This window comes from Lolium perenne, chromosome 4 (genome assembly GCF_019359855.2).
Source record: "Lolium perenne isolate Kyuss_39 chromosome 4, Kyuss_2.0, whole genome shotgun sequence".
NCBI classification, from domain to species: domain Eukaryota; kingdom Viridiplantae; phylum Streptophyta; class Magnoliopsida; order Poales; family Poaceae; genus Lolium; species Lolium perenne.
The window spans coordinates 300720214-300792302 of NC_067247.2; the positions used below are offsets into that span (position 1 = coordinate 300720214).

Consider the following 72089-nt stretch of genomic DNA (forward strand, 5'->3'; position numbering starts at 1 on the left):
TTGTAAGGGTACATTGCCCCTATGTGTGGTTTTGGTAATTAATGACAACCCTTATGGACTAATGTTTTCATTGAGTTTATATGAATGAATATTCCATAAGTACTACTTGTATTCCATGTGTTGGATTCAAGTATGGATGCCATGAAGATAAAGATACACCTTGTGTATTGGCATCAAGATCATCGATTTGAAGATATATATGTGATATGATCAAGAAGAAGAAATGAAGATGGAGTTCTTATGTGGAAGTCAATATTAGCCATACTCTATCTTATGTGATAAGCAATGGATGATCAAGATCTTGAGAGCTTGATTCCAAGTGAAGAATTCTTTATACACCTCAAGATAGTATGATAAAGTATGAGAAGATACAAGGTTGAGTCGGGCAAGTTCAAGATAAGAATCTCAAGTGGATCACATGCTTGAAGCTTCCCGTTCATTTGATGATAATGGACATGTGAAGACGTGCATCAATGGAGCTTTCCCGTCATGGTGTATGGGGGAGCATTTGTGAGTCTTCACGAAGCAACGATGATCAAGTGTGGCATTCCGACTTGTATGGAGCTTGAAGTGTTATCATCAAGATCAAGCGGGATGCGCAAGGCAAAGGTATGACCTTGATAGGTTTTCCTTTTACCGGTCTCGAGGTGGTTGATGGGAGACCGGATTATAGGATAGATAGCCACACTATTAAGAGGGGCTTTCGGTTGAGTAACTTGATCACATCGTCTTAGGGAGCTCAATCCTTTACATACTTTTCATATCCCTGTTGCTTCTTGGTATTTCTCTGTGTGAGGTTTCTGAGCTTATTGCTAGCTTTACAACAAGTCCAAGTTCATCGAAAACGGAATTCGCATGCATCTTCTATTGCGTTTTCGAGGTTGGGTGATTTTACCGGTTATTCATGATATAAGGTTCTACCCTTTTATATTCATGATAAAATCCCCTCCTATAGTTTCTTGTGTTTGTACTTTCTATTGGATAGCATTTGTTGTTATCTTCCAAACAAAATTGGTTTCACTCGAATCGGAGTTCGGGAGCATTCGTTATTTAAGAAAAAAGGAAAAATGGAAAAAGGATAAAAAGAAAAAGAAAAAAGGGGCCAGCGGACCGGCCGGCCAGACCGGACCAGCCACCGGCCCACCCGGTCCGCGCCGGGGTTGGGACTGGTGCCTTCCCGGCCGGATCCAGTGGCCTTGGGCCCGTGACCGGCCGCAGGCCCGGTCCGCCGACCGGCCCACCCGGCGCACCTCCCGGCCCCGCCGGTTGCCACGCTGGGCCGCCTTACCCCGCGCGGCCCACACCGCGGCCGGCGCCCCAGCTCGCCCCGCCTCGGGCTGACTCCTCCGCGCGGCCCATGCGCCCCGCCCGGCTGGCAGGCCGGCCCGACCGGACAAGCCACCGGCCTCCTCAGCGCCATTTCCGGTCGGCCTGCTGGGCCGCCGGCTGGGCCACGTTTTCAGCCCGATTTCCTTGTTGTTTTCTCTGTCTTTTTCCCCCAACGGGTATATTTGCTCCCTAGCTATAAATAGCCCTTTCTTCCAACTTGAGCTAACTAGTTCTTCCCCTTTCTTCACCTCCATTGTTGCTCTTGGAAGAACTTGCTTCCCCTCTTGATTCCCCCCATGATTCTTGCCCATTCTTGAGGATTTGAGAGAGGAGATCTAGATCTACAATCCCCACCAATCAATTTCTCCTCTAAGTGAGGGGATTCCTTTGGATCTAGATCTTGGAGTCTTTTGTTGACTTTCCCTATTGTTCTTCCTCTCCAATCTCATCTTAGCATTTGTTGCTTCGGTGGGATTTGAGAGTGAAGGATTTGAACACCTCTAGTTTTCTTGCTTTGCATCATTGCATAGTGTTGAGCTCTCCACCACGATTAGTTCGAGTGAGAGACCGTGAGCTTGTTACTCTTGGAGGGAGACCTCCTAGTTGGCTTGGCGTTGGTGCTCCGGTGATCTCTTCAAGAAGATTGTGAAGAGGCCCGGGCTTCTCCTTCGTGGAGCTTGTGAAGTGGTTGTGGAGCTTGCCATCTCCGGAGCGGGGGAAAAGCTAACCATAAGGAAAGGGCCATTATCCTTTGTGGGTGTGGTTCGGAGAATAGGGTGAGCCTTCGTGGCGCGGGGAATCCTTCGTGGGACCTCCACTCCTCCAAACGTGACATACCTTCTTGCAAAGGATGGGAACACGGGAATACATCCTCGTCTCCGCGTGCCTCGGTTATTTCTATACCCGAGATCTCTTTCCTTGTGATAGCCATCGTGCTTGAAGTACATATATCTTGCTATCACTTGTGCTACATATATCTTGTGCCTATCTTGCTTAGCTCTAGTTGCCATTGTTACACTTAGTTGAGCTTAGCATATTTAGGGTTTGTGCTTGTAAACTAAACGTTAGTTTAATTCTGCATTCTTACAAGACAAATCCGTAAGAGTTTGTAATTGCCTATTCACCCCCCCTCTAGGCGACATCTCGATCTTTCAATTGGTATCAGAGCAAGGTCTCTCCTTGTTTAAGGCTTCACCGCCTTGAGAGTAAAGATGTCGGCTAGTAATTTAGTGCACAATGACACAATTATCTTTGTTGGCACAAATTATCTTTTGTGGCGAAATTGCTTGCTTTGCAATCTTCGGACCTTGTGTCCAAACATTGAGCAATTTCTAGATGTAGGTTTTTCTCCTCCGATGGATCCTCAAATCTATCTTTAGAGGCTGATAAAAAACTTACATCTTGAGGCTCTAGTATCTAATGAGCTTTTATTCTCCTTGAGACCCGATTTTCGTAGGTTCTTGATATATATAAAGCGAAAGTCGTCTCATGAGATGTGGATCAAGCTTAAAGAAATATTTGGTGGATCCATTTCTCATTTGGTCGGTGGTGTCTCCGAGGAGCTCTCTTCCCCTTCACATCATGAAGAGCTCCAAGTTGCTTCCACCTCCGGCCGTGATGATTTATCATCTACTTCCACTTCACCAACGTGTTGCAAGATACAGGGTAATGATATGGTGAGTGGTGAGGGAAATTGCAATGTTGATATTGTGCTCAATAGTGATGACTCTTCATCTCTATCTCATTGCAATGTTTCCTCTATGGACTTAAACACATCTAGCATTGAAAATAATCTACATGCTTGTGTTGATAGTCCTTGCATATCATGTACAAACTCCTTACATAAATCCCATGATGATATGCTTGCCTTGTCTTGCTCCCATAATCAAAATATTTCGATTTCCTCTATTTGTTTGTTGACTAACAATGTAGAGGAAACCGAACACTTTATGGATCAAGACATGTTTTCAAATGAGGATTCAAGAATTTCTTCATCTTCATCCTCCGGTATGCACATGTGCCTTATGGCAAATGGATTAAAGGTATCTTCTACTTTGACTCCTAACACTTCCTCTGACGATGAGAATGATGATGATGATAATGATGAAGAATATAATACCTTAGTGCATAATATGGCAGTGGTATATGCTTCCCTTCATGGTAATAAAGAAGCTCGTGCTAATCTCGAACACTCTATGGAAACCTTGAATAAATATAAGGAAACCATAGTGGAGTTGGAGTCCCATGTTGAAAATGGGGAAATGAGATTCACTCTCCTCAAGCATGAGCTAAAAGATGAGAAGCATACTAATTTTATGCTTACACAAAAAATTGAATCCTATATGCATGAAAATGAGAAAACTATTGTTGATTCTTGTGCTACTAACTCTACTTCTTGTGAAGCATCTATCTTAAAGGAGAATGTTGAGTTAAGGGCTCAACTTGAGTTGCTAACTAGCAATTATAGGGAATTGGAAGAAAGTCATAAAAAGCTCCCGGGCTCTCATGATGACCTTCTAATTTCCTATGATGGGCTAAAGTTAGCTCATGAGGCTAGTATCACTAAGGTAACATCTTGTGAGCCTCATGTGGACATTAGCACAATCTCTACTACAAATGCTATATTGCCATGTGCTAGTCCTTGTAATCTATCTAGTCAAACTAGTGACACACCTTGTGTTGGATTACTTGCTTTGCCTCGTTGCTCTAACAATGAAGCTTCTACTTCCTCTAGTACTTGTATTTCTACTAACCATGTAGAGGAAATTAAAGAGCTCGAGGCCCAAGTCCTTTCTTTGAAGAAAGACTTGGAAAAGCGTCATGAAGGGAAATCCGCACTTGACAAGATGCTAAGTGTGCAACAATCCCCCAATGACAAGAGTGGACTTGGATTCAACTCCAATAACAAGAACAAGTCCAAGAGCAAGAGCAACAAGAAGAAGGGCCAATACAAAGTCAAGGATCCGACCAATTTGGTTTGCTTCAAGTGCAAGGTTGAAGGGCATCATGTTAGATCATGCCCATTGAAGAAGAAGCACTTGAGTGAGAAACAACAAGGGAAACGGCCACAAGGTCAAGGTCAAGCTCATGCTCGACCTCTAAGTTGAAAATAGGCCACTTCCCAAGAAGAATCAAGATGTTGTTCCCCAAGAGAAGAAATCAATAAAGAAGAAAAATGGGAACACTTGCTACTTATGCCATGAGAAGGGGCATCTTGCTTCTTCATCCTTAGGTGGTACCTTATCTAACCCTATAATTGTTGATGATGATTATTCTCTAGGGAAGGATAAGGATGGCAATGTGTTTGCCAAGTTTGTTGGAACTCAAAGTGGTTTCAAGAAAAGAACCATTTGGGTTGCCAAGCCTATTGTGACTAACCTCTTAGGACCCAACTTGGTTGGGGACCAACAAGCTCAAATTTGATCAATATGTGTATGTGGAGGACTTTGGGGACTTGGCTACTTCATGAAGAATTAAGGGATCTTCATATATTATATTTCATAAAGCCAAGTCATAAGGATTATCATATATATCTTATATCCAATGTTCCTCTTTGCGGTAACTCATACTTCAACTCTTCATGTTTATTGTAAGTTACTTGCCCCTTTGCATGTTTGGTTTTGTACCAAATATGTGTTTGTATGTGTTGTGTCTTACTTGCCTATCTTGTGTATTCAAGTATGTTTATTTGACTCATCATATACTTGTGTATTGTTTTGGAGCCTAATGCATCTTGATGATATCTTATTTAGCTCTCTTTGAGTGATTAATGGAACATCCCATTTTGGGGGAGTGATATGCTTTGTGCATCTCTCCTTCTATAAAATGTGGGTATATGGGTACCACCACTTAGTATTGATATTGCAAGATTATCTAGTCACTATGTGGTGTGTCATACTCATGAGAAATTCAAATTCTAAATGTCCATTAATCATCACTAGTCGGATTTTAATTGCCTCATTGATTAAGAAGAAATGTTTTATCACATTATGGGGGAGTAATATGTTTTGTACATATCACAAAACTAGGAAATGTGAACATATGAGGTTATGCCACTTAGAGTTGATGCTCTTAATTATCTTGCTCCTAGGTGGCATGTTTGCTCAAACAAGCTCCATTCTTATTAAAAAGCTTTTATTGCTCATCTTATGGATTCTTGTTTAAGTAAGTAATTCTTGGTATGGTTTTCCTCAAATACATATCCCTATATCTTATTTGGGACACCATTTGCTTCAAGTTATTATAATCATTGCCGTGCGTGATTGTTTGACTAGTTGAAGCTATCAAGAATCTTCATCCGTGCATAGTGCTTAATTCTATATACTTATCCTATGCCTTTTATTGTGAAATTGATCCTTACTATCCTTTTTTATATACCACCGGAAGTTAATTCCAATATTCTCATTGTCTTTGACAATTGATAACCTTGTATGTGGTTGAATTTATGGATCACCTTCACCTTGGATTGTTTCTTATTGCCTTATTTTATTTCCAACAAATCCTTGTTGCTCTCTGATGACGCGTGAAGCACACGTCTGTTGGGAACCCCAAGAGGAAGGTGTGATGCGTACAGCAGCGAGTTTTCCCTCAGTAAGAAACCAAGGTTATCAAACCAGTCTGAGATGAAGGCCACGTGAAGGTTGTTGGTGAAGGAGTATAGTGCGGCACAACACCAGGGATTCCGACGCCAACGTGGAACGTGCACAACACAATAAAGATACTTTGCCCCAACTTAACAGTGAGGTTGTCAATCTCACCGGCTTGCTGTAAACAAAGGATTAAACGTATGGTGTGGAGAATGATGTTTGCTTGCAAAGAACAACAGAGAACAATGATTGCAGTAGGTTGTATTTTAGATGTAAAAGAATGGACCGGGGTCCACAGTTCACTAGTGGTGTCTCTCCAATAAGATAAATAACATGTTGGGTGAACAAATTACAGTTGGGCAATTGATAAATAGAGAGGGAATAACAATGCACATACATATCATGATGACTACTATGAGATTTACTTAGGGCATTACGACAAAGAACATAGACCGCTATCCAGCATGCATCTATGCCTAAAAAGTCCACCTTCGGGTTAGCATCCGCACCCCTTCCAGTATTAAGTTGCAAACAACAGACAATTGCATTAAGTACTATGCGTAATGTAAACAATACAAATATCCTTATACAAAGCATTGATGTTTTATCCCTAGTGGCAACAACACATCCACAACCTTAGGGGTTGCTGTCACTCCCCCAGATTCAATGGAGACATGAACCCACTATCGAGCATAAATACTCCCTCTTGGAGTTACAAGTATCAACTTGGCCAGAGCCTCTACTAGCAACGGAGAGCATGCAAGATCATAAACAACACATATATGATAGATCGATAATCAACTTGACATAGTATTCCATATTCATCGGATCCCAACAAACACAACATGTAGCACTACAAATAGATGATATTGATCATGATAGACAGCTCACAAGATCTAAACATGATAGCACAAGAGGAGAATACAACCATCTAGCTACTGCTATGGACCCATAGTCCAAGGATGAACTACTCACGCATCAGTCCGGAGGCGGGCATGGTGATGTAGAGCCCTCCGGTGATGATTCCCCTCTCCGGCAGGGTGCCGGAGGTGATCTCCAGAACCCCCCGAGATGGGGTTGACGGCGGCGGCGTCTCAATAACTTTTCTCGTATCGTGGCTCTCGATACTAGGGTTTTCGCGACGGAAGGATTATATAGGCGAAGGGGCAGAGTCGGGGGACGCCCGAGGGGCCCACCGCATATGGCGGCGCGACCAGGGGTGGGCCACTCGGGCGTCCCCCGACTCTTTTTGGTGTTCTGGAATACTCCGTGGAAAATAAGACCGTGGGCTTTTGTTTCGTCAATTCCGAGAATATTTCCTGTGTAGGATTTCTGAAACCAAAAATAGCAGAAAACAAGATCTGGCGCTTCGGCATTGATGCGCGTGGTTGACGTATTGTCTCTTCGTTCGACACGCGTCCGTTGGGAACCCCAAGAGGAAGGTGTGATGCGCACAGCGGCAAGTTTCCCTCAGTAAGAAACCAAGGTTTAATCGGACCAGTAGGAGTCAAGAAGCACGTTGAAGGTTGATGGCGGCGAGATGTAGTGCGGCGCAACACCAGTGATTCCGGCGCCAACGTGGAACCTGCACAACACAACCAAGATACTTTGCCCCAACGAAACAGTGAGGTTGTCAATCTCACCGGCTTGCTGTAACAAAGAGTTAACCGTATTGTGTGGAAGATGATTGTTTGCAGAAAACAGTAGAACACGATTGCAAGAGATTGTATTTCAAGAAAGAGAATTGGACCGGGGTCCACAGTTCACTAGAGGTGTCTCTCCCATAAGATAAACAGCATGTTGGGTGAACAAATTACAGTTGGGCAATTGACAAATAAAGAGAGCATGACCATGCACATACATATCATGATGAGTATAGTGAGATTTAATTGGGCATTACGACAAAGTACATAGACCGCCATCCAACTGCATCTATGCCTAAAAAGTCCACCTTCAGGTTATCATCCGAACCCCCTCCAGTATTAAGTTGCTAACAACAGACAATTGCATTAAGTATTGCGCGTAATGTAACTAGTGACTACATCCTTGAACATAGCACCAATGTTTTATCCCTAGTGGCAACAGCACATCCGTAATCTTAGTGGTTCTTGTCACTCCTCCAGATTCACGGAGACATGAACCCACTATCGAGCATAAATACTCCCTCTTGGAGTTACAAGCATCTACTTGGCCAGAGCATCTACTAGTAACGGAGAGCATGCAAGATCATAAACAACACATAGACATAGCTTTGATAATCAACATAACAAGTATTCTCTATTCATCGGATCCCAACAAACGCAACATATAGAATTACAGATAGACGATCTTGATCATGTTAGGCAGCTCACAAGATCCGACAATGATAGCACAATGGGGAGAAGACAACCATCTAGCTACTGCTATGGACCCATAGTCCAGGGGTAGACTACTCACACATCACACCGGAGGCGACCATGGCGGCGTAGAGTCCTCCGGGAGATGATTCCCCTCTCCGGCAGGGTGCCGGAGACGATCTCCTGGATCCCCCGAGATGGGATCGGCGGCGGCGGCGTCTCTGGAAGGTTTTCCGTATCGTGGTTCCTCACTGGGGTTTCGTCACGGAGACTTTTTATAGGCGAAAGGGCAGGTCAAGAGGCGGCACGGGGCCCCACACCACGGGGCCGCGCGGCCAAGGGGGCCGCGCCGCCCTAGGGTGTGGCCCCTCCGTGGCCCCTCTTCGTCTCTCCTTCGGACTTCTGGAAGCTTCGTGAGAAAATAGGCCCCTGGGCTTTGATTTCGTCCAATTCCGAGAATATTTCCTTACTAGGATTTCTGAAACCAAAACAGCAGAAACAAAGAATCGGCACTTCGGCATCTTGTTAATAGGTTAGTTCCAGAAAATGCACGAATATGACATAAAGTGTGCATAAAACATGTAGATAACATCAATAATGTGGCATGGAACATAAGAAATTATCGATACGTCGGAGACGTATCAGCATCCCCAAGCTTAGTTCTGCTCGTCCCGAGCAGGTAAAACGATAACACGAGATAATTTACGGAGTGACATGCCATCATAATCTTGATCATACTATTTGTAAAGCATATGTAGTGAATGCAGCGATCAAAACAATGTATATGACATGAGTAAACAAGTGAATCATATAGCAAAGACTTTTCATGAATAGCACTTCAAGACAAGCATCAATAAGTCTTGCATAAGAGTTAACTCATAAAGCAATAATTACTCATAAAGCAATAATTCAAAGTAGAGATATTGAAGCAACACAAAAGAAGATTAAGTTTCAGCTGTTGCTTTCAACTTGTAACATGTATATCTCATGGATAATTGTCAATGTAAAGCAATATAACAAATGCAATATGCAAATATGTAGGAATCAATGCACAGTTCACACAAGTGTTTGCTTCTTGAGGTGGAGAGAAATAGGTGAACTGACTCAACAATGAAAGTAAAAGAATGGTCCTCCATAGAGGAAAAGCATCGATTGCTATATTTGTGCTAGAGCTTTGATTTTGAAAACATAAAGAGAGCATAAAAATAAAGTTTTGAGAGGTGTATGTTGTTTTCAACGAATGGTAGCGGGTACTCTAACCCCCTTGCCAGACAAACCTTCAAAGAGCGGCTCCCATTTTATTTTATTTTGGGTGGCACTCCTTCCAACCTTTCTTTCACAAACCATGGCTAACCGAATCCTCGGGTGCCTGCCAACAATCTCATACCATGAAGGAGTGCCTTTTTATTTTAGTTTTATTATGATGACACTCCTCCCAACCTTTGCTTACACAAGCCATGGCTAACCGAATCCTTCGGGTGCCGTCCAACAATCACATACCATGGAGGAGTGTCTATTTTTGTTAATTAATTTGGGACTGGGAATCCCATTGCCAGCTCTTTTTGCAAAATTATTGGATAAGCGGATGAAGCCACTAGTCCATTGGTGAAAGTTGCCCAACAAGATTGAAAGATAAACACCACATACTTCCTCATGAGCTATAAAACATTGACACAAATCAGAGGTGATAAATTTTGAATTGTTTAAAGGTAGCACTCAAGCAATTTACTTTGGAATGGCAGAGAAATACCATGTAGTAGGTAGGTATGGTGGACACAAATGGCATAGTGGTTGGCTCAAGTATTTTGGATGCATGAGAAGTATTCCCTCTCGATACAAGGTTTAGGCTAGCAAGGCTTATTTGAAACAAACACAAGGATGAACCGGTGCAGCAAAACTCACATAAAAGACATATTGAAAACATTATAAGACTCTACACCGTCTTCCTTGTTGTTCAAACTCAATACTAGAAATTATCTAGACCTTAGAGAAACCAAATATGCAAACCAAATTTTAGCATGCTCTATGTATTTCTTCATTAATGGGTGCAAAGCATATGATGCAAGAGCTTAATCATGAGCACAACAATTGCCAAGTATCACATTACCCAAGACATTTATAGCAATTACTACATGTATCATTTTCCAATTCCAACCATATAACAATTTAACGAAGGAGAAACTTCGCCATGAATACTATGAGTAGAAACCAAGGACATACTTGTCCATATGCTACAGCGGAGCGTGTCTCTCTCCCATAAAGTGAATGCTAGGATCCATTTTATTCAAACAAAACAAAAACAAAAACAAACCGACGCTCCAAGCAAAGCACATAAGATGTGATGGAATAAAAATATAGTTTCAGGGGAGGAACCTGATAATGTTGTCGATGAAGAAGGGGATGCCTTGGGCATCCCCAAGCTTAGACGCTTGAGTCTTCTTGATATATGCAGGGGTGAACCACCGGGTGCATCCCCAAGCTTAGGGCTTTCACTCTCCTTGATCATGTTGCATCATACTCCTCTCTTGATCCTTGAAAACTTCCTCCACACCAAACTCGAAACAACTCATTAGAGGGTTAGTGCACATTATAAATTGACATATTCAGAGGTGACACAATCATTCTTAACACTTCTGGACATTGCATAAAGCTACTGGACATTAGTGGATCAAAGAAATTCATCCAACATAGCGAAAGAGGCAATGCGAAATAAAAGGCAGAATCTGTCAAAACAGAACAGTTCGTATTGACGAATTTTAAAATGGCACCAGACTTGCTCAAATGAAAATGCTCAAATTGAATGAAAGTTGCGTACATATCTGAGGATCATGCACGTAAATTGGCTTAATTTTCTGAGTTACCTACAGGGAGGTGGACCCAGATTCGTGACAGCAAAGAAATCTGGAACTGTGCAGTAATCCAAATCTAGTACTTACTTTTCTATCAACGGCTTAACTTGGCACAACAAAACACAAAACTAAGATAAGGAGAGGTTGCTACAGTAGTAAACAACTTCCAAGACACAAAATAAAAACAAAGTACTGTAGTAAAATAACACATGGGTTATCTCCCAAGAAGTTCTTTCTTTATAGCCATTAAGATGGGCTCAGCAGTTTTGATGATGCACTCGCAAGAAATAGTATTTGAAGCAAAAGAGAGCTTCAAGAGGCAAATTCAAAACACATTTAAGTCTAACATGCTTCCTATGAAGAGGAATCTTGTAAATAAACAAGTTCAAGAAGCATAATGCAACAAGCGTAGAAAGATAAAACAAGTGTAGCTTCAAAAATTTCAGCACATTGAGAGGTGTTTTAGTAACATGAAAATTTCTACAACCATATTTTCCTCTCTCATAATAACTTTCAGTAGCATCATGAGCAAACTCAACAATATAACTATCACATAAAGCATTCTTATCATGAGTCTCATGCATAAAGTTATTACTCTCCACATAAGCATAATCAATTTTATTAGTTGTAGTGGGAGCAAATTCAACAAAGTGGCTATCATCATATATAGGAGGCATATTGTAATCATAAAAGAAAATTTTCTCCTCAATGCTTGGGGGACTAAAAAGATCATGCTCATCAAAGCCAGCTTCCCCAAGCTTAGAATTTTCCATAGCATTAGCAACAATGGTGTTCATAGCATTCATAGTAATAACATTCCCATTAGCATGCATATAAAGTTCCATGGGTTTTTTAATTCTCTCTTCAAACACATCATGTCCTAATTCAAGATAAAGTTCATAAAGATCTCTCATATTTTTGTTGTTTTCCATTATGCTTAACTAGTGAAATAAAAACATGCATGATATTAAGTAAAGTAAAACAAGTAACTAAATTTTGTTTTTGTGTTTTTGATATAGCAAACAAGATAGCAAATAAAGTAAAACTAGCAACTAATTTTTTTGTATTTTGATTTAGTGCAGCAAACAAAGTAGTAAATAAAACTAAGCAAGACAAAAACAAAGTAAAGAGATTGAGAAGTGGAGACTCCCTTGCAGCGTGTCTTGATCTCCCGGCAACGGCGCCAGAAATTTGCTTGATGCGCGTGGTTGACGTATTGTCTCTTCGTTCGACACGCGTCCGTTGGGAACCCCAAGAGGAAGGTGTGATGCGCACAGCGGCAAGTTTCCCTCAGTAAGAAACCAAGGTTTAATCGGACCAGTAGGAGTCAAGAAGCACGTTGAAGGTTGATGGCGGCGAGATGTAGTGCGGCGCAACACCAGTGATTCCGGCGCCAACGTGGAACCTGCACAACACAACCAAGATACTTTGCCCCAACGAAACAGTGAGGTTGTCAATCTCACCGGCTTGCTGTAACAAAGAGTTAACCGTATTGTGTGGAAGATGATTGTTTGCAGAAAACAGTAGAACAAGATGTGCAATGAGATTGTATTTCAGTAAAGAGAATTGGACCGGGGTCCACAGTTCACTAGAGGTGTCTCTCCCATAAGATAAACAGCATGTTGGGTGAACAAATTACAGTTGGGCAATTGACAAATAAAGAGAGCATGACCATGCACATACATATCATGATGAGTATAGTGAGATTTAATTGGGCATTACGACAAAGTACATAGACCGCCATCCAACTGCATCTATGCCTAAAAAGTCCACCTTCAGGTTATCATCCGAACCCCCCCTCCAGTATTAAGTTGCTAACAACAGACAATTGCATTAAGTATTGCGCGTAATGTAACTAGTGACTACATCCTTGAACATAGCACCAATGTTTTATCCCTAGTGGCAACAGCACATCCGTAATCTTAGTGGTTCTTGTCACTCCTCCAGATTCACGGAGACATGAACCCACTATCGAGCATAAATACTCCCTCTTGGAGTTACAAGCATCTACTTGGCCAGAGCATCTACTAGTAACGGAGAGCATGCAAGATCATAAACAACACATAGACATAGCTTTGATAATCAACATAACAAGTATTCTCTATTCATCGGATCCCAACAAACGCAACATATAGAATTACAGATAGACGATCTTGATCATGTTAGGCAGCTCACAAGATCCGACAATGATAGCACAATGGGGAGAAGACAACCATCTAGCTACTGCTATGGACCCATAGTCCAGGGGTAGACTACTCACACATCACACCGGAGGCGACCATGGCGGCGTAGAGTCCTTCGGGAGATGATTCCCCTCTCCGGCAGGGTGCCGGAGACGATCTCTGGATCCCCGAGATGGGATCGGCGGCGGCGGCGTCTGCGGAAGGTTTTCCGTATCGTGGTTCTCAGATCGGGGTTTTCGTCACGGAGACTTTTTATAGGCGAAAGGGCAGGTCAAGAGGCGGCACGGGGGCCCCACACCACAGGGCCGCGCGGCCAAGGGGGGGGGCCGCGCCGCCCTAGGGTGTGGCCCCTCTTCGTCTCTCCTTCGGACTTCTGGAAGCTTCGTGAGAAAATAGGCCCCTGGGCTTTGATTTCGTCCAATTCCGAGAATATTTCCTTACTAGGATTTCTGAAACCAAAAACAGCAGAAAACAAAGAATCGGCACTTCGGCATCTTGTTAATAGGTTAGTTCCAGAAAATGCACGAATATGACATAAAGTGTGCATAAAACATGTAGATAACATCAATAATGTGGCATGGAACATAAGAAATTATCGATACGTCGGAGACGTATCAGGCATCTTGTTAATAGGTTAGTGCCGGAAAATGCATAAAAAATGATATAAAGTGTATATAAAACATGTGAGTATTGTCATAAAACTAGCATGGAACATAAGAAATTATAGATACGTTTGAGACGTATCACTCTCATGTTTCTTCCTTGTCCCTTTGAAAAATCTTTTGATAAATTCTCTTGATTCATATCAAGTGTTTGTTTTGGAAGACAAACCTTTTCTTTACGGTACATTGTGCCATTGTGAAAAGTGTAGATGGTTTGGTTTATTTGTTTGAACCTTGCTCTTTTTGGGATTTTGCTATCTCATTCTTTCTTACATGATTTATTTGCTTGAATGAGATAAATCCTTGAGCATGTTTGCTTTATTTCATCCTTTATGCTCAATGGTTTCTTCTTAGTACATTTGTTGATCTTTGTTGAACAAATCTTTTTTGATTTGCTTCTTTGATATAGTTTGGACAACAAATTTGTTTAGTCACACCTTTATGCCTTCTTAAATTCATTTGGTGTTTTTGTCCAAAGTGTGTCTTTCTTGGATCTTTAAAAGTCTTGTGCATGCTCATATGTAATTTGTTTATATTTGTAGCATGCTTGCTTTCTTTGATCCATTATATAGGATATACTCCATCAAATCCTAAATGGCTAAGATGTGCATGAAATTCAAATTTCATCTAAATATGCACATATTTATATGGAGTGTGTCCTATATATTGTGGTTAGTCCAACCATTTTGGACCCAATAAGTTTGGGGACCAAGATGTACTTGAATGTTGTTTTAGGTACATTGGAGATGCAATGGAGGCTTGTCTCATCTATAAGGAAGGTGTTGTCACCATATGAGAATTGGAGTCAAGCTAGGATGATCGATGAACTCTTATTTACTACATCAAGCCATTGCTCTCTCGGTAACAAGTATCTTATTCATGCATACTCATATAGCATCCATCCTCTTGTAGGTTGCATCTTGGCATGAAATTCTTTATTTCGAAAAATATTGAGGTTCTTGAAAAAATCTTTTTTTTAAGAAAACTTCTTATTGTACATTTGTGTAATTTGAGAAGATGCATATGATAGGAATATATATATATATATATCATGTTTATGATTCACCTATCTCAAATATGCCCTCTAGCAATTTATTGCATATCAATTCCTCAAAGAGCTCTTATTTGCAATATTGATGAAATTGCGAAATAAATCCGTATTTATGATACTTGTTGCCTTTCTCAAAACATTCCAACTAGCTTTACTTCCCTTATTGTCAGTTGTGATGTTTTTGAGATATTCCATAGTTGAAGCTCATTCATATACCACTAGTGAAAATTGGAGCCATAGGCTATATATGCTTTTTAAGCAAATATCCTTTGGTATATTTTATGACTTCATCTTGGATATATTGTCTTATTTATTTTATTAATCTCTTGTGTGTGTATGTTTCTTTATGGATCATCTTGTCCACCTTAGAAACTCATATACATGAGAGCGTTAATCCATCACCTTGATATCCTTGTTCTTTGCCAACCATCTTCTTATCCTTTTGATTTTAGTGTTGTTGGTAAAGAAGATTTATGAGTGCTTGGTTTATTTGTTTTTCTTCATGCACTCATATCTTGTAATTGTTGGACTCAAGTTGTTCTTGATAAGCATATTCTCTTTATCTTAGTTGTGTTCTAAATGATATATAGGGAGTGAGTATTCCATGTTTGTGCATATTGTATTCAAATGCAAATATTATAAATTGTGCACTAACCTTGGGGAGCTTTCTTATTTTATTTAGAGCACTATATCTCTCTTATCATGATATCTTTGTTTGTCCAATTGGATCTTTGATTGCTTGCTTTATTTGTTGAAGCTCACTTCATCATGTTATCTTTATGCAATCTTTGATCCTCAATATAGTTTGACTTCCTTCAAGTATTCGTCATTAGATATGTGCACTTGATTCCACTCAAACTATGATAAGTGCACACCTTGGGGAGGAACTCACATTATATTGGCTTTCTAAATTTTTCACCCATTTTGGCACTTGTTGCCAATGGGGGAGAAGTTTAGAGGGTTTAAGGGAACGGTTTTATACTTAAGTTTGGTTTGTGCTTAAGTGTTTTGCCTCTCAAGCACTCCATATTTATATGTCTTGCATGGTTGTATATATATAGTGGAAACTATCCCAAAGGTTAATCTTGACAATGTATGCAATGAATTCATGATCATCACACGTGCATACATTGTGGGGGAGTTTTCTCTATATATATTGGTTCTACTCACATCCCTTGAATTTGTTGTAGTTGTGTGAGTAGAGCCGGTTTTGATATGGGCTGGTAGCTTTGTGTTACTTGTCCATATCAAATACAACCTCTTGTATACAACTTATTCTCGGATAAGTTGCGTACTTGTTTTTAATATTCATTATATAAACCCTCTTATTGTGATTGTCATCAATTACCAAAATGGGGGAGATTGTAAGGGTACATTGCCCCTATCTGTGGTTTTGATAATTGATGACAACCCTTATGGACTAATGTTTTCATTGAGTTTATATGAAGGAATATTCCATAGGTACTACTTGTATTCAAGGTGTTGGATTCAAGTATGGATGCCATGAAGATAAAGATACACCTTGTGTATTGGCATCAAGATCATCGATTTGAAGATATATATGTGATATGATCAAGAAGAAGAAATGAAGATGGAGTTCTTATGTGGAAGTCAATATTAGCCATACTCTATCTTATGTGATAAGCAATGGATAATCAAGATCTTGAGAGCTTGATTCCAAGTGAAGAATTCTTTATACACCTCAAGATAGTATGATAAAGTATGAGAAGATACAAGGTTGAGTCGGGCAAGTTCAAGATAAGAATCTCAAGTGGATCACATGCTTGAATCTTCCCGTTCATTTGATGATAATGGACATGTGAAGACGTGCATCAATGGAGCTTTCCCATCATGGTGTAAGGGGGAGCATTTGTGAGTCTTCACGAAGCAACGATGATCAAGTGTGGCATTCCGACTTGTATGGAGCTTGAAGTGTTATCATCAAGATCAAGCGGGATGCGCAAGGCAAAGGTATGACCTTGATAGGTTTTCCTTTTACCGGTCTCGAGGTGGTTGATGGGAGACCGGATTATAGGATAGATAGCCACACTATTAAGAGGGGCTTTTGGTTGAGTAACTTGATCACATCGTCTTAGGGAGCTCAATCCTTTGCATACTTTGTATATCCCTATTGCTTCTTGGTATTTCTCTGTGTGAGGTTTTTTGAGCTTGCTGCTAGCTTTACAACAAGCCCAATTTCATCGAAAATGGAATTCACATGCATCTTCTATTCCGTTTTCGTGGTTGGCTGATTTTACCGGTTATTCATGATATAAGGTTCTACCGTTTTATATTCATGATAAAATCCCCTCCTACAGTTTCTTATGTTTGCACTTTCTATTGGATAGCATTTGTTGTTATCTTCCAAACAAAATTGGTTTCACTCGAATCGGAGTTCGGGAGCATTCGTTATTTAAGAAAAAGGAAAAAGGGAAAAAGGATAAAAAGAAAAAAAAGGGCCAGCGGACCGGCCGGCCAGACCGGACTAGCCACCGGCCCAACCGGTCCACGCCGGGGTTGGGACTGGTGCCTTCCGGGCCGGATCCAGTGGCCTTGGGCCCGTGACTGGCCGCAGGCCCGGTCCGCCGACCGGCCCACCCGGCGCACCTCCCGGCCCCGCCGGTTGCCACGCTGGGCCGCCTTCCCCCGCGCGGCCCACACCGTGGCCGGCGCCCCCAACTCGCCCCGCCTGGGCCTGACTCCTCCGCGCGGCCCATGCGCCCCGCCCGGCTGGCAGGCCGGCCCGACCGGACAGGCCACCGGCCTCCTCAGCACCATTTCCGGTCGGCCGGCTGGGCCACGTTTTCAGCCCGATTTCCTTGTTGTTTTCTCTGTCTTTTTCCCCCAACGGGTATATTTGCTCCCTAGCTATAAATAGCCCTTTCTTCCACCTTGAGCTAACTAGTTCTTCCCCTTTCTTCACCTCCATTGTTGCTCTTGGAAGAACTTGCTTCCCCTCTTGATTCCCCCCATGATTCTTACCCATTCTTGAGGATTTGAGAGAGGAGATCTAGATCTACAATCCCCACCAATCAATTTCTCCTCTAAGTGAGGGAAACCCTTTGGATCTAGATCTTGGATTCTTTTGTTGACTTTCCCCATTGTTCTTCCTCTCCAATCTCATCTTAGCATTTGTTGCTTGGGTGGGATTTGAGAGTGAAGGATTTGAACACCTCTAGTGTTCTTGCTTTGCATCATTGCATAGTGTTGAGCTCTCCACCACGATTAGTTCGAGTGAGAGACCGTGAGCTTGTTACTCTTGGAGGGAGACCTTCTAGTTGGATTGGCGGTTGGTGCTCCGGTGATCTCTTCAAGAAGATTGTGAAGAGGCCTGGGCTTCTCCTTCGTGGAGCTTGTGAAGTGGTTGTGGAGCTTGCCATCTCCGGAGCGGGGGAAAAGCTAACCATAAGGAAAGGGCCATTATCCTTCGTGGGTGTGGTTCGGAGAATAGGGTGAGCCTTCGTGGCGCGGGGAATCCTTCGTGGGACCTCCACTCCTCCAAACGTGACGTACCTTCTTGCAAAGGAAGGGAACACGGGAATACATCCTCGTCTCCGCGTTCCTCGGTTATTTCTATACCCGAGATCTCTTTCCTTGTGATAGCCATCGTGCTTGAAGTACATATATCTTGCTATCACTTGTGCTACATATATCTTGTGCCTATCTTGCTTAGCTCTAGTTGCCATTGTTACATTTAGTTGAGCTTAGCATATTTAGGGTTTGTGCTTGTAAACTAAACGTTAGTTTAATTCCGCATTCTTACAAGACAAATCCGTAAGAGTTTGTAATTGCCTATTCACCCCCCCTCTAGGCGACATCTCGATCTTTCACCCTTAGGCGAGCCCAATCTGGGATCTTTCTTTGGCTCGAGGCCCGCAACGACGTGGTGGCGTATGGAGGCGCGTCTTGGGGCGGTGGCTAGCCCTGCGACGGTTGGCGGCGCCAGGCGTTTTCTGCGGCGCGTGGATGGAGGGCTTGTCCTGGAGGCGCGGGCTCATCCGTGGCTCGTTCTTGGGCCGCCAAGGAGGTTTCCATGCTGGCGGTGATCTTTGGTTTCCTTTCGCAGTGATGGCTGCCCGGGTTCGCTCTGGTTGCTTTCGGCAACTATCTTGCGGGCAGCGGTGATGATCCGGACGGCGGCTTTTGTCGCGGCGACGAGGAGCCTAGGCGTGGCGGCGGGAGGGACGCTTGATGATCGTCAGGAGCATGGAGGGGGAGATGCGTGGTGGTTGTGCAGGTCCTTGTTGGGTGGCCGTGAGGACTTAGACTCATCGCTAGGCGAAAGCCTTGTCCTGGCAGCTGGCCAGGACCGATGACGGTGATGCCCGTGGGCGCCGCATCCTTCTTGAAGTCGTCGTCGCAGCGGTGTGTTTTTGTTCCTTCGCCCGGTTTCTCCGGGGGAAACCCTAGATCCCTTGCGGGATCGAGCGTGGGTGGCGCTTTTGTGTCGCTTTGCCTCTTGAGACCTCTCTTTGGATGACCATCGGTGAGAGGGACCTATGGAGTGTTTTGGTGATTTTGGCAGAGGCGAGTTCGTCTTCGGCCAGGCGGGGCACGGACTTGGGGCGTGGTAGTTTGGAGCGGTGGTTCCGGTCTTTCTTCTCCGCCTGTTGCGTTGATGTGTGGTGTCGAGCTAGGTGGTCGTCTAACCGTGTGGAGCGCAGCCTTGGGGTTGTCGTGTGGTGTTGTGTTGTACGGTTTTTCGGCCAGTTTCCCTCATAAACGGGCCAGCTCTTTTCTCCTATATCAATGAAAGGCAAATCATTTTGCCCCGTTTCAAGAAAAAAAAAAGGCAAGGAAGCTGGAAACATGAAAAAACCAAGTGCGCTACATAATTTATTCAGGCCAAAAGATATCTGCCAGCTGCCGTGGATCTTCTGACCTGGTCCTGACTAAAACCAAACCACGATAAGGAACAAGGCTCCATGCTCTCATCCATGGTTGCATGGCGGTGAACCATGGGGGCGACTGCTGTAAGCTAACCTCTGTGATCCCCTGCTCCTACTCAGTGGACCAACTAAACCTGGTGGGCAGCTGGTGATACCTTTGTGATGGTGCCAACAACAAAGGCCGCAACTCGGGTTCCTACTGGCCCACGTCCCTTCATGGCTTTTTGATAAATCAACAAGCTTTTCCATTTGTTGAATCGGGTGAATTCCTGATGCATCGCAAGCCCATACATTCCAGTTCATATAAGATCAATTCTGGTGTCAAAATTGGCTTACTATCACTATAAGATTTTCTTACTATTAGGAGGACTTCTGCGACTAGAACACGTATGAACTTGGCAGTGCAAGTATCCACAATGCTCATATAAAGAGTACATCTCTCACTGGATATTATATATATACAACTTCCTCGAAATCATGGGTACTGTATCAATTGGACATCATAGCTATCTTTACTCAGGTCACCTGCATCATGCTTCATCTACTAGTATATATTAATATAGTGGGGCCTAGAGAAAATATGTCTTACTGTATTACTAGAGGGTATTTACAAACGAAATCATGAGTGCTGTGTGTTCACATGGTCACTTCAATAATTAGGAGGAAATATAAGGCCATTGGGTCTGCAATGACCTCTGGTCACAGTCACAAGCCATAATATGGCTTCATTCAGTTCATGAGAGGTTTTATGTTACAAAATGATTCATACAAGATTTATTTTAACCCAAGTGTGAGTCTTGAATTTAAACCAAACACCGCAGATGATCCACAAATGAGAATGCCTAACATCTCAAACACCAAACCTCTTCTTAATTGCGAGTCTAAAGTTTTACTGGCGCAAGGCCTCCCACATATTGTTTCGGTCTGCCAAAAGGCAACTTGAATGAGAAACGAGGAAAAGGTGTTTCTGAACTCGAAACTGTACTATACTATAGCATTTTTCGTGGCTTGAGAAGCTCGGCTGTAGATGATCCACGCATGAGAAAACCTGACATCTCAAGGGCTAAATCTCTTCACTATTCGGAGCCAAAAGTCTCACTGAGGCAAGGCTCGCCACGCATGGTTTTCAGACTTCCAGAAATGCATCTTGGATGAGAAATGTGGAGCTGGAGTTTCTGAACTCCGAACTGTATTATATACTTCAGGGAACGTTTTTGGTGCCTTGACAAGCTCGACAACAGGAGTACGGACTACAGATAACTTCCCCAAAATTCTACTTCTAGGCATTTCCTTTAGCGACATGACAACTATTACTCAGATTTTAGTTTCATCAATACATAGGTTTTGCCTCGGAAATGGGAATCTCGTGCTCATGTTCTTGTCAAAACCGTAGCCTTCCATTGTACTAGGAATTACATATAGCCTTTTTTTCCTTTGCTTAGAATGCTATTTTGCGGCTCATCTATTTTGTTTCTTTAGGATTTCGTTATACTAAGGGCAGAGCAGAGACACTTATTTGCATCGTGTGGTTTGTGTTCTGTAACTCATCCACAAGACCGCAAGGAAGCTTGCATCACGAAAAATCTTTAGTGCGCTACATAACTAGATGACCCGTTGCGCTATCGCGCAAATGGCAGAATCTAACCTATAAGTCTTAGCTTATTTTAGTATTAAGAATTATCTTGGAATTTAGCTGATCACAAGTGTCGTCTGTGATGGAATTGAATTGCATGCACAAGTTGACTTGTGACAGTTTCATAAGACATATTCAAAGCTTGAGGATCAGTCACAATTCATAAGTCGAACTATATTCAAATCCAGCTTCGAACCATGCCATCAAGCTTGAGGATCAGTCACAATTCATAAGTTCGACCTCAACTCCTATAGTTGAATTGAATTGTGACAGTTTCATAAGACATATAGGTTAGATTCAAGCTTGAGGATCAGTCTATAGAAGAAAGAAAAATAGCCTGACTAATACAATATTGTTCAGTAAATGGAATTGAATTGCATGCACAAGTGTCGTCTGTGATGCACAAGTGAGTTGACCATTCCACCTGCAACAAAAACCTAATAACCCGTTTAGTCCTTGGAAATTGTACCCCAACCTCCGATTTCCAACTCCTCACGAAATGCCACATCTATATTGAATTTCACCATGTCAGTGGGAGTAGGTTTCCTACGAACACATTGCGATTAAGATTCTTCTATTCATAAGAGAGAAAAATTACCTTGGGTCTTCTTGATACTTCCTTCTTCTTCCTCAAACCTGCACACATCGTGTTATCGTGTTTAGAAAAACATCCGTTAGCAATTGAAAACCAGAGTGCTGGAGGTAGAGAAAAGAGGAGGCCCCCTGTCCACAGGCTGCAGCTGATGTTGGCTACAACAGGCCACACAAATGCATGCGCTAGAATTTACCGCCACCGCCTGACAAAAGCCTGCCGCCAAACAAGTTTACATATTATTAATGAGGCCAAAGTTTTCTTCATCAACTTACAGGCTGACCAAGCAGAAAGAAATGCATCATTTTATATATAGTTCTTGATCCATCCACATATTGTACTTACGGCCTGCAACATAATTCTAGCACACTTCCTTTCTAGCATATGATGGTTGTCTATAAAGTAGCAAACCCAATGAATAAAGCAGGGTCGAATAAAAGAAACGATGTAAGTTTAGTAAAGCCATCGCTGGCTTACTCCTGATCAAGTACCGCAGCTGGCAAAGTAGCTATAAGAATGACTTCAAAATTACATTTGATTTGAAGGGCTAGCCCACAACAATGACAAAAGGGTTGTGGTAATAACAAATATTTCAAAGCTACAGACTATGAAAGTTCATGCTTTCTAATTTCCAATATTATGTTTATATTATTGTATAAACTTGGTCAAACTTAAAAAAATGTTGACTTTTGACTAATCGTTAGATGCCTTACATTTTGGGACGGAGGGAGTACATAAACATAAGCTACCTATATTCAGTTATAGGGCCACAAATAATAGTCACTCTCCCAACTGAAGGGAGTGATGATAATATTTAAGCGGTGACCTGCTCCCATTATTTAACTTGACCTAATGGCACATCAAAAATACTCCTTAAGCACACTGTCATCACTCAAAACGCAGGAATGATGCCAAGATGATGGGTGTTGTTATAATGAGGGCATCGTAAACATCTTGCTTCCCTCAAAAATAATTGATGGATCATTTTTACCCAAGAAGTATTGTTATAATGAACTAAAATACAAGGCAATGCACCTGAATACCAACATGGCTTAGTAAAACCAGTGCCTCCAAGAAATGAATTCTGATCTTGAAGCTGAGATGGTTTACCTAGAAGAACCATAAAGCAATAATACTACCATAAGACAAAGCTAGAATACTCTAAGCTAGAGTACTACCACGGGACAAAGCCAAAATACTCTGCTAGAATACTACCGTAGGACAAAGCAATAATACTGTGAATAAGTTTGTACTTGTACACTTTATGAGTAAGTAGATGCTGTCACAAGCAAGTATCAGACAAATCTCTAGCTACTGACGGTGACGAGCTGTGTAGAACAATAGACACACCTTGATAGTAAAACAGAGTAATACATGCAATGCTAAAATGAGAAGAACATATATGACCGTAGAAAACATGAATAATACAAATTTAAAATGAAACTCCTCATTGCCATAATATACTTGCTGTAATGCTATAACACGTGAGAACAAAACTGGGGACTCTATATAAGAGAGAACCAAACTTATGCATGCAGCATGTGGAATCCAGTACATCCAGATTTCATGGATATGGATTTCATGGATGTGCAAGCACCAAGGAGTAAAATTGCATAGTATGTGGGGTGATCATCAGCAGCCCACAAAGGCCATTGAGGCATGTAGATTATACTAATTACCTGACCATCCAACATCCTTCCATCATGTTTGACGCCTGAAGGTTTTCCTTCGTTGGTGCCTTTACCGGCTGTATTTTCTATTTCATCTGCATGCCAAACATGGTGTGATTAACATCTAACTTCAATGGTTTACATATTACATGGAAATTAACAAAATATACTAAAACAAACAATTTATATAAGTTGGGGTAGAACCTTCAGCTGGTGCTTGTCTTTGACATCTTGCTTAGCAAGTGCCCATATCAGTTCAGGGTCAATTTTAGACTGTCAACAAGTGACGAAGTCTGAAGTTGATGCTTCTAGCCTACAAGCATGCTCAAATCCTCAAGTCTTGTGCTCTTTTCGAATATTGGCCCACTCTGTAGATGCTATGAGTAACTGAAACAGAACATGTGCAACCTCTTCAAATCTATTTCGAAAGATACAAAACCAGATCAGCTAAAGCTTCTACAACACAGATTAATTATAATACAGTGGATTATCATCAATAGCACAAAATAATACCTCAAAATCCCTACATGATAGGCAACTGGGAGTATCATTCAATGGCACCTATTCTACCAAACTAACCAGCGGTGTGACAAAAGTTTTCATCAAATAGTGAGATTGGACGGTAGAAAAGCAACAAAGTGAAAGATCAAACCGTCAGCAAAGGGGTGTCGTGTTGAGCTGCTCTAAGAAGCTGAGTATCATGGCACCCTCTGAACTCTAAAGTGTAATAATTCATGAGGAAACCATATTAAAGGTTATTGTTGGGGGACTACTGACACTAAATTTCATTTGTTCTTTATAATGGATAATTGTTTACTAACAGTCCTAGGCCAGAGATATTTTTGGTAAACTCATGTTTCTAAAAAATAATGTACTCACCAACCAAGAATGGACTATCAAACACAAGGGTAACCCACATAACCTGGAAAGCTACAGGAAATATTTCTCAGAGCATGAATAGCATATAACATCCTGATACATACAATGACATTTTCTGTGCTTTATATACTTAAGGAATATTTAGTTACTAACAATAAGCACCAATTAACCAATTGCTCGGGTTAAACTTGATTGTGTTCACAAGAGAGATAAATCACCTTGGTCTTCTTCTCCACCATACTCTTTATCTAGAATCTGCTCTTCTTTCTCAGTCCTGCGCACATTGTGTTCAGGAAAAGAATCAATTAGCTAGCAATTGAAAATCAGAGTGCTTTACTCAAGAAAAAGAAAAAGACCAGAACGCTAGAGGAAGACAACTATGAAGCACCTCAATAACAAACACACGGTCGCAAACCATCCTAAACCCAAGGCCTAATGCGGGTTGTGTACATATAATTTCAAGCTCAGATATGTCACAAACAAATTTGCATAGTTACTTGTTTATGATTAATTACCTCGTTTGAAGATACGGTATCTACAACTACCTGCTTGTGTCTGATCTGAGAGGACTGCACCACCAGCGCACGGGACGCAGAGGCCACATCAGTAAGTAAACCTGATGATGTCTTGCTCCCTTAAATCAGATTGTGAGAACCATTTTCTTAAAAAATAGAAAAGAAGGAACATGATGCATTTTCTAGTAGAGCCATAACACTTAATTAAGATGCACAGGGATAACAATAATAGGGACATAACACTTAATTCAGATGATAAATAAATAAGTACCAAGAAGAAGGACAATCATGGCAAAGGCTTGCATTATGTAGAAATGAAGATTTTCTTAATCTACATGCACTACTTTTATTTCAGTATACTAATGTAATAGTATCAATGAATTATAAAGAGCAAATAAAATCGGTAAAAGAATTATAGGTCATATATTCATAACACATGTAGAAGGTCATCTCTAGTAATATGGATTGAGTTGGAATCTACATCAAATGAAGTCAATATAATTATGCATGTCAAGTACAGTACTGCTCCAAAATACTCTACATGTCAAGACGGGTGAAATATCCAGTGGTCTACTTTCCAAAAGAAAAACGTGAGGCAAATGGATGATTCTTACGCTAACCACCATGTTCATGCATCATATACGAATTAGAAGGACACATTGGTACACTTCTCAAAGTATTAATGCATGAATGGGTAATCAAATTCTTAGAAACGGTACATCAATAAATTAGATTTGCGTCCAGCTTTCAAAATATAAAGCCACCGATTTGTTTTCCAATGTTTGCCGCTTAGAGTTCATAACTTTGAAACATGTAACGATGTATTTGCTGCTGGAGATAAATCGGGGAATGCAACATAAGCCTTTCCCACAGCGAATCACTATTTTATTGTACATAGCAGTTTAACCAAAAATCTAACCATGTAGGGGAAAGAAGATAGCATGGATTGTAACAATCACTATAGAAACAATCAAGACTGAAACAAGGATAAAAAAAACAAAAAGGAAGGAACAAAGATTTCTCACCTCACCATGCCATCAAGAACTCACGCCAAGCCCCGGCAGCCACCCTCCAGTACGCTTCCCTGCCTGCAGCCTGAAGAGAGATGTAGAATTTGAGAAAAACTATTGTGTGGACACAACAAAGCATAAGACACACGAAAAGAGAGGTGTGGAAGATGACCTGTTGCGCTATCGCGCAAGTGGCGGAATCAGTAGATGAGAAAACTGCAATTCCGAACTCAACTATATCCCCATCCTTTAGCTCCGTTTTGAGGCAACACATGTTCTCCATTGACCGAAAGAAATTTCCAATGCATGCCCATTCTTTTGAGGCAACACAAGTTCTCCATTGGTTATAACTATAAGCATTTGTATCATGCGAGTGATTAAGAGAATCAAATATGATAGTCAATGTAGGACCACAGTTTCTAAATACCCAGTTTAACACACATGAAGTCATGAAACAACCACATAATCAAATATCATTGCATGTCTTTGTGAACAGAGCAAAATGGATAGAAGGAGTATGAGCCTATAATGTTCCAAAAGTCAAATTCCAAAAATGAAGTCCTTAAAGAATTGAACTATAATACAAACATGTATGCATGCTATACATCAAACAATTTTGCTATCATTGGTGCTTCTACTGGAAAAACGATTCGTTCAACTTTTTTAACTACCTTCTACCACTATCTCTCGCTGGTCACTGCTAGTGGTGGTCTGATGGTCGATGCTATGAAGAAATTTCTCTCCTGAAAAAGGAATGAAAAATCAATATTGGTAGCTCGACATGAAGTGATTGAGAATTGGACAATAAATTTCAAATATATAAACAGCTGCTCCATTATTATACTATGTTATTTTCCGTCTTTGTAGCCAGGACAAAAGTATAGAATTCAATTTATTCCTACTTATAGTCAGCTAAGTTTAAGAGTTTATTGTAAATGTACCTGCCACACGGCTTTTCTTCAACATTCATGACATATTATTACCGGCAGTCAGCAAGTTCACCGGCCAAGCCTTAACAATAGAAGACGAGAAGATATTATAAATACAAAAGGTAGAACATATGCACAAAAAGAGAGAAGCACAACGAAATAACATCTGTAACAGAACAATAAGACCAGTATATACATTGAATTTATCTACTTATTTGTGCAAGCAAGCAGAAGGTGTACCATCAGATTACTCATAACACAGTACTTCAGATTACCCCACAAAGAAGTGTCGAAATCAGATTACTCATAACACACTACTTCAGGTTTATGAGTAGCTGAAGTGGACACACGAATGCAATGCACAAAATTAACACCTTCACACTTCAGTTTAAAGGACATATCAACAGACGAAAAATAGAACCAAGCATTATTGGTTGTCAACGTCTTTGTATTGAGAATACAACGAATATAGAAAATTGCCTTATCTGAAAGCTAATATATGATGGAAGGGTGAGAATGAGAAATTAAGACTCGCTTCATAGAGAAATGGAGCAGCATCGTCAGACATAACCAGGGAGGAGCCATAAAAGCAGCAAAAATCCTTGTAGAGAATACCCATTCACTTTGTTTATTTGTTAAAAATGGGAAATCAATCCTAAAGTTACAGATGTGCATTTATATTCAGAAGAAGAAAACAAAGCTTGTGTTGAGATAGCATTAACTAAAAGAACTGAAAAACATCGCTAAGAGAATACTCACATGTTTGGCTTCCAGCAAATCTATATTTTCATCGTGCAGGAGTATTCCGAAAATTAGTAAATTTGCATATGTCAATGCAGCTTCCTAGAAAGTCATCTAGCAATGCTTGAGCGCAAAATCAATTTAGCCTCCAAACTGGCCTCGAAAAAAGAGTTGGCAGAAAAGGGAGAGGATACACATATTAGTATCAGTACACAATACTGTATAGAAATAAGTTCAAATGCGGGTGCAACATCCAAATTAACTGGCGAGAAGTGCATGAAGAAACATACTTATGATGTTTTTTTAGCCCAGATTCACCTAATAGCCAAAAGCCTAGTCAAAACAGGCACCCAATATTAACCTAATTAAGATAGAATTATGTTCTGAAATACACAAAAATTTCTGAATGTTTACGTGTGAGTCAAGCACAGATCATAACATCATATTTTAGGTTGTAGGACTGCAAGACTACATGAATGGAGAAGGATTGATAATTTTTCATTTTAGAAGCCACACTAAAACATGTACAACTTAATGTATGTGTAATTATCCCACAACTAAATGAAATATATTGAAATGAACATATTCAACATAACACGCAAACCTCGAAAGACATGTACAACTTAACTAAACGAGCATTGACACTATGGTAATTGTTTAGCACAACAAAATTTATATATACCCACTGGAAAATATATTGGTATGCCTCAGAGCAGATCTCCAACCGATGGTTTGCAACCTGTATCATCAACAAACATCTCACTCCTGGTTAGAGTATGTCATGTAACAGAGGTCAACCTTGACAAATGAAACATTTAAGATAACTGTAGGAAAATCCACCGTCATGGTGGTCCAATTATGTCTAGCTTAGAACATTTTTTTAGGACAGAGCTTAAAACATTTAATTAGTCTTTGTTCTAAGCGCTGTACGAATCTCATATCCAATTGTATAAAGGTATTTTGAGTGCCTACACACTTAACATCGCATGATATATTCCATAAGACATGACACTATTAGTTTAGGGACCAAACAAACTGATAGGCAGCTTTCACAACAGTCGGGGGATTAACATGATGAGCGGTCCTTCAAAGTCTACATATTTCTCAAATTCTTTGTTTTATGGACCCAGCAATCAGACATAGGGCATTCTCTGTATCACATAGTTTCAGCCAACAAATGTTCTTTCCAAGTGGAATTTCAACTGGACACTCGCATGCCTATGTAAAAAAATCTTCAAATCACAAGAAGTTACGACCATGTATGATGAAATAGATCGATTATTATAGTCCATTACTCAAGCTATCAAATGCTTGGTCAGTAGCACATATTGCATACTATAGATTCTAGGGAGCAAATAGTGCCAATGTACATGAGAAGAAAGAGGGGAAATAGAGATGGGGAGAATGGGTAGACCTGCAACAACAATGGACTCCACGAACACTAATGCTGTGGTGTAAGAAACTCCTGGACATCCAGAGTCTGGCTGCAAAATAGAATTAAATTGGTGAGGAAGGAATAAGATGGACAGATGTACTCTAAAATAGGAAATATTTCTAGAGGCCCTACCGCGTATGCTTGGGAACTACAGATCTCTTTGCCATGTAAACAGGAAGGAAAAATAAGAAACAATAGAAAAAATCTGGATGCAATCACTATCCAACATGATATATGGAAGCAGAACACTAACGCTCAATAGAACTACACCTGCTATCCTGGATGATCACAGTGAGAATCATTCACAACGCACTAAAAACACAAACCTTAAAATTTTCTGTAACTTCAAAAATTAAAGATCTCGTCAAACTGAACACGACCATAGGCATCACATAGCGACCAACAACAGTCTCTGAAGTAGAGAGCGACGGAAGCCCCAAAAAGAACAATAACATATGATTTAGTAACTACCAAAGCATAAGCGCAAAAAAAAAAGTAAATAAACTAACAAAAGTCAATTTAGATTCGTACAACAATGCCCCTGCCCAGATCTACCTAAAGATCGGTAAATGATCTAAAGAAATCAAATTCCAAAAGAACCTCGTGCTATATGCTGCACAACATGTATATAAACTACAGAAACTTTTTTTCGAGTTAAAGGAAATATACCATTGCGCTCCACAAGGCACGAATTTAGTCACTCCACCAGGCGCTAAAAACACAAACCTTAAAAGTCAACACGAACCTTAACACTAAGTTGGGGATGTAGACTACCAGACCTAATATGAAGGTTATTTCTTGAAGTCTCATATCTTCACAATTAACCTGTCACAATCATATATAGAGCTTTTCTTTTTTAGTAAGCCAAGCAGAAAAAATTATCAGCTATTGAATCCCCACATTTTCACATCTTAATTTGCTTCTACATCCAGCGAAACAACAAACTGGTAATTAGTGTCCAGTGGAATCATTCAAGATTCAGAGCTATTCAGAACTTACGCCATTGCTGCCATCCTTTTGATGATGCCCAGGATAATCTGGAGGCTCCAAATAAGCTCACATCAACAACCAGCGCCTTGCAAACTGACAAGGCCTTGAAGCTCTTCACCTTTAGACCAACCTACTCAAGAAAAAAGCAAAAGTTAAACCTCAAAAGCATCAGTTGGTGGCTGCAAGATTTACTACTACACTAACCACATCAAATCAGCAAGATTACAGCAGAAATAAAAACGATATATTTAGGATACACTAAGATGAGATTGTAGAACCACCTGATCTCCATATTATAAAAATACCACAACCCAGCCGGCATAAGCTCCTATTCTCTTCATCTCCATATGCTCCTCAACCAGTACGGTTCATACACAGCTTCTGATTTTCCACCTCTCAAGAAACATACCTCAGTTCGGGAGCAAAAATAAGTTGAAGAAATCTCATAGTAAAAAGAAGGGTCTATAAATGAGCAAATAGCACCTCTCAGTCTCAATCTCAGTCCAAATCTCACACTGAGCCTGCACTACAACCAGAGAAAACGTATTAGCCTATGTGAACAATTCATTGAATCAATTATACAAATTCAAAGCAGAATACATCAATCACGTCATCTCCTCCCAGCCAGGAAGAGCACACCCCCTGCGTGCCATCCTCCTTGTGTGCATCTTCTCCCCGTCGCCAACTCCGTCGGTGCTCACCCCACTGCAGCGACTTCGACCCAGCTCCTCCGCAACGCTTGAGCCGTCTTAGGAGCCCTTGTTCCGCCACGAGTCACCGCTGACCGAGGAAAAACTGGGGAGGAACTCCGCCAAGGATGTTGGCGGGGAAGATGCAGACGACTCCGGGGAGGAATGCTGCCACGGCCGCCTGCCCGTCCTGACCTTAGGCCGCGACATAGGTGTGCGACGCGCAGTGGCCCGATGCGCTCCTTCCTCGCCAGAACGCCGGTACGGCCGCCTCCCCGCGGCGACATCCGAAGAGGAGAGGACGAGGCCGCGACGTAGACGAGCCGCGCTGGCGCTGCGGTCGCCACCGCCGTGGATCCGCCCCGCGCGAGCCCGTCGCCTCCGGTCGTCGCCGGAGCGGATCCACCCTGCGCCGGCCTATCTCCGGCCGCGCCCGGCGCCTCCAGTCGCCGCCGCCGCGGATCCTCCCAGCGCGATCTCGGCACGCATAGCCTTCCACGAGGGGAGAGGCGGCGCGGCACTCGCCTCCATCCAATCCAACGCCTTCTGCGGCTGGGAGAGTGCCCTCTCACGCTTCTCCAGCGCCTGGGGAGTGGCCTCTCCGGCCTCACGCGTGGCTGCAGCGGGAGAGAGAGGTCGGCCGGCGATTGGGGAGGAGAAGAGACTTGGGTTGGGGAGGAGAGGAGGAGCGGGGATTGGGGGGAGTGGATTGGGTGTGTCCCCGATCTAGGTTTTCACCGTTCAGCCGCTGTAGACTCAAAGGCGACGCGAATTAACACCCGTAGCTGCCTCTGACCGTTGGGCCCCGCATATTGCTGAACCCACGCGTCATAGACTCGTTGGGAAGATGAGCAGGTGAGGAAAAAACTCGCCGATCGGACGGCTGCTGTGAAAAGTGGGACTGAGTATTTACTGTAGAGGGTGAAACGGGTGGCTCAGATCGTTTTGCCCCTCTCAGGTGCCTTGGATGGCTGAGTAGTCTTTGAACATTTATAGGAAGAATTTAGCCGGGCCAACAGATATTTGTCACTTAAGCCCAGCTGCCCTGGATCTTCTCACCTGACTAAAGGCAAACCACTACGAGTCAATGAGGAACCTCAAGGATCCATGCTCTCATCCATGGTTGCATGGCGGCGGACCCTATCCTGGGGGCGAGTGCGCACTGCGTATTCTCGCCGGAAGTGCAGTAGGACGGCTGTCAGAGATAGCATTATGTGATCCCCCGCTCCTGCTCGGTGGGCCAACTGAACGAAGGCCACAACTCTGGTTCAGGTGGAGTTACCTTCCTGATGGAGCCAACAACGAAGGCCACAACTCTGGTTCCTACTGACCCACTTTCCCTCCTAGTAGTGAGGAAATATTGATCAAGAGGAAAGCATAACATACACCAACAAGCTTTTCGATTGGTTGAAAAGGACGAATTCCTGATGCATCGCAAGCCCATACATTCTGGATCAATTCTGGTCAGAATTGCCTTACTATCACTACTCTCCAAGATCTTATTATTAGGAGGACTTCTGTAACTAGAACACGTATGAACTTGGCAGTGCAAGCATCCGCAATGCTCATATACAAAGAGTACATCTCTCACTGGATATTATTTATATACACAACTTCCTCAAAATTATGCTCGTCTCAATTGGACATCAAAGATGTCCTTACTCAGGTCACCTGCATCATGTTTTATCTAGCTAGTACTAGTATATAACTAGCTAAGTGCCCGCGCGTTGCTGCGTCTCTCCGAGACATTGTTTTTTTATCCTGCCTTCTTCGGTGGTCTTCGTTTTCGCGTCTGTGCCGTAGTCTTCGCCATCAATGGCGCCATTTTCTCTTCTGGACATGCAATGGCAGGCGACGGTTGGACTTCCGCGTCGCAATCAATTGCATCGTGTCCTGCGCGCGCTCCCGGCCTTCATAAGGTGACCAGCATAGTCCTTGTCATCGCCCACACCACCGACACCTACGATCCCACCCTCACCTCCTCGCGCCGCCGCATCCATGGGGAAGAAGAAGCATGACTCCGAGGCATTCGACAACGGCATCAAGAAGGAGACACGGCTAAGCAGGGTGCCGCTCCCCGTCGATATGGGGCGGTGCTACACGCAAACTGAGTGACGTGCAACCATTGGGGGGACGTCCACGTGCCTGGCGGGGGCTGGCGACTCAGCTGCCGCCAGGTGCTTGTCCCACCGGTGCCCATCGCGAGCTAGAGAGGAGCGCCCAGATCCAATGTAGGCGGCGGTAACTGCCGCCAGACCTCCGCGACGATCCCACCTTCGTCGTGGAATCCAATAAATGGCACACCTGGCGCGCCAGAGGACGATCCGAGGAGGAAAGCGGGCTTCCTCGGCGACCGTGACTTCCCGTTTGAGCGGCGACCGTTACCTCGTCATCGAACACTACATCCGCCGACTCCTCCTACAACTTCACAGGACGATGACGAGGACGCGATGGCCTACCACAAAGAGGAGGCCAAGGACGACAACGACGACTTCATCACATGCATCTTTCACGACTGGCAGGCGGCCATGGCGGAGGGCCGAAAGTTTGAGTTCCCGGCGGCAATGACCGACGAGGAAATCGAGAAGCTCGGCGTCCTCGTGTTGTAGGTGGACCGACCAATGCAGCCGCCGCTGCCCTGGCACGCCACAGACATCATGCCGCCAGGCCTCACGGAGGACGAGGCCCTACAATAGGCGTTGCAGAACTCGACCCCGCACCCGCCACCGCCTCCACCTCCGCCGTTCAACCCGTGGGCTCCTGCACCTCCATCTCCACCACCGGTGGCACCGGCGTATGTTCCGCTGGTTGCCAACTGACCGTGGCAGATACCTGACTTTGTCGTGATCGACGACGTGGAGGAGTAGGTTGGGGTAGCAGGCGGCGTATGCATCTTTTAGTATTTATATTTTTCTATTTTCCTTTATTCACAATGTAAATTATGTTTCTTAAGTTAAAAGAATGCAAAACCACAAAAAAATTATATGTTGCCGCTGGGTGCACCCAACGCAAACGGACGCGCGGTCGATTTCGAGCGACCCGTTGGAGATGTACTTATGCGCTAGTAGGCTCAAATTGGCATGAGTGTATTCCGCGTGCCTAGTGCACTCCTGTCTACTGCCGTTTTTTTGTTGTTGTGGGGACCTGTCTACTGCCGCTGCGCGTGCATAGCAATACCAATGTGATCGTATATAGTAGCAGAGTATGTATAATAGTCGACTTCCCTTTTATTTATTTTTTGTACTTGTTTTCGTGGGCCAAAGGGTTGCTTTACGTGAGCAAGGGCGCGGCCCATGGGTTCGAGATAGAGGTGAATTGTGAGCGGCGCAAGCGAGGAGATGACTTTACCACGGTTCTTACTCTATCTATTCATAAAATGATGTTCCAACATTATTTAAATTTAAATGTATCTAGACCCGTACATTCAATTTTGATAAAAATGAGACATCGATTTATGGATGTAGTAAATTATTTTCAGCAAAAGTGCATCGGATCCTTGGTGATGGTAGTTCATGTAAACTTACTTTTTTATCCTCCTTTTCCTCCTTTTTCGTCTTTTTTGGGTAAACTTAGTTTCTTTTTTTTTCGTGCAAAATTATTGAATTCTTATGAAACTCCTACAAAGTGATCATGCGATACTGGCCAAACTTGAGTCCGGTTGAAGTACTGCGATCGGAAAGAGTCGTGTACGTGGCACGCCTGACTAATGGATCTGTAAAGATTAATTTGCAACCAATTAGTAGCTGGCCAATTTAGAATTTTAGTAGGAATTGGCCCACGAACCTATAGCTCAGTTGGATGGGCCAAGCTCTGCGTGCGTGCCTAGGTTGGATCTGGCCGGCGAGGTGGGTACCACTAGAAAAAGGTTTACCTTCGTAAAGGGAAATTTGGAACAACGAGCTGATGACGCGTGGCAAGTTCACCGCGTCGCGTACGCCCGAAAGTTGGACAAACCCCCACACGTTGACTCATCCCCGGCCGGCCGCGCGCGTACGCTCCCTGCCCAGGCGCGCGTACTCGTCCTTGCAAGTGCACTCAAACCCCTAGCGGTACGCGCGTACATCTGCTAGCTCTCCTTACTCATGCCGTGCATGTATGCGCTAATAGCTAGCTCTACACGAGTACAATTACATGCACCACACTCACACGAGTACAGTCACGTGCACGAGATAGGTACAGTTGCGTGCACGAGTACATACAGTCGCACACGGACGAGTACAGGTACAGTCGCGCACATTAGACAGGTACAGTTACGCATACGAGTAAGTACAGTCGCGCACACGAGGAAGTACTAGTACAAAAAGCACAGGTACAGTAGCGCACACGAGTAAGTACACGAGTAGGTACAGCCGTGCACACGAGCAGGTACAGTCACGCACAACACACGAGTACAGTTGAACACACGAGCGAGTACAAGTACAGTCACGCAGACGAGCAGGTACAAACGCGCATACGAGCAGGTACAGTCGTGAACACGAGCAAGTACATGTACAGACGTACAGTGCACACACGAGCAGGTATAGTCGCGCGTAAGTACAGGTACAGTCCCGCACACGGGCGAGTACAGTTAGGGAGTAAAGGGAAAAACTGCATCAAACACACTAAAAACAGAAATACTTTTCAGTTGAAACACAGGAACAGTTAGGTACATACCACAGGTACAATCATACTACTATTGGAAGTACGAAAAAAAAGTATCTCCAAACCTATCAACATGGGATCTAGTTTTGAAGATCTCGACGCGAGGATCTCAAAAGTGAAAACGGTTCGCAATTTGGACTTACGGTTCTCAAGATATTTCATTTTGAAAAAATGAATCTAGAAGAAAAAGGGAAAAACTGACACAACTCAGTCTTCTCTCTCCTCCCCCATCCCCACCTTGCTTCCCCTTGCGACACGTGGCGAGCAGGGAGACCACTTCCCAGGAATTTTCTGGCACCACAGCGCGCCACTTGTCGCGTGCGGAGTGAGTTGCCTTCCCTTCGCGGAGATCGGCCTTTTTCTAGAGTTTTCCGGCCGGCGACCATACCGGTTTATTTTCAACAGGGCAACATACCTGCGGGACGTACCACGGTCGCATTGTGGGTTAATAGTAAAGATATAGTGGGGGCCAGAGGAACTGAGGAAGTATGTCTTACTACTAGATTGGTATTCACAAACGGAATCAAGTGAAATCATGTGTGTATGTATCTTCACATGGTCTGTACAATAATTAGGAGGAACTACATGGCCATTACTGGATCCGCAATGACCTCTAGTCACAGTCACAAGCCATAATATGGCTTCATTCAGTTCATGAGAGGTTTTATGTTACAAAATGATTCATACAAGATGCATTTTGACCGAAGTGTGACTCTTGAATTTTAACTGAACACCGCGGAGAGGAGGAGACCCCCGCGTCGCCCTTCTCTACCGACATGGGGTCAATACCTTACACCAGCCGCCACCTCCCCTCTTCCCCCTTGTCCCACACATTTTTTTTGATAAAGGGAATATATTAATATCGAGAGATACCAATTACACCCAGCCTCTGCAACAACGCACCACCCTAATGGCACTACGGATGCACACATCCAAAAAAAGGAAAACAAAACTAAGAAACAAAAGTCTCGCTACAGTATCTCGGGCCTAACAACAACAATACATCCACCACCATGACAACATCTGAATTACAGACTCTCCAAAAAACGACACCTCCAAGAAGGGAACAGTGCTCCAACACCGTCGTCGCCCGATCAAAGACCTTAGCTTTTCACCCTAAAGATAGTCCCCACTCTCAAAATAATGCCTCCACCATGGTCACTACCAGGCACAAACAGTTAAGGCCAGACCTTGGGTTTTCACCCTGAAAGGTGGGACTCTGCTCTTCACATGTGTTGTCGCCCCCACTTTCATACCGCTGCTGTGAAGCCCGGACACCAAGCAAGCACCTCAACAGCGCGGAGAATTGAACCTCCCTTAGCTCTAAGTCCTCCCCTCCGGCCTTCATGAAATTCTCTTCTTCCGACTTTCATCATGGATCCATAGTCACTTGATGTCAACACAGAAAAAGAGCTTCGCGCCTCTCCCTCCAGAACCAAACGGTCGGAATAAACGCATGGGTGCGCACGACCGAATACCTCCAATCCAGCAAACTCCAGGCAAAGCACTGCTACATTCGCCGGCGGAGCCTTCCGGAACTCAACCCTCCGGCCAGATCACGAGTCCAGGCCTCCGGTAGGTCCTCCTCTTCACGCAAGAGAGACCCTAAGACCGCCGCATTTATTCAGGCCAGACCCCCACGTTGGCGACCATCCTGAGCTGGTCAACCCAACCCTCCACCGGCGACACCATCACCAGCTTCCATGCACCTCCATCTCACCGCCGAATGGCGATGATAGATCAAAAATCCACCACCACCAACCGCAGGCCGACCCTCTCCGGCGAAGAAGAGGCCACCTCCTCCGTCAAACCCAAGGCTGCTGCCCCGGGCGCCCTCGTGACGCGGAAGATGCCCGAGATCGCCTCCACGCACCAACGAGAGGCGAGGGTGGATGGCATGGCGTAGACCGAGGGTCTGGCCGCCGCCCACCACCAACCCCTGCTGGAGTGCTGCGGGAAGCCGACGAGAGGAGGGAGACCGCAACGCCGCCCATCCCACCCGCGCCGACCGGTCCGCCAGGGGACAGCCGACGGGAGGAGGGCCGCCGCCGCCATCCTTGTCCCACGCATGGTTTCGGACTTTCAGAAACGCATATTGGATGAGAAATGAGGAACATGTTTTCTGAACTAGTAACTGTATTATTGTTATCACCAGATTTTAACCAAGTCAGGAGGTGGGCCGTGATTGAGATGGGCTTGGAGAATATACACGGGAAATATTCATGAATCGGCCTCGTGCAAGAGTTTGGGCTAGATTGCCCGTGTATCTGTAAATTATAGTAGGTTACGTGTCGGTTAGAATTAAAAGATAGAGTTTAGCTCGTGCACGGTTGGGATTATTCCCAAGTTAGAAAGTCTACGGACTATAAATATGTATCTAGGGTTATTGAGAAAGGAGGACGATCACGTTCACAACAAACCAATCTAGGCGCATCGCCACCCCTTGTTTCGAGGGTTTCTTCCGGGTAAGCGCTATGCTGCCTAGATCGCATCTTGCGATCTAGGAAGTTAACTACATGGTAGCTCATTCGCTACACCGTCATTCCAAGAGCCTGGTGAACGCTTTCGAGCGCGTTGCGCTTCGCGTGGTCCAGGAAATCATGAAGCATCAGTACTCTCCGTCAGGACCTACACTAGGGACTCACCAAGGAGAGATGCCGCTCTACACCAGACCGCAGCTGCCGTTCTCGCTAGCAGCTCCAGAGCCGCCGGGTTCACCGGCGTTCGTCGTCTACAAGATTGGAGGCGACCCTGCTGATTACCAGTTCATGCTGGAACCGCCTAAGGAAATCCCGCATGGATACACGTGCATGTACGTGCCGGGCGCAACAACTTGGCGCGCACGAACCAGACTACAGCAGGAGGAATTTCTGGAGCCACAAGAGGAATTTCTGGAGCCACAGGAGCAATTACTGGAGGAGACGCCGATAAGCAGGCGTGGCTGGCTAAATACGCCACCCCAACAGATCAGCAAAATTCAACCCCTGCAGCTCCTACAGTGGACCAGATCAGCGCAATCTTGAGAGACCAGTTCGGCATGGTGCCGAAAAGGAGGGCAATCGGCTATTCCAAGCCGTACCCCAACGAGTATGACGTGATTCCACTGCCCCCCAAGTATCGGCTCCCTGAGTTCTCAAAGTTTAGTGGCTCAGAAGGCTCTAGTTCAATTGAGCATGTGAGCCGATATTTGGCACAGTTGGGCATGATCTCAGCATCAGACCCGCTACGCGTAAGGTTTTTTGCGCAGTCTCTCACGGGATCGGCTTTTGGATGGTACACCTCGTTGCCACCAGATTCAATCCGGACATGGAAGCAAATGGAAGAGCAGTTCCACATGCAATATCACTCAGAAGCTTCCGAGGCTGGCATTGCCGATCTGGCACAAGTACGACAGAGGCGCGGAGAAACAGTGTCAGAATACATTCAGCGCTTCAGGGACGTGAGGAACCGATGCTATTCGGCTCGTTTGAATGAGAAAGAAGCAGTTGATCTGGCACTGGTAGGTCTCGCGTCGCCGATCAAGGACATGGCTTCCCAAGCGGAGTACACTTCACTGGCGCATATGGTTCAAAAACTTTCATTGTATGAACAGCGCCACCCAGAATTGTACCAGGACAAATTCAAACGCGCGATAAGCCTGGTTGAGACAGAAGAGGATGAAGACTCTGCAGGAGACCAGGAAGTAGCCGTGGCTGAATGGGCTCGGGGGGCAAACCCCGTGTCCTGCAAGTGGGTTAAACCACAAGGTCCTGCAAAAGGGTTTGACTTCGACGTAAGCAAAGCTGAGCAGATTTTCGATCTTTTGCTTAAGGAGAAGCAGCTGAAGTTACCCGAAGGCCATAGAATCCCCACGGTGCAAGAGATGAACGGAAGGCCATACTGCAAGTGGCATCATTCGTTCACCCATACCACCAGCGACTGCAAAGTGTTGCGTCAGCAGATCCAAATGGTGATAGAACAAGGCCGTCTGATTTTCAGCCAGTATGCCATGAAAGTGGACACGCAACCGTTCCCTGCCGTCAACATGGTGGAGTACAGTTACCCTACGAGGCGTCAGCCAGATTTCTCGTTCAGTATTAACATGGCAGGGCCTGTATACCACCCTGGCAAGGACAAAGAAGAGAGCAGTCGTGCTCGTGGTAAGGACAAGGAGGAGGCCGGTTCACGCGACCGGCCCCGATATGATGACAAACGGTACGTCACCGAGGAACAAGTGAGAAGCGTGCGGTACCAACGGCCACTCTCCGAGCACCTTCTTAACAAATATGAGCGTCAGTATGACCAACGCCGGCGGTATGACACGGCTGACGAAAGAGATCGTCGGCTTAACGTCAACGACAAAAAATATCGTCGGTATGATAGAGACGACGAAGGATATGAGCGTCACGCTAGGGGAAGGTCAAGAGAGCAAGAAGACATGGACCGACACTGGGATTGCCCCTTCTTTAAACACTGCTGGGACTCAGGAATGAGCCGATTGCCTACAATCGAAAGCTGCCCAGAATGTGGACCAAAGAAGAAGGACGCAGGAGACGTGTCAGTGTTCAAACGTCTAGGGCCTCTCCCATCTCGGAACAAACAAGCTGAGTCCTCTCGAGTGGAAGATCTCGAGGAGTTGGAAGATGAAGAAGAAGAAGAAGAAGAAGAAGAAGAAGCAGAAGAAGAAGAAGATAGATACCACCGACCAAGGTGGTGCCCTGATGGACTCAGCCACTCTCAGAAGCGTAGGGTGCAACGGCTACGTAGTTTGGAGGAAGCCGAGAGGTTATACCTGCACACGCTGAGGAAGGCGCGGCCCGATCTGGCCGCGAAAATTCAGCAAACTTTGGACGAAGAGGGTCGTACACAGAAGAAAGAGTGGCGCCCCAAACCAAAGAAAGCCGATGATCAGACATCGGCTAGCACAAACATGGTGTTCATACTTCCGTCGGAGTTTTGTGCACCAAGAGCAGAAGAGGCATCTGTAGCACAACTTGACTGCGACCCACGGCCAGTTATCTTTGAAAAGCCGCGAGAAAGGAGCTACAGACACTTGAAGGCCCTGTACTTGAAAGGTTATATCAACGGGCAGCTTGTCAACAACATGCTGGTTGACACGGGAGCGGCAGTCAATATAATGCCGTACTCCATGCTACGTCGCCTGGAACGTTCTAGCGCGGATCTGATCAAAACTAACGTCACATTGAGCGATTTCAATGGCCAAGCATCAGAAGCGCAAGGCGTTCTGAGCGTGGATCTGACTGTAGGCCGAAAAACAATCCCCACGTCATTCTTCATCGTCGACAGCAAAAGCACCTACGCTGTCCTACTAGGGAGAGATTGGATTCACGCCAACTGCTGCATTCCGTCCACAATGCACCAATGCTTGATACAGTGGGATGGAGATGAAGTGGAGGTAGTCCATGCAGATGACTCAGCCGAAATCTCAATGGCTGGCATGAACATTTGGGACGCGGTAGACCAAGAGCCACTCTCTGGAGTCAGTTTGGACGGCTATGAGCGCATCGAAGTGACAAAAAACGGGGTGAGGCTGGTCTTATCCACCGGCCTGACAGTATAGCAAGAGCAAAGTCTACGGACGTACGTGACAAGGCCGATCCCTGTGATCGGCCCCAAAAAATAAGAAGTAATGATGTCAACTCAAGCATGTCACGTAGATATAGTAGACCACAAACAAGATGTAAACCTTCATTGAGCAATGCAATCAAAATGGGGGCCGATTCCAGCAATCGGCCCATATTATCCTCGCCATACGTTTTGCCCGTGTTGAGCATCGATCTAGCAGGTGACGGAAAGCTAGGGTGTGGGTTTACATCGGCTGATGAGCTAGAAGATGTTGACATTGGTCCTGGGGATAAGCCACGACCAACTTTTATCAGCAAAAAGTTAGATCCGCATCTGAGGAGCCTGATGATAGCTCTGTTAAAAGAATACCCAGATTGCTTTGCATGGGATTACACAGAGATGGCTGGGTTAGACAGGAGCATAATTGAGCATCGGCTCCCTCTCAAGAAAGGATTTCGGCCGTTCCAGCAACGAGCATGTCAGATGAAGGCCAAAATTCTTGAAGAAGTCAAGAAAGAGATCGAGAAAATGTTGACCGCCGGGTTCATCAGGCCATGCAGGTATGCTGAATGGATTTCTAGTATCGTACCTGTAGAGAAAAAGGATGGCCGATGGCGTGTCGCCATAGATTTTCGAGATCTCAAAAGAGCTACTTGATACGTCTCCGACGTATCGATAATTTCTTGTGTTCCATGCCACATTATTGATGTTATCTACATGTTTTATGCACACTTTATGTCATATTCGTGCATTTTCTGGAACTAACCTATTAACAAGATGCCGAAGTGCCGATTCTTGTTTCTGCTGTTTTTGGTTTCAGAAATCCTAGTAACGAAATATTCTCGGAATTGGACGAAATCAACGCCCAGGGTCCTATTTTGCCACGAAGCTTCCAGAAGACCGAAGAGGAGACGAAGTGGGGCCACGAGGCGGCCAAACCCTAGGGCGGCGCGGCCTGGCCCTTGGCCGCGCCGACCTGTGGTGTGGGGCCCTTGTGTGGCCCCCTGACCTGCCCTTCCGCCTACTTAAAGCCTCCGTCGCGAAACCCCCAGTACCGAGAGCCACGATACGGAAAACCTTCCAGAGACGCCGCCGCCGCTAATCCCATCTCGGGGGATTCAGGAGATCGCCTTCGGCACCCTGCCGGAGAGGGGAATCATCTCCCGGAGGACTCTACGCCGTCATGGTCGCCTCCGGAGTGATGTGTGAGTAGTCTACCCCTGGACTATGGGTCCAGAGCAGTAGCTAGATGGTTGTCTTCTCCCCATTGTGCTTAATTGTCGGATCTTGTGAGCTGCCGAACATGATCAAGATCATCTATCTGTAATACTATATGTTGCGTTTGTTGGGATCCGATGAATAGAGAATACTTGTTATGTTGATTATCAAAGTTATGTCTATGTGTTGTTTATGATCTTGCATGCTCTCCGTTACTAGTAGATGCTCTGGCCAAGTAGATGCTTGTAACTCCAAGAGGGAGTATTTATGCTCGATAGTGGGTTCATGTCTCCGTGAATGCAGGAAGTGACGAGAAATCTCTAAGATTATGGATGTGCTGTTGCCACTAGGGATAAAACATTGGTGCTATGTTCGAGGATGTAGTTACTGATTACATTACGCGCAATACTTAATGCAATTGTCTGTTGTTAGCAACTTAATACTGGAGGGAGTTCGGATGATAACCTGAAGGTGGACTTTTTAGGCATAGATGCATGCTGGATAGCGGTCTATGTACTTTGTCGTAATGCCCAATTAAATCTCACTATACTCATCATAATATGTATGTGCATGGTCATGCTCTCTTTATTTGTCAATTGCCCAACTGTAATTTGTTCACCCAACATGCTGTTTATCTTATGGGAGAGACACCTCTAGTGAACTGTGGACCCCGGTCCAATTCTCTATACTGAAATACAATCTACTGCAATACTTGTTCTACTGTTTTCTGCAAACAATCATCTTCCACACAATACGGTTAATCCTTTGTTACAGCAAGCCGGTGAGATTGACAACCTCACTGTTTCGTTGGGGCAAAGTACTTTGGTTGTGTTGTGCAGGTTCCACGTTGGCGCCGGAATCTCTGGTGTTGCGCCGCACTACATCCCGCCGCCATCAACCTTCAACGTGCTTCTTGACTCCTACTGGTTCGATTAAACCTTGGTTTCTTACTGAGGGAAACTTGCCGCTGTGCGCATCACACCTTCCTCTTGGGGTTCCCAACGGACGTGTCAACCACACGCATCAAGCAAATTTCTGGCGCCGTTGCAGTGAGATCAAGACACGCTGCAAGGGGAGTCTCCACTTCCCAATCTCTTTACTTTGTTTTTGTCTTGCTTAGTTTTATTTACTACTTTGTTTGCTGCACTAAATCAAAATACAAAAAATTAGTTGCTAGCTTTACTTTATTTACTATCTTGCACTCTATATCAAAAACACAAAAAAATTAGTTACTTGTATTTGCTTTACTTATTTCATCATGTTTCCTCCTGAGTTTGTTCTTAAAGATGTACCGGTAGGCCGAGGGTCTATCCTTGGGAAAGATAATATAGAAGATTTTTTCACTCATATTAGTACGGTTGAAGATTTTGAAGATAGACACTTAGTAGAACTTGCTCCTACTTATGAAATTACTGTTGCTTCTTTAGTACACGCGTTAGAAGCTAGATTTGTTAATCTTAATCCTGTGATTCAACATATGTTTCTTACACTCAGTGATATGGAAGAAGGAGAAAAAAAAGATTTTGTATTAGAAACCATTTTTAAAGAATTTGGGGGAATAGCGAGAGAAGCTAGAAAAGTCTTCACTAAATATAATATGCTAGGCTCTTATACCAACTTTGCCAGTACCCTTGAGAAGATGGAAAAGGATAGACAAAAGTACACTAATGAAGTTAATTATGAGGGGGATATTAAAACATCAATACCTTGCAAGCTCTTGGGAATGTGTGAGGCACTAGAAAAGAATTTTGATTGGATTGTTCCTGAAGATTTGTTTGATGAGAGTAGCAAGCCCAAGACTAATGAAAAGGGAGCCTCTGAAACTCACATAGAAAAGATAAAATGCATAGTTGAGAAAACTCCACACCCCACTGTAGATGCACCATCTCTTGATAATACTTGATACACACTTTCTGCGCCTAGCTGAAAGGAGTTAAAGAAAAGCGCTTATGGGGGACAACCCATGTTTTTACTACAGTACTTTGTTTTTATTTTGTGTCTTGGAAGTTGTTTACTACTGTAGCAACCTCTCCTTATCTTAGTTTAGTGTTTTGTTGTGCCAAGTAAAGTCGTTGATAGTAAAGTTCATACTAGATTTGGATTACTGCACAGAAAAAGATTTCTTTGCTGTCACGAATCTGGGCTGTTTTCTCTGTAGGTAACTCAGAAAATTATGCCAATTTACGTGAGTAATCCTCAGATATGTACGCAACTTTCATTCAATTTGAGCATTTTCATTTGAGCAATTCTGGTGCCTCGATAAAATTCGTCAATACGAACTGTTCTGTTTTGACAGATTCTGCCTTTTATTTCGCATTGCCTCTTTTGCTATGTTGGATGAATTTCTTTGATCCATTAATGTCCAGTAGCTTTATGCAATGTCCAGAAGTGTTAAGAATGATTGTGTCACCTCTGAACATGTTAATTTTTATTGTCCACTAACCCTCTAATGAGTTGTTCTAAGTTTGGTGTGGAGGAAGTTTTCAAGGATCAAGAGAGGGAGATGATACAACATGATCAAGGAGAGTGAAAGCTCTAAGCTTGGGGATGCCCCGGTGGTTCACCCCTGCATATTCTAAGAAGACTCAAGCGTCTAAGCTTGGGGATGCCCAAGGCATCCCCTTCTTCATCGACAACATTATCAGGTTCCTCCCCTGAAACTATATTTTTATTCCATCACATCTTATGTGCTTTTCTTGGAGCGTCGGTTTGTTTTTGTTTTTGTTTTGTTTGAATAAAATGGATCCTAGCATTCACTTTGTGGGAGAGAGACACGCTCCGCTGTAGCATATGGACAAGTATGTCCTTAGGCTCTACTCATAGTATTCATGGCGAAGTTTCTTCTTCGTTAAATTGTTATATGGTTGGAATTGGAAAATGATACATGTAGTAATTGCTATAATGTCTTGGATAATGTGATACTTGGCAATTGTTGTGCTCATGTTTAAGCTCTTGCATCATATACTTTGCACCCATTAATGAAGAAATACATAGAGCATGCTAAAATTTGGTTTGCATATTTGGTCTCTCTAAGTCTAGATAATTTCTAGTATTGAGTTTGAACAACAAGGAAGACGGTGTAGAGTCTTATAATGTTTACAATATGTCTTTTATGTGAGTTTTGCTGCGCCGTTCATCCTTGTGTTTGTTTCAAATAACCTTGCTAGCCTAAACCTTGTATCGAGAGGGATTACTTCTCATGCATCCAAAATACTTGAGCCAACCACTATGCCATTTGTGTCCACCATACCTACCTACTACATGGTATTTCTCCGCCATTCCAAAGTAAATTGCTTGAGTGCTACCTTTAAATTTCCATTCTCCACCTTTACAATATATAGCTCATGGGACAAATAGCTTAAAAACTATTGTGGTATTGAATATGTACTTATGCACTTTATCTCTTATTAAGTTGCTTGTTGTGCGATAACCATGTTTCTGGGGACGCCATCAACTATTCTTTGTTGAATATCATGTGAGTTGCTATGCATGTTCGTCTTGTCTGAAGTAAGGGAGATCTACCACCTTATGGTTAAGCATGCATATTGTTAGAGAAGAACATTGGGCCGCTAACTAAAGCCATGATTCATGGTGAAAGTTTCAGTTTTGGACATATATCCTCGATCTCATATGAGAATAATAATTGTTGCTACATGCTTATGCATTAAAGAGGAGTCCATTATCTGTTGTCTATGTTGTCCCGGTATGGATGTCTAAGTTGAGAATAATCAATAGCGAGAAATCCAATGCGAGCTTTCTCCTTAGACCTTTGTACAGGCGGCATGGAGGTACCCCTTTGTGACACTTGGTTAAAACATGTGCATTGCGATGATCAGGTAGTCCAAGCTAATTAGGACAAGGTGCGGGCACTATTAGTATACTATGCATGAGGCTTGCAACTTGTAAGATATAATTTACATGATACATATGCTTTATTACTACCGTTGACAAAATTGTTTCATGTTTTCAAAATCAAAGCTCTAGCACAAATATAGCAATCGATGCTTTTCCTCTATGGAGGACCATTCTTTTACTTTCATGTCGAGTTAGTTCACCTATTTCTCTCCACCTCAAGAAGCAAACACTTGTGTGAACTGTGCATTGATTCCTACATACTTGCATATTGCACTTATTATATTACTCTATGTTGACAATATCCATGAGATATACATGTTATAAGTTGAAAGCAACCACTGAAACTTAATCTTCCTTTGTGTTGCTTCAATGCTTTTACTTTGAATTATTGCTTTATGAGTTAACTCTTATGCAAGACTTATTGATGCTTGTCTTGAAGTACTATTCATGAAAAGTCTTTGCTTTATGATTCACTTGTTTACTCATGTCATATACATTGTTTTGATCGCTGCATTCACCACATATGCTTTACAAATAGTATGATCAAGGTTATGATGGCATGTCACTCTAGAAATTATCTTTGTTATCGTTTTACCTGCTCGGGACGAGCAGAACTAAGCTTGGGGATGCTGATACGTCTCCGACGTATCGATAATTTCTTGTGTTCCATGCCACATTATTGATGTTATCTACATGTTTTATGCACACTTTATGTCATATTCGTGCATTTTCTGGAACTAACCTATTAACAAGATGCCGAAGTGCCGATTCTTTGTTTCTGCTGTTTTTGGTTTCAGAAATCCTAGTAACGAAATATTCTCGGAATTGGACGAAATCAACGCCCAGGGTCCTATTTTGCCACGAAGCTTCCAGAAGACCGAAGAGGAGACGAAGTGGGCCCACGAGGCGGCCAAACCCTAGGGCGGCGCGGCCTGGCCCTTGGCCGCGCAGACCTGTGGTGTGGGGCCCTCGTGTGGCCCCCTGACCTGCCCTTCCGCCTACTTAAAGCCTCCGTCGTGAAACCCCCAGTACCGAGAGCCACGATACGGAAAACCTTCCAGAGACGCCGCCGCCGCTAATCCCATCTCGGGGGATTCAGGAGATCGCCTCCGGCACCCTGCCAGAGAGGGGAATCATCTCCCGGAGGACTCTACGCCGCCATGGTCGCCTCCGGAGTGATGTGTGAGTAGTCTACCCCTGGACTATGGGTCCATAGCAGTAGCTAGATGGTTGTCTTCTCCCCATTGTGCTTAATTGTCGGATCTTGTGAGCTGCCGAACATGATCAAGATCATCTATCTGTAATACTATATGTTGCGTTTGTTGGGATCCGATGAATAGAGAATACTTGTTATGTTGATTATCAAAGTTATGTCTATGTGTTGTTTATGATCTTGCATGCTCTCCGTTACTAGTAGATGCTCTGGCCAAGTAGATGCTTGTAACTCCAAGAGGGAGTATTTATGCTCGATAGTGGGTTCATGTCTCCGTGAATGCGGGAAGTGACAGAAATCTCTAAGATTATGGATGTGTTGTTGCCACTAGGGATAAAACATTGGTGCTATGTTCGAGGATGTAGTTACTAATTACATTACGCGCAATACTTAATGCAATTGTCTGTTGTTAGCAACTTAATACTGGAGGGGGTTCGGATGATAACCTGAAGGTGGACTTTTTAGGCATAGATGCATGCTGGATAGAGGTCTATGTACTTTGTCGTAATGCCCAATTAAATCTCACTATACTCATCATAATATGTATGTGCATGGTCATGCCCTCTTTATTTGTCAATTGCCCAACTGTAATTTGTTCACCCAACATGCTGTTTATCTTATGGGAGAGACACCTCTAGTGAACTGTGGACCCCGGTCCAATTCTCTATACTGAAATACAATCTACTGCAATACTTGTTCTACTATTTTCTGCAAACAATCATCTTCCACATAATACGGTTAATCCTTTGTTACAGCAAGCCGGTGAGATTGACAACCTCACTGTTTCGTTGGGGCAAAGTACTTTGGTTGTGTTGTGCAGGTTCCACGTTGGCGCCGGAATCTCTGGTGTTGCGCCGCACTACATCCCGCCGCCATCAACCGTCAACGTGCTTCTTGACTCCTACTGGTTCGATTAAACCTTGGTTTCTTACTGAGGGAAACTTGCCGCTGTGCGCATCACACCTTCCTCTTGGGGTTCCCAACGGACGTGTCAACCACACGCATCACTACTCCAAAGGATGAATATCCAATGCCTGTGGCGGAAACATTGATCAATGCAGCTGCTGGCCATAAGGTGTTGAGTTTCATGGATGGCAACGCCGGCTACAACCAAATTTTCATGGCTCCAGAAGATATACACAAGACTGCATTCAGAGTACCAGGATCAGTGGGCTTGTTTGAATATGTGGTCATGACTTTTGGGCTGAAGAATGCCGGTGCAACATACCAAAGGGCCATGAATTACATCTTTCATGATCTGATCGGCAAGTTGGTGGAAATTTACATCGATGACGTGGTGGTCAAGTCTGTCTCCATAGAAGGGCACTTGGATGATTTGCGACGCATCCTGGACCGAACTAGAAAATTCGGGCTAAGAATGAATCCAAAGAAGTGTGCCTTTGGTGTAACGGCCGGTCAGTTCTTGGGTTTTTTGGTTCATGAACGTGGAATTGAGATCGGCCTGAAAAGTCAGGAGGCAGTACGAACCATGCAGCCACCTACCACGAAGAAAGAACTCCAACGTCTCATCGGCAAAATCAACTTCGTCCGACGGTTCATATCCAATCTGTCAGGACGAATCGAGCCGTTCATGGCGTTGGTGAAAATTAAATCTGATGACGAGTTTCACTGGGGGGCAGAGCAGCAGCGAGCGTTTGACGAGATTAAACAGTATCTAACGACGCCGCCTGTGTTGGTGCCACCTCAGCAAGACAGACCGTTCTATGTTTACTTATCAGTGGCTGACACTTCCATCGCGTCAGTAGTGGTACAACTTTATGATGGTCTGGAGAAGGTGGCTTTTTACCTCAGCAGAAGGATGTTGGATGCAGAGACAAGGTACCCTGAGATCGAGAAGTTGTGCCTCTGCCTATTTTTCACCTGCACCAAGCTTCGTCACATCTTTCTGTCAGCGGAAATTGTCGTCATATGCAAGTCAGACGTCATCAAACATATGTTGTCGGCCCCTGTGTTGAAAGGCCGACTCGGGAAATGGATGTTTGCGTTGTCAGAATTTGATCTCCGGTAACAGCCTGCGAAGGCAGTCAAGGGACAAGCATTGGCCGATCTGATTGCTGAACGAATCAACACGGACATAGCAGCACTATCTGTGCGTGCATGGGCCATGTTCTTCGATGGATCGGCTTGTGATGATGGTTGTGGCATCGGCATTCTACTCATGTCGCCTCGGGGGGCAACATATTCTTTCTCCATCAGGTTATCTACCCCTTGCACCAATAATGTCGCTGAGTATGAAGCAATACGCAAGGGAATGGAGTTGCTTTTGGAAGCCGGGGCAGAGGCTGTGGAACTTTTTGGAGATTCAAAATTGGTGATTTCCCAGCTCACAGAGGAATATAAGTGCGAGAGTGAGTCACTCTTCCCATTATGGATGCAATGCCGTGAGCTGATGGCACAATTTAGGTACATAAATTTCAATTGGATCCCAAGGTCACAAAATACCGAAGCCAGCGACCTCGCACAGGTGGCATCAGGCTACAAGGACGCCACAGATGAAGCTGATGTTCAGGTACAGTTCCTGGAGCAGGATGACTGGAGAGCCGATATCTTCAATTACTTGAAAGATTCGGCTCGGGGGGCACCTAAACGGATAAGGTACAAGGCCATGAAATATGTCCTTATAGGAGATGACATGCTCTACAGGACCTTGGAGGGGTTACTTCTCAAATGCCTGGGACCAGCCGAGTCGAATCGGCTCTTACACGAGGTACACGAAGGCGCCTGTGGAACTCACCAATCGGCTCATAAGATGAAGTGGCTGATCAGGCGATTGGGGTTTTACTGGCCCACCATGCTTGAGGACTGCTTCAGGTACTATAGAGGGTGCCAAGCGTGCCAAATGTTTGGGAAAATTCAGATGGTGCCCGCATCAGCAATGAACCCCATCATCAAGCCTTGGCCATTCCGAGGTTGGGGCATGGATATGATCGGCAAAATCCATCCTGCATCGAGCAAAGGCCACGAGTGGATTTTGGCCATTACAGATTACTTCACTAAATGGGTGGAGGCCGTCCCTATGAAGAAGGTAAAATCGAAAGATGTTATCAATTTTGTGAAAGAACATGTCATTCATAGATTTAGGATTCCCCAGACTATTACGACCGATGGAGGTTCGATCTTCATTTCTAAAGAGTTCAGAAAGTTCTGTGACGACATGGGAATCAAGCTGATCCGATCGTCTCCATACTATGCTCAAGCAAATGGGCAAGCTGAAGCGTCCAACCAGAGCCTCATCAAGCTGATTAAGAGAAAAGTTGACGAGCACCCTAGACGTTGGCATGAGGTGTTGTCAGAAGCTTTGTGGGCTTATCGCATGTCATGTCATGGAGCTATAAAAACCTCGCCATACCAGCTGGTCTATGGACAAGAAGCAGTATTGCCTTGGGAAATTACGACTGGATCGAGACATGTTACGTTTCAGAATGATCTAACATCTGAAGAATATGCGGCTCTGATGAGTGATAGTGTTGAGGATCTAACGGAACCCAGACTTTGGTCGTTGGAGAAGATTAAAGAGAAGAAAGCAAAGGTAGCCCGCGCATACAATAAGAAGGTGAGACCAAAGGAGTTTCAGGTTGGTGATCTGGTATGGGAAGCTGTGTTGCCATTAGGAACTAAGGATAAAGCATATGGTAAATGGTCTCCTAATTGGCACGGGCCGTATAGAGTCGACCAGATTTTGAAAGGTAATGCATACATGCTCGAGCAGTTGGACGGTGTTAAATTCCCAGTAGCTGTCAATGGTCAACATCTCAAGAAATATTTCCCAAGCATGTGGGATGACGGACAGTGAAATATGGGGGCCGATGCATAAAAATCGGCCAGTAAATTTTTTTTTTACATGCAAGTCATAGCCGATGTACAGACATCGACTTTAGAAAAATATGAAAAATAACAAGATGCAAGTACAGCCGATGCACAGACATCGACTTCAGACTAAAAAGCCGATGCATAGCCATCGACTCTAGAGGAACAAGCTCAATCGAGGGATTGGGATGATTCTCCCATTGGATTTGCTGAGGAGTGGAATCTGTGCGTTTGAGATCTAAGTTCGCATGGCCGTGAATTGACCTGTTTGAACGGTAATTTGGGGGATCTGAGTTTGTTTTCTCAGACGAAGATTGCAGTTTACCGTGTGAATAGGCAACTGATTTGGCCTTAATCGCGTGTTATGGTAAAGGCCAATGTACTGCCATCGGCTCTTTGCGCGTTGGCTTGCTTTGACAATCGGCAAAATTAATATGAACGCAAAATCGACATAGGAATATTTTCTTCATTAATAGAAGAGATTTCTTACAGAGAAGAGCCGATTGCTCGAGGAAGGAAGAACAAAAGAGAGGTCTATTGACCAATCTACTACTATTACTAGTCCTATGCTAGTAGATGCTGCTCTATGGGCCGTCGCTGCCCTCGTCGTCGCCGTCGATGCTGCCGTCGGCACTGCTACCGGCGGGCTCCTCGTCGCTGCTCCCGTAACCTTCGACGGGGGCCTCCTCTTCCTCGTCGTCGTCATCGTCATCGTCGTCGTCTGACCCGGCGCGGAAGCGCTTCGCCGGCGGGTAGTCCTCGAGGGAATCGTCGTCCTCTTCTTCTTCTTCCTCGTCGGAGGAGGTGAAGTCGTCCCAGGAGAAGCGGTCGTCCTCGCTCTCCGCCTCTAGTTCCCCATCGGCGAGGAATTGGAGGTCGTCGTCTCCGTCGGTCAAGGATTTGTCATCCTCGGACCAGACGGAGGAATCGTGGTCCTCCTGGTCCCATTCCTCTGGGGCGCGGCGGTTGTGCGCCGCCGTCAAATTCCACTCCGGTGTGGGCTCGCGGAAGGAGGAAGATGAGGAGGAGAGAACCGATGAGCCAGAGGAGGAGGAGGAGGAAGACATTGCTACAGAGGAAGGGGTTTTTTTGCCGATGGCTAGTACAGAGCAAGGGGATGAAGAGGCGAACTGTTCGGCGTGGTTAAATAAAGGGGATATAGTGGAGATTTAATGCCACAGCAGTTTCCGAGGAAGTGGTGCCAAAAAACTGTCAAATCGTGCAGAGAAGCTGAGAAGGCAAGGCATCATGATGAAAGGATACTGCGACGGTTCTGCTCTACCACGACATGACCCTACGAAGAAAAAACAGAGTGGTTTTGGAATTATCATTGCCAAAACCAGGGGGGCATGTGTTATCACCAGATTTTAACCAAGTCAGGAGGTGGGCCGTGATTGAGATGGGCTTGGAGAATATACACGGGAAATATTCATGAATCGGCCTCGTGCAAGAGTTTGGGCTAGATTGCCCGTGTATCTGTAAATTATAGTAGGTTACGTGTCGGTTAGAATTAAAAGATAGAGTTTAGCTCGTGCACGGTTGGGATTATTCCCAAGTTAGAAAGTCTACAGACTATAAATATGTATCTAGGGTTATTGAGAAAGGAGGACGATCACGTTCACAACAAACCAATCTAGGCGCATCGCCACCCCTTGTTTCGAGGGTTTCTTCCGGGTAAGCGTTATGCTGCCTAGATCACATCTTGCGATCTAGGCAGTATCTTGTTTATTCGTTGTTCATGTGTTGCTCGTACTGAAGCCTTTTTGATGGCGAGCAACACCATTATCATAGATATATTAGAGTTTGCATCGATATTTACTTGATGTATTCGCTTAGCTCTGCTATCCCTAGATATCTAGCTGTCCTTACACCTATCTTAGGTGTAAGGACAACACCTTGCTTAGTCTTTATTTGGTAGATCCGATCTGTTACGATTGTTCCTTGTTCTTCAAGGGTTAGTTTGATATCCATATAGTTAGGCCTTGCAAATGGGTTGAAGGATCCAGTAGGGCGTGAGGTACGGTTTGCTGATCCTAGAAGGGATGTTCCGAGGATCAACTACATGTTGGTGTTTAGGCCTTTTCTAGGGTTAATTTTCCGTCATCTTTCGTACCTGTCAGGCTCAATTACGTGCAAGATGTTCCGGTTGTGTGGTGAAAACCCTAGATCGTCGTAGATCGTTTTAGCTTAGTATTGATCAAGCAGGACCACCATGTTATCGTAGATCCAATACGAATCATGGGTGGATCGGCTCCATGAGCCGATTCGCAGGATAACCTGAGAGCCGATCGAGGCTCGTATTTAATGTTTACGTGTATGCCATGCAGGAAACTAGTCGAAGCAATCCATCACCTTCCTGACCAGGTATAGGTCAGGTGGCACGCTCTTGCACCAGCTTGGACGTGTGCCGGAGCATTGCGGGCCGTCGCCCGAGGGACCAGGGCCCACCAGCAGTCAAGGAGCCTCCCGGCTCTACGTGTTGCCCGTCGCTGCTCGCCGGTGGGTTTGTTGGTCAACAATTATACTTCACGGATCGCTTTTGGTGCCTTGACAAGCTCGGGTGCAGGCGTACAGACTACATGTTACTTACCCAGGATTCTTCTTCAAGGCAATTCCTTTTTTTTTGTGAGCTGAAAAGGATGATATTACAGATCCACAATCTTACAAGATAGACCCAGAAGAAAGGAAAAAATACATTGAAGGCCACTGGAATCCGGCCACGAAGACGAAAACGAGGCTGTCGTTGACGCGCCGCTGCTCAAGCTCCCCAAACATTGGATCGTCGGAGCCCACCACCGAGTAGACGGGAAGTCCCCAAACACCGCCTCCGAGGAGACTACCATCGAAGCCAACAGCGCCGCCGCGCCGATCTGCCGCACCATCCTCCAGAACGAGCTCTCCCAGATCCACCGCACACCCGGATCTGGCCGTGGTGAAGCGAGCGCAGGAGATTCGCGATCCCTGGGCTCGTGGAAGTCACGCGTGTGGCGCCGGAGCTCAGAGGAGCTGCGCCGCCGAAGGGGAACTACGCCGACACCAAAACCCGCACCAGCAGCACCTCCACCTCCCAAGCGCCGCCAGCCGGAGACCTACCGAAGCCTACACTATATACACGCCGTGAGACGGGCTTCCCCCACCCTCCCGCCGCCTCGACGGAGAGGGAGGAACCCGCGCCTCACCGGCGGTGAGGTGGAAACGACGGTCGACTCTCAAAAATCGTACCTATGTTACTGTAGTGGAGAGAGGGGAAGAGAAACTTGTTCTAAGGCAATTCCTTTAGTGACATGACAACCATTAGTCGATTTTAGTTTCATCAAACAGGTTTTGTCTCGGAAGTCGGAATCATGTGCTCATGTTATTGTCAAAACCTTGGCCAGAAGTACTAGGAATTTACATAAATATAGAGCTTTTTTTCCCCGCATTTTCTTAGAATGGTATTTTGCAGCACGTCCATTTTCTTTCTTTAGGATTTCGTTATACATAGGGCAGAACATAGACGCTTAGTTTCCATCGTGTGATTTGTGTTCTGTAGCTAATTCACACATTCGGTTCAGTTTTTTAGGATGTCATCTACGATCTGGACGCAAGCACAAGAGCTACAAGGCCACAAGTAAGCTGGCAGCATTATGAATCTTAGCGTGCTAGTACATAATTTAACCGGGCCGACAGATATTTGTTGTTGAGATACATATCCTTGTATATCCGGATGTGTATCTTCTGTAGTTATTCTGTAGTTATGTATAGCGATAGATATCTTTGTATTGATTATTGGGCCCGCCTCCTTTCTTGTATAGTCGAGGACGTGGCCTATATATAACGCCATATGCACCCAATCAATACATTGTGAGTTGCATCCCTTTCTACATGGTATCAGACACCTACCGTTTCTAACCTAGCCGCTGCGCCCCTCTCTCCCCGCGCGCGCCGCCCCACCCTCCAACCCTAGCGCCGCCGCCCTTGTGCCGCCGCCGCGTGTGCCCCTCCTCACGCCGCGCCGCCGCCGCACCTGCAGCCGCCGCCGCGCCTCCCTCCCCAACCCCGCGCCGTCGCCATCCCCGCGCTCGCGTCATCATGTTGTCGGTCTTCAACAACAGCAACCCCTTCGCCTACAACCCATGGACAGGGCTCATCCACGCCTACAACATGCCGGTGCCGCGCCCGCCGACTCACCAGGTGCCCTTCACCGCGACACCGCCCTACACCCCGGCCTTCACCGCCACGCCGCCGTCCTACGCCCGGCCTACCACGCCGCGCCCGCACCTGGCTCTTACGCCGGTGACGACAACTGGTTTATGGACACGGGCGCCTCGTCTCACATGGCCGCTCACCCGGCTAACCTTTTCCATTCCTTTCCCACTTCCACCGAGTCTCGCATCTTTGTCGGTAACGGCGCCGGTCTTCCTATTTCTCACATTGGTTCTGCTAATTTTCCATCTACTTCTAAACCACTGTCTCTCAATAATGTCCTTGTGTCTCCCCAGCTTATTCAGAATTTAGTCTCTGTTAAAACTCTTTCTCGTGATAACTCTGTGACTGTTGAATTTGATGCTTTTGGTTTTTCTGTTAAGGACGCCCGCACCCGGATGGTCCTCCATCGATGTGAGAGCCCCGGCGATTTGTATCCGGTGATGTCGCCTTCCACCCCCGGCGCCGCACCTCGTGCTCTCTCCGCAGGCGTTGATCTTTGGCATGCTCGTCTTGGACATCCCAGTGCCAACACGCTTCACCAAATAATGAGGGGTTTTTCGTTTTCATCTACTAAACAGTCTTCACATAGTTGTGAAGCGTGTCGTCTTGGTAAACACGTTCGTCTTCCTTTTAGTCAGTCTTCCACTGTTGCGTCTTTTCCTTTTGAGTTAATTCATAGTGATGTATGGACCTCTCCAATCCCGAGTAATTCTGGTCTTCTTTATTACCTAGTTATTCTTGATGATTTTTCTCATTTTGTGTGGACGTTTCCCCTCCGTAAAAAGTCCGATGTCGCCACCACTCTCACAGCCTTCTACGCCTATGTTTCCACCCAGTTCGGTCGCCCCATCCACGCCCTACAAACTGACAACGGAAAAGAGTTTGACAATGTCGCCGTCCGCACCCTACTCTCCTCTCACGGCACTATTTTCCGTCTAACATGTCCATACACGTCCCAACAAAACGGCCGCGCCGAGCGTATCCTCCGCACCCTCAACGACTGCGTCCGCACACTCCTATTCCACAGCCATGTTCCCCCCACCTTTTGGCCTGACGCCTTAGCCACCGCCACCCTCCTTGTCAACCTTCGTCCGTGTCGTCCCCGTTGGAACTATGCACCTCATCACCTCCTTTACGGTTCCCCTCCATCCTACGACGGTCTTCGGATTTTCGGTTGTCGTTGTTATCCTAGTATCGCCGCCACCACTCCTCATAAACTCGCCCCTCGTTCCGTTCCGTGTGTTTTCCTCGGTTACCCGGCTAACACCAAAGGCTACCGCTGCTATGATCCGGTTTCTCACCGCGTCATCACTTCCCGGCACGTATACTTTGATGAGAATTGCTTTCCTTTTGCACAGAGACAGGTGGTCTCCACTCCTCCTTCGACTACTGATGGTCCCCGGCGTCGACCCCCTGCAGGTCCGCCGGCTGCAGTGCCCTCGAGCTCGGACTCAGGCACTGCCTCGTCGTTCTCCGCCGCGCCCTTGAGCTCTGTCTCGGGCGCTGCCTCGCCACCCTCTGGGTCACCCTCGAGCCATGTCTCGGGTAACCCCACGCCGACACCCGTGCCGACACCTGCGCCGATGCCCGCCTCGACGCCGCCTGCGTCGCCCTCGAGCCTCAGCTCGGGCGCCGCGCCGTCTTCGCCGGGTTCATCCGCCTCGACGCCGCTTGCGTCGCCCTCGAGCCTCAGCTCAGGCACCACACCGTCCTCGCCGGGCGACGCCTCGCCTCCGGCTCCGCCGCCGCCTCCTCCGCCGCCGGCCACGGGGCCCCTCACGCGCGCCCGTGCAGGGATTCGCGTCCCGAGCACGCGGTACCCCTCGGACGAGTACGTCTGCACCGTGTCGACTTCCACGCCTTCAGCATCCACGCCATCGCCCCTGCCCTCCTCTGCCCGGGCTGCTCTCCGCGACCCGCAGTGGCTTGCGGCAATGCAGGACGAGTTCGACGCCCTGCAGCGGAACCAGACATGGGCGCTTGTTCCCCGACCCCCTCACGCCAACAACATCACCGGGAAGTGGGTCTTCAAGCACAAGTTCCATCCGGACGGTACTCTCGACCGTCACAAGGCGCGGTGGGTGGTTCGTGGCTTTCGCCAGCGTGCCGGCGTCGACTTCACTGACACCTTCACCCCGGTTGTCAAGCCCGGGACGATCCGCACCGTCCTTCAGCTCGCGGTCTCCCGTGCGTGGCCCGTGCACCAGATGGACGTCTCCAACGCCTTTCTTCACGGCCATCTCGAGGAGCAGGTCTTCTGCCAGCAGCCCACGGGTTTCCTCGACAGCGCCCACCCCGACCATGTGTGCCTGCTCTCGCGCTCGTTATACGGGCTCAAGCAGGCCCCACGCGCCTGGTACCAGCGCATCGCAGCATTTCTTCACCAACTCGGCTTCCGCTCCACCCGCTCTGATGCCTCGCTGTTTGTGTACAACAATGGTGCCACCACCGCGTACCTGCTGCTCTACGTCGATGACATCATCTTGACGGCCAGCTCCACGGACCTCCTGCGACAAATCACCGAGCGTCTTCGCGCTGAGTTTGCCCTCAAGGACTTGGGGCCCCTGCACTACTTCCTCGGCATTGAGGTCGTACGTCGCATCGACGGCTTCTTACTTCATCAGCGCAAGTACGCCCACGAGCTCCTGGACCGCGCCGGTATGCTTAATTGCAAACCCGCGGCCACGCCTGTCGACACGAAGTCCAAGCTCTCCGCCACGGATGGTTCGTTGGCCACAGATGCGTCATTTTATCGCTCCATCGTCGGTGCCCTGCAGTACCTCACCTTGACCCGCCCCGAGCTACAGTATGTTGTCCAGCACGTGTGCCTTCACATGCATGCTCCGCGGGATCCTCATTGGGCTGCGGTCAAGCGGATCCTCCGCTACATTCGTGGCACCATGGACTTCGGCCTCTCCCTCCACGCCTCCACCGCCACGGACATCGTCGCCTACTCGGACGCCGATTGGGCAGGCTGCCCCGACACGCGTCGCTCCACGTCTGGCTACTGCGTCTACTTCGGACCTTCGCTCATCTCCTTGTCGTCTAAGCGACAACCCACGGTCTCTCGCTCCAGCGCCGAAGTGGAGTACCGGGCTGTTGCTAACGCGGTTGCTGAGGTCTCTTGGCTGCGGCAACTGCTCGTTGAGCTTTCATGTCCTGTTGCCAAAGCCACCGTGGTCTATTGCGACAACGTCTCCGCCGTCTACCTCTCTGCCAACCCGGTCCACCATCGCAATACCAAGCATATTGAGCTGGACATCCACTTTGTTCGGGAACAGGTGGCCCTCGGACACATTCGAGTACTTCATGTGCCCACCTCCCAACAATTTGCGTATATCATGACCAAGGGTCTCCCTACGGCATCATTTGAGGAGTTCCGGTCAAGTCTATGCGTTCGACCAGGCGACGCTTCGACTGCGGGGGGGGGGGGGGGGGGGGGGTGTTGAGATACATATCCTTGTATATCCGGATGTGTATCTTCTGTAGTTATGTATAGCGATACATATCTTTGTATTGATTGTTGGGCCCGCCTCCTTCCTTGTATAGTCAAGGACGTGGCCTATATATAACGCCATATGCACCCAATCAATACATTGTGAGTTGCATCCCTTTCTACATTTGTGAATTCAGAACTGCTGCCCAGAATCCCGTGACCTGCTCCTGACTAAAGCCTAACTACGACGAGAATCGAAGCTTCATGCTCTCTTTTTTTTTGAAGAAAGAGGCAAAAGCCTTTCCTTTTATATTGATATAGAAGGAGCAAACATGTTACGGCCTAGGCCAACATGGGAAAAAAACATAGCAGTTCACATGGTAGGAAACAGAAAAGGACTGCTAGGCGATGAAGCTTCATGCTCTCATCCGTCGCTGCGTGGCGGTGAAGCAGACCACGCGGGGACTGGGCACTTCACATTGTCAGGACGGCTATCCGAGCTAGCCTGTCTGATCCTCCGCCCCTGTTGTGGGTATACTTCATGGGTGTACCATCGACAGTGCCTAGATCCGGCAAGTCCGGGTGGCCCACAGATGGTGATGTGGGATGTGGCCCATCGGGCGGCCCAGTTGCTGTTGGTCCTAACGGATGAAGTCCGGCCCAGGAGAAGGGAGCCGGATCCGACCGACCTCAGGAGGAACCCGGATCCATGAAGGCCCATGAGGAACCCGGATCCGGTACGACGTACAGAGGAAGGCGGATCCTTGACGTGCACGGCAAGACATTGTACCGTAGTTAGGCAACCTGTATCCGGCTAGGACTCTCCATGTAAACCCTAGATCCGTGCGCCTTTATAAGCCGGATCCCGGGAGCCCTAGAGGCACAACCACAACTCATTGTAACATCGCGAAAGCGCCCAGATAATTCCAGACAAGCAGCAGTAGGCCCTGTCATCGTGCAGGTGTTCCGAAGCTGGGTAAATCGCGTACCACCATCCCGTGTGCACTCCGCCCTATGGCCCCTACTTCTTCTCCCCCTCGTGAGGATCCCTCCTCCAAGGTATCGTCGATTAGGCAACGACAGTTGACACCCACCGTGGGGCCTGCGGCGTCTGGAGGCTGAAACCGGGAGGGTTCCGCCATGGGAAGCTACGACGACACCATCGCTGTGGGGCGCGTCCTTTACGCCGAAAATCTGCCGCTCGTCCCTCCGGATGAGTGCTGGATTCCGGCTAAGACAAACCCCGTCAAGCTCTCCATCGTCCCAGTTGGCGGCATACACATCTTCATCGGGGAAACCGTCGATTCCGACGGAAACCCACTGGTAAGTAACGCAGACGCGACCGCCGCTGAGCTGGACGCAGTCGCGAAGATCCGATCTGAGATGCAGGAGCTTCCCAAGGAAGATTCCGCCTTGGATCTGGAAATTTCAAAACCCACCCAATCCGCCCCTGAGCAGGAAATAACGGTGGAAGACCAATGCAGATCCGCCTGGGTCTCCCAGGTGTTAGAGAAGCAGAGGTATCACTTCGTACACTTCTTGGCCCATACCGCCGGAACCGCCCCTCAAGAAGTCGGAGCCGGTCCCGAGCAGGTCGAGGTACCGGAAAACAACGCTGCTCCGGATCAGGACGAGCCTGTCGGAGAAAGCGGAAATCCGGCTGAAGAGTCGATTTTGGGTAACCTAAGCCCAATTTCCGGGGATACCCCCTCCATGGATACTGAAGAGTTCAACCGCAAGCTAGGGGAATACGGGTACGGTGACCAGCCTGTGGTTGAATCCGCCCAGCCTAAAGAGGTGCTCGCGACCGTGGCGGCGCTGGATCAACGTGAATCAGGGGATGAAAACACCCAATCCGACCCCCAGCCATCCCGTCAAGGATCTCCAATGTCGCGGGAACGGCCACATAGGGAATTCCTGTCCCCTGAGGAGATGGTTGAACAAGCAGGCATGGATGCAATCTATCGCTCAGATATCCTCAACAAACCCATTACTCCCGAAGACGCGGAAGCTCTAGAAGCAAAAAGACTGGAGATGCTAGCCACAGCCAAGAAATTCGCTAAAACAGCAGCCGCAATGCTCGACGAGAGGAAGGAAGCCGCGGTTTTCGTCGAAGGCTTCATCCAGCGCGAGCAGGAGGTAGACGAAGGATTGGCGAAGGTCAAGGAACTCCGGAAGCATTGGGAAGACAAGATCGTTGAGGCTCATCAGGAGGTCGAAAAAATCCGGCGAGAATTGATAGCTCCCCGTAAGATCACCTTCGCAACTCCGACGGAGCAGCAGCCGTACGCCACTCCAAAGGACAATATGAAGAAGGCTGCGGAGATCTTAAAGAAAAAGGACGAGGAGATCGACATCGACTACGTCCGTACGCTCGTCGCTTCAGCAATGATGCAGCAGAGCAAGGCAGACACTTTGCGCAAATTGGAATCTAACCCAGAGCATTGCATCTCCACTGCGCAGAAGGACGCCTACGACAATCGCCATCGAGATGAAGAATCGCGAACTGGATCCTCGGAACGCAGAAGGAAAATCAGAGAACACCCAAATCCAATCCCGGTACCATCAAAGACGCCTCCGTCAGATCCAAGAAAGGGAAAGGATGCAATGTACTCTGGCATGGATAAGTACCGCAACCCCTCTCCTCCGCCTAACGGATACCCGCGTACCCCTCACCGCCGTAGTCCAGTCGGAAACACCAGGCCCCATGGGCCTGGCGGAATCAACATCCGTGACAACGTGCTGCCCTCAAGAAACAGGAACAGGGAGCGAACGCCGGAACCCCGCCGGAGCCAGATCAACGATCGCGAGCCCGAGCCCAGGAGGAATCGGAACGAAGAACGCGACCTGGAGCCCCGCAGGAGCCGGAACGGCCATGGTAGCCAGCGCCACGGCGAGGGCAGTCATCGGAGCCGGAGCCAGCACCGCGAAGAGCGAGGAGAGTCGGATGGCGGAAGCAAAAGGTCGGATCGGCCCCCTCGCAGGTCTCCCTCACCACCACCTAGCGGTGGAGGCGGAGGTGGTGGCCGCAAATCTCGCTCGCGCTCCAAATCCCCCCCCCCCCCCCCCCGCCACGGCTCGCGTGACGCGCGGGAACGCCTCAACGAATACAGAACTGACTACATCGGCCTGAAGTGCTTTGGTAGGATGATTCGAGAGGAACCAAAGCCAAGGATGAACCTCAAGCTACCCGGAAACCTGAAGCACTATGATGGCACGGAGAGGCCGGATACCTGGATCGAGGATTACTACAATGCAGTAACCTTTGCCGGAGGAACCCCTAATATCGCCTGCCGCATGCTTCAGTTGTACCTTGTAGGTCCAACCCGGATCTGGCTCAGCGACCTCGAGAAGAACTCCATCTTTTGCTGGTTTGACCTGAAGACGGCCTTCGAGAAACACTTCAGGGGCACCTACAAAAGACCTACCACAGCAAGCGACCTACAAGCATGTATTCAGAAGAAGGGAGAATCCTCAAGACACTTCCTCACGCGATGGTTGGCATGCAGGAACGAGTGCGAAAATGTTGACCACACCACTGCTATGTACGCCTTTATTGGTGGACTGCAGAGAGGAGGATTGCTGAGGCATAAGCTCACCTGTTTGGCTAACGCAAATAAACTGACTTTGGATGACATGATCTCCATCGCCAGTGATCATACTGCCGCCGATGACGACGCCAGCGGAGATCTCGCAGCTACAGCAATCCCCCTACACCAACAGAAGAAGAACCGTGATAACGGTAACAGCAGCGGCCACAAGCGGAAGAACCCCTCTGATGACCAGAAGAGTGGCGGATCCGAGATGGTCGCCATAGCATTCCAACGCAGAGGTCAAGGAGGCGGAAGAGGACGCGGCCGTGGAGGCGGAGCCGGCAGGGGCCAGCAGCATGGCACTGAAGTCACAGCTGCCAGATCCCGCGCCCCGCAAACCTATGAGGAGTACAGAGACATGCCCTGCCTGGCCTATCTGGACCCGGCTACGGGGAAGTCCTCTCACACAAACCGCAACTGCAAGTGGGTCAATGATCTGAAAAACGACCCGGAAGCAGGATACAAGCGAGCCCGGAAGCACCGCCCACGCGGAAAAGGAGGCAAGGGCAAGAACAGGGACAAAGAGGAGGACATTTCCGAGGCGATGGACGGGGATGATAACTCGCCGGATCCCAAGGCAGGGTCCGCAGGTAAATCCAACCCCTTCGAGAAAAAGAGTGTGGGCGCGTACCACACCTTCCTCGGAACACCAACAGTCCGCGCTACCAATTCAGCTATCCGGATCCTGAACGCCACAGTTCCGGCTGTGCCGCAGTATGTCAGGTGGTCGGAAGTCCCGTGCACATTTGATAGGGAGGATCACCCTACCATTGTGCCAAAAGAGTGCTACGCCTTGGTTGTAAGTCCTCGCATAGACGGGTATGACTTCTCCAAGTGCCTCATGGATAGCGGAGCCAGCTTGAACATCATGTACTTGGAGACTCTGGAGCGGATGAACCTTACCAAGGAACAGCTCAAACACAGCAACACTGAGTTTCATGGCGTGGTTCCGGGTAAAAAGGCGAATTCCCTCGGCAGCATCACACTTCCCGTGGCCTTCGGCGATGTTCACAATTTCCGCGAAGAAAAGATCACGTTTGAAGTTGTGCCCTTCAAGAGCTCCTACCACGTCATCTTCGGTAGGCCCACCTACCACAAGTTTCACGCAAGAGCGTGCTACATCTACAACAAGCTCAAGATTCCGGGTCCTAATGGTATGATCACCATATCCGGAGACTGCAAAAGGCTCATGAGTGCGAGTTGGGCGAAGCCGCCTTCGCAGAGTCTGTGATATCTGGAGAGGAGCTGAAAGGCTACAGAGCCGCGGTGGATCCGACTGAAATGCAGACCACCAAGAAGCAGATCTCCGAACATAAAAATTCCTTCAAGGCCGCGATAGAGACCAAGAAAGTTAGCTTCAAGGAAGGAGACGATTCCAAGCAGGTCTCAGTCGGAGCCAACATGGATCCCAAAATAGGAAGACGCGCGCGTCGAGTTCCTCCGCGCTAACATGGATATCTTTGCGTGGCAGCCTTCTGACATGTCCGGAGTACCAAGGGAACTCGTCGAGCACTACCTCAACATAAACCCGGGGGCTAAACCGGTGAAGCAAGCTATGCGACGCTTTGGAGATAAGAAGCGCCGCGCCATAGGAATGGAATTAGCAAAGTTACTAGAGGCAGGTTTTGTAATAGAAGTTATCCACACTGATTGGGTCGCAAATCCCGTCCTTGTACCCAAAAAGAATTCTGAAATACTAAGAATGTGCATCGATTACTCTGGCTTGAACAAACATTGCCCGAAAGATCCGTTTCCCCTGCCACGCATTGACCAAGTCATTGATTCGACGGCAGGGGCGGAACTTCTGTGTTTTCTTGATGCGTATTTCGGGTATCACCAGATCCGGATGAAGGAGTCCGACCAAAAGGCGACCTCGTTCATCACCCCATTTGGCACTTACTGCTATGTTACTATGCCTTTTGGCTTAAAAATGCAGGTGCCACATATCAACGTACGATGCAGCGGTGCCTGAAGGACCAAATCGGCCGGAACGTGCACGCCTACGTCGACGATGTCGCGGTCATGACCCGGAAAGGATCCGACTTGATCAGCGACCTTACAGAAACCTTTGAGAATCTCCGACGGTACAAGATGATGTTGAATCCACTGAAGTGCGTCTTTGGCGTACCAGCTGGAAAACTTCTTGGCTTCATTGTCTCTAATAGGGGCATTGAAGTTAACCCGGAGAAAATCAAGGCAATCCTGTGCATCAAGAGGCCAACTTGTCTCAAAGATGTGCAACGACTAACTGGTTGTGTCGCAGCAATCAGCAGGTTTGTTAGCCGTCTTGGTGAGAAGGCGCTACCCCTGTACAAGCTATTGAAGAAAACAGACAAATTTGTCTGGGATGAGGCAGCAGATGCAGCACTTCAAGGGTTGAAGGAAATACTCACCTCCCCACCTATCCTAGCAGCTCCAGGAGAGTCAGAGCCTATGCTCCTTTACCTGGCGGCTACCAACAGAGTCATCAGCCTCGTCATCGTGGTGGAGGGACAGGAAGAAGGTCATGAGTATGGAGTCCAAAGGCCAGTCTACTACATTAGCGAAGTGCTTACGGAGTCCAAACAACGCTACCCTCACTTTCAGAAGCTAGCCTATGGAGTATTCCTAGGTCGCAGGAAGCTAAGACACTACTTCCAGGAGCACCCAGTAACAGTCGTGAGCAAAGCTCCGCTATCAACGATTCTCAACAACGCTGACGCAACAGGACGCACAGCAAAATGGGGCATTGAATTATCCCCCTTCGACATCAACTACAAAGCTAGGACCGCGGTCAAATCCCAGGTCTTGGTGGATTTCGTCGCAGATTGGATAGAAGCTCCGGATATGAATTTGGAGCCGGAACCAGAGACATGGATTATGCACTTCGATGGATCCAAGCAGCATCAAGGCTCAGGAGCCGGAGTCACCCTGAAGTCCCCTACCGGAGAAGAACTGCAGTACGTTCTGCAGATACACTTCGAAGCTACAAACAATATGGCGGAATATGAGGCTCTACTACACGGACTGCGCATCGCTAAGGAAATAGGGATCAAGCACATCATCTGTTGCGGAGATTCCGACCTGGTGGCACATCAAGTAGCCGGAACCTGGAACGCCCGAAACTCCGTCATGGCGGTTTACAGATACGAAGTTGACGAGATCGCCAAATGCTTCCTCGGATACGAAGTCAGGTACGTCAGGAGAGACGATAACACAGCGGCAGACATGCTATCCAAGCTCGGATCCGACAGGAAGCCAATTCCGCCTGGCATTTTCATAGAGCATCTCCGGATACCCTCGGTAAAGGGCGCTAACCTGGAAAATCCAGAGGTGGCAGTATCTCCGGCTAGAGAAGTGATGGCTATCATTCCGGCTTGGACACAGCCTTTCCTGGACTACCTCATCGATCAGAAGTTGCCAGAGGATGAGGTCCTCGCACGACAGATCATCAGACGAGCAAGATCCTATACAATTGTGGATGGACAGCTCTACAAACGAAGTGCAACAGGAGTGTTTCTCAAATGCGTCTCTAATCAAGACGGCATTGACATACTCAGAGAGATCCATGCAGGGGATTGCGGGCATCATGCCGCCCCCAGGTCACTCGTTGCAAAAGCTTTTCGGCTTGGGTTCTATTGGCTTACAGCTAAAGAAGATGCTGACAAGATAGTCAAGACCTGCCGAGGTTGTCAGTACTATGCTACCCAACCAAACGCTACAGCTCAAGAGCTGAAGACCATACCTATCACCTGGCCGTTTGCGGTCTGGGGGCTCGATATGGTTGGTAAGTTAAGAAGATCATCTCCTGGAGGTTTTGAATACCTCCTGGTCGCTGTTGACAAGTTCAGTAAGTGGATCGAGGCAAAGCCAGTGAGAAAAGCTGACGGTGCTACGGCACTAAAATTCGTCTGCAGCCTCGTGATGAGATTCGGCATCCCACACAGCATAATCACAGATAATGGCACGAACTTCGCTCAGGGAGAATTAAAGGATTATTGCGAGACAGTAGGGATTCGACTGGACCTTGCTTCTGTGGCTCATCCACAATCCAATGGTCAGGTTGAAAGGGCTAACGGTCTCATATTATCAGGAATTAAGCCACGCCTTGAAGAACCGTTGCGACGCGCAGCTGGAGCTTGGGCTGATGAGTTGGAATCTGTCTTGTGGAGTTTGCGAACTACCCCCAATAGATCAATAGGATTTACCCCTTTCTTCCTGGTATACGGATCTGAAGTCGTGCTTCCCTCTGACATCATCCACGATTCACCGCGAGTTTCCGCCTATGACGAAGAAACAACTGACGAGGCTAGACAGCTATCTGTGGACCTGATCGAAGAAGCTCGGAACCTAGCCGACCAACGTTCTACCATTTATCAGCAGAAACTCCGACGTTATCACAGTCGTCGAGTTCGGAACCGCTCTTTTATGGCTGGAGACTTGGTCCTCCGCCTCCGACAGGTGAAAGACCATAAGTTGCAGTCTCCATGGGAAGGACCCTTCGTCGTTAGCAAAGTGCTTCACAACGGATCGTACTACCTTGTCGATTTTCGGGAGCTAAAGGACATACCTGCTAACTGGTACCGGAAACGCAAGCGTGAGGATCCGGATGACATCTACGACGAGACAGATCGCCCTTGGAACATTGCACAGCTACGTCCTTTCTACACTTAGCATAATTTTCCGAGTTACAAACTCTGTAATAGTTATACATGATCAATGAAATAAAGCTTTTGGTTCACTCTCTGAGTCTTTTACCTCCTTTACTTGTTCATTTTTAGATCGTGTATATTTTCCGACTAAAACCGCAGAGCTGGATTTTTCCGCCTAGGCGTGTATAAAAGTTGTGATTTTCAAAAATCGTCCTTTAGGACGTAAGCTTAAGTTTTCTGATGGAAATGTTTTCTGTTGCAAACTCGTGGATTCCTAGTAGCGATTTCCGGCACCTAAGCTGGGGGCTTGTTTCCACGGTTATTGACGGATTGCCATTGGGCTTCATCGCCGCTAGCGAGTGTTTCCGGCTATGGTCTTCCGACTTGCGGAAGGTCAAGCGAGCAAGCCGGAAAACAATGAAATCAGCACTTGCTTTCCGACAAGATGAAACATGCAAATAATATTAAAAGGATAGCAGGATAAGTGTTTCCGCCCATGCATAACTGTTTCGTCCCTAGCTACTTAAAAATTTAAGTTATATTACAAACCCACTCCGGGGCCAAAATGCTGCAACACTGTTTCATTGTTTCACAGGAACTCTACTCGGAGTCCTCCTCTTCAGATTCCACATAGGCGGAGCCGTCGCCATCGCCGTCGCCGGAGCCGATGTCGGAGTCTTCGTCGGTGCCTTCTTCGGAAAGCTCAACGCTCGACCCGGAACCTTCAGCATAGTACTCCGGCTCGCCTTCCTCCTCATCTTCCACGTCGGAGAAACCCTTGGGCAGATCGTGCTTGTGGTACCAGAACGAGTGGTTTACTCGCCTGACGAACAGCTGATCAAACCCTTTGGTCTCCGCGAGGATGGAGCGCATGTTGGCGCCCTTGGGAGTGTCGCACGCAACATCCGCGAAGTTCAGGGAGGGGAAGTGCGCCTTGCAGGTGGCTAGGACAAGGGAGGCGACTCCGCGAGCGGAAGACTCTTGCCAGTCCTTGATGAGTTCCGGCACCTGCTGCATCAGCTTGGTCATCGTATCAATAACTGAAGTCTTGGCCCTCTTCAAGGACAGGGACTTGGCGATTCCGCGACATGCTGCGAACAGCTCATCAATAGAACTCCGCGCTTCGTCGTATGCCTCCGTCCTCTTGAGGGCTGACTCTTTGTTCCACTCAAAGCCAAGGCTTGCTGTGAACAATTAGGGGATCAGTTCCTTCGCGGACAAAGCAACGTGCGGTGAAGTCGGAATCACAACAAGAAAGAATGCTTAAGGAAGATCAGTTTGTCAATGGCCTCCGCCTCCGCTTCTTGGACCTTGCTTTTAGCCACTAAGGTTTTCACATTCTGTTGGCTCTTCTTCAGCTTGTCAGCAAGTTCCGCCAAGTCACGGGCGTGCTTCTCGGAGAGCTCCCTCCTCACCAAATTCTCCTTGTCGGAGGACTCTTTGATAAAGGCTTTGAGGGATTCGTTTTCCGCCTCGAGCACTTTGACTTTGGCGGATAGGTCATTGAAGGCGGAGTGCTTGGCAGTTTCTTCTGCAGGCGGAAAGACGCACATGTTATGCATCATGAAAGGTTATATCAGAATATAGATCAAAACTCGGAGTTCGTACCCTGAAGGCGGGTCTCCAGCTGCTGGATAGCCTTCTGGCTATTTTCCGCGTTCTGGCGCAACCCCTCTATCTTCGTTATCTGCTCAAGCACGTGAACGCGCAGATCTTCATGTAGCTTCCGTGTGTTCTGAGAAGCAGTCAGGAGTGATGTCTACGCCCCCTCCTTTTCCTGCAGACAGTGTTGGGCCTCCAAGAGCAGAGGTTTGTAGAACAGCAGCAAGTTTTCCCTTAAGTGGATCACCCAAGGTTTATCGAACTCAGGGAGGAAGAGGTCAAAGATATCCCTCTCATGCAACCCTGCAACCACAAAGCAAGAAGTCTCTTGTGTCCCCAACACACCTAATAGGTGCACTAGTTCGGCGAAGAGATAGTGAAATACAGGTGGTATGAATATATAGGAGCAGTGGCAACGGCACCAGAAAAGTGCTTTGCCCAGGACAGTAAACAAGCAGTAGTAACGCAGCAGTAGTAACGCAAAGAAACAAGAAACAAGCAGCGATAGCAGTATTTAGGAACAAGGCCTAGGGATTAGACTTTCACTAGTGGACACTCTCAACTTTGATCACATAACAGAATAGATAAATGCATACTCTACACTCTTGTTGGATGATGAACATATTGCGTAGGATTACACGAACCCTCAATGCCGAAGTTAACAAGCTCCACAATTCAATGTTCATATTTAAATAACCTTAGAGTGCATGAAAGATCAATACGACTAAACCAAGTACTAACATAGCATGCACACTGTCACCTTCATGCTAAGAAAGGAGGCATAGATCATATCAATACTATCATAGCAATAGTTAACTTCATAATCTACAAGAGATCATAATCATAGCATACGCCAAATACTAACACGGATGCACACACTGTCACCATTACACCGTGCAGGAGGAATAAAACTACTTTAATAACATCACTAGAGTAGCACATAGATAAATTGTGATACAAAATACATTGCAATCATAAAGAGATATAAATAAGCACTTCACTATGCCATTCATAACAGTGAATAAGTATTCTGTGAAATATAGCCTAAGAGACCCACACGGTGCACACACTGTCACCTTTACACACGTGGGACAAGGAGTCTCCGGAGATCACATAAGTAAAATTCACTTGACTAGCATAACGACATCTAGATTACAAGCATCATCATATGAATCTCAATCATGTAAGGCAGCTCATGAGATTATTGTATTGAAGTACATAGGAGAGAGATAAACCACATAGCTACCGGTACAGCCCCGAGCCTCGATGGAGAACTACTCCCTCCTCATGGGAGACAGCAGCGGTGATGGAGATGGCGGTGGTGTCGATGGAGGAGCCTTCCGGGGGCACTTCCCCGTTCCGGCGGCGTGCCGGAACAGAGACTCCTGTCCCCCAGATCTTGGCTTCGCGATGGCGGCGGCTCTCGAGGTTTTAGGTCGAGGGCCCTTAAATAGGCGAAGAGGCGGCGTCAGAAGGTCGAAGGGGTGGCCACACTATAGGGCGGCGCGGCCAGGGCCTGGGCCGCGCCGGCCTATGGTCTGGGGGCCCAGTGCCCCCCCTCTGGTCCTTCTCGTGTGTTCTGGATGCTTCCGGGCAAAATAGGAACCTGGGCGTTGATTTCGTCCAATTCCGAGAATATTTCGTTACTAGGATTTCTGAAACCAAAAACAGCAGAAAACAGCAACTGGCACTTCGGCATCTTGTTAATAGGTTAGTTCCAGAAAACGCATAAATATGACATAAAATGTGCATATAACATGTAGATATCATCAATAAGAGTGGATTTGGTGACCGGGTGTATACGTGTGCACCCTCTCTCTACCGTTGGATTTGTTTCAATATTGTGACTTCGTAAACGGCAATGAAACGGGCGTCAAATCTGCTTATCCAGCCACGGCCCCCTACCTCGAGCTCCTTTGTAGCCGCTCCGCGCCTAGTATACTTCACAGCTGCTCCGCGCTGCCCTTTGCTGAGACGGCCATGGTGGCCTCCCCTACCTCGAGCTCCTCCGCGCGGCCCTACCTCTCTGCCTCCCTGGTACTCCACGGCGGCGATGAAGAATCCCGACCGAATCCGTTCGTAAAGAGAGGTGGTGCTCGTTATCGATCTACCTAAACTCCAGTGCGATTTGATTCCTCTCGGAGCCACCGATTGAGCCCGTTCGCGGCTGGGTCGAGCTTGTGGGTGGCTGGTACCTCTCCTCCCCCAATGCTTGTGGGTTCGCGACGGACGCGCCGAAGAGCGGCGGGCACGTCCAGATCGAGCTCTTGCCAGAATCGCCGCCGGGTTGGAGCCATCTCCGCTATGCTGTTCGACGCCACGGAGAGGTTCTTTTACCTGGCACCGGCGACTCGCCCCACCGCCCGTCAGACCCGGTCGTCCCCGAGCTCTGGAAGGAAGAGGCGAGCACTGCCTATGTTGGTTGGAAGCCCTGACGCGGCATGGATTCGGCTTGTACGCCGCAGCGGTGTCCAATTGATCCGATTTTTTCCCAAATCAAGGACGCATGGTCGCCCATCTCCAATTCCAGCGGCGACGAACACTGCTCGTGGTCGACGGCCGTTGACGCGGTGCGGCGGACGCAACCCTCTGACCGGCTGACGACGCCCCTGATCCGCGGACAGGCAACCCCTTTGGCCCCCTTCCAACCATGGCGCGCGCACGGAGGGATCGAGGCGGGGCCATGCCGGTCAGCGCGAGGTGGCGCCGAGAAGTAGGGCGACGAGGAGGCGACCTGGGGGCGTCAGTTGTTGCGTCTCTCCTCCTCAAGCGCGCCGCCGCTTGGGAGAGAGGCGATGGGGAGCTGCGCCCCAGGTCCCGTTCGCCGTGGCCGGAGGCACCGGTTGGAGGCCAGTGTTCTGCTCGCCGTGGCCGGCGGCGCCGATTTGGGGGGAAGTGGTCTGCTCGTGTTCAATTTTGGAGAGGGGGAGAGTTCGATTGAGGGGAAGCTGCGGCGCATCAAGAGGTATGGAGGTGGAGGGTGCTGCGGTGGCGCCTGGTGGAGGTGGACAAGGAAGAATGGGAAAGAGAGAAAAAGATTCGGATGATAGTGGTGGGCCCATCATGTGCTGTCTCCATGCGCGAATCATCTCACGGTAACACTAACACCGTTAGACACGTGTCAATCTCTCACCGCGTGCTCACGTACACACCCGGTCACCAGGCTTCATCCGTCATCAATAATGTGGCATGGAACATAAGAAATTATCGATACGTCGGAGACGTATCCGCATCCCCAAGCTTAGTTCCTGCTCGTCCCGAGCAGGTAAACGATAAACAAAGATAATTTCTGGAGTGACATGCCATCATAACCTTGATCATACTATTTGTAAAGCATATGTTGTGAATGCA

General features: G+C 46.6%; 2 long non-coding RNA genes across 4 annotated transcripts; both read right to left on the bottom strand.

The window, feature by feature from the left end:
• Window positions 1-23571: 23571 nt before the first annotated feature.
• LOC127349001 (uncharacterized) lies at window positions 23572-26280 on the bottom strand. Of its 3 annotated transcripts, none has more exons than XR_011756865.1 (5): window positions 26200-26280; window positions 25205-25293; window positions 24878-24933; window positions 23985-24167; window positions 23572-23875 (listed from the first exon to the last, which is right to left on the bottom strand). It is a non-coding gene; the product is annotated as an uncharacterized lncRNA (long non-coding RNA). The 3 variants fall into 3 exon arrangements; XR_011756864.1 differs by having other exon boundaries at window positions 23573-23875; window positions 25175-25293; XR_007880062.2 differs by lacking the exon at window positions 24878-24933 and having other exon boundaries at window positions 23573-23875; window positions 25175-25293.
• Window positions 26281-26615: 335 nt separating this feature from the next.
• LOC127349002 (uncharacterized) lies at window positions 26616-27201 on the bottom strand. Its single transcript, XR_007880063.2, has 2 exons — window positions 27126-27201; window positions 26616-26927 (listed from the first exon to the last, which is right to left on the bottom strand). It is a non-coding gene; the product is annotated as an uncharacterized lncRNA (long non-coding RNA).
• Between the last annotated feature and the right edge of the window lie 44888 nt (window positions 27202-72089).